General features: G+C 36.2%; 1 protein-coding gene across 1 annotated transcript; it reads left to right on the top strand.

Annotated features, from left to right (window-relative positions):
* The first annotated feature begins 34,271 nt into the window (after window positions 1-34,271).
* Window positions 34,272-61,968, top strand: LOC141391482 (beta-mannosidase-like). The gene is made up of 11 exons (XM_073964359.1): window positions 34,272-34,670; window positions 48,307-48,450; window positions 48,513-49,017; window positions 49,082-49,169; window positions 49,226-49,400; window positions 53,629-53,917; window positions 53,975-54,285; window positions 54,352-54,770; window positions 60,872-61,078; window positions 61,135-61,314; window positions 61,379-61,968. The coding sequence occupies exons 1-11, from the start codon at window positions 34,538-34,540 to the stop codon at window positions 61,793-61,795; spliced, it is 2,868 nt and encodes a 955-aa protein (XP_073820460.1). The 5' UTR covers window positions 34,272-34,537; the 3' UTR covers window positions 61,796-61,968.
* Window positions 61,969-67,272: the final 5,304 nt, after the last annotated feature.

The following is a 67,272-nucleotide window of genomic DNA, read 5'->3' as shown; positions in this document are numbered from 1 at the left end:
CAGCTCCACAAATTGAGATCTATCAGCCAGGTATGACAAGATCAAACGACACGCAGATTTCGAAAAATTGAACAGACTATGTAGCTTTCTAATCATTATTTCATAAGAGATACAATTAAAAGCCTTTGTCAAGTCTAGTGAAACTAATGAAGATAACCTTCCCGCATTAGCATTGTATCTCACCAATTCAGTAACATGAAGCAATAAAGATGTAGTACTGTAACCCTTATGAAACGCATGTTGATTTTCAAACAAACAATCATCAATATGTAGCATAACCTGATTCCTTCATCAAGTGCTCACAAAGCTTCGATAAAACGGGCAAAATCGAAATGGGCCTTAAATCATTCGGACAATGCACAGCAGATGTTTTTGGTATAGGAACTACCCTTGCTGTTTTCCATGCCATAGGAAAAACTGATGCAGTAAGAATTGTATTCATTAGATCTACAATTATGTCCGCTATGTATGGAAAGATCACATTTAAAAATTTTACCGGAACATTGTCCACGCCCACAGCCTTTGACTTTATTTTATTAAGAGCTAGCGCAACTTCGCCAAAACTGACACATCGAAACGAGAAAGAACCATTTGAATCCGAGAGCATACTAACATCAACACCATAAGCATCACCAGGAAGAAAAGTATTGGAGAAAAAAGAATTAAGATCATCCAAGTTACCATTATATAATAGACCATCACCACCAACACATCCAGATTTTCTAAGAGGGTTCCACATAATGCTTCCTCTTTTCTCTCCTAATAATAGATTTAGCTTTATATCTGTATCTAGTATACACCTTCCAATTCCTATGAGTTCTATTATCAAGATATGCACGATATGACAGATCTCGCAAAGATCTCACTAAACGTATATCATTACAGTCCATCCACTTGTCGTCCCTTACAGGTATCTTCCTTTTAACGGTTGGAACAAAAGTATGCAACTGGTCCAAAAGCCTAGTAAGCAGTTCACACTTAACATCAACATCGCAAGCAGTGAAAAAATGTGCTAAATTGTACTCAGATAAGTAACATAACAGACCATTCCAGTCAATATTCGAATAATTATAGAAACATGCAAATTCTTCAGATCTCTCAAACTTGATAGCAAGAGATGAAAATATAAGGGCATGACGAGAAATCGATGGACACTGAGCTTGACCTGAAAAGCAGACTTGCACATCAGGACTCACCAGCATAAAATCAATTAGAGAAGATGACCCATGAGAGATATCAAAATGAGTTATGAAAAACAGAGAGACATAATCTAGCACAACAAGACCGGAAACATGTAGCCAACGAGGTGTTAAACAAGTTAGTATTAAAGTCTCCAACAGTTACTATATTCTTATATTTCATAAAGAGTTCAGCATGAAGTTCTTCAAATTTAGCAATGTCAGCAGGTGGGGGTAAATATACAACACCGAATAAAATTGTACCAGAACTGGAATATAACTCGCAGAAGATGGATTCACACTTCCCCAAAATAGATGTTTTGTGTACAAACTTATATTTAATTCTATTCGATAGGTATATACCCACACCACCACCCCTAGAGCCTTTACGATCATTTCTCACCAGCGAAAAGCCAGGTATTTGCACAGAACGCGTAGATACAGTAGACTTCAACCACGTCTCCGACAGTCCAATGGCATCAAGTCGGCTACCTGCAAATATGGATCTAAATTCCTCAAACTTTGTTGAGTTAGCTGACGGACGTATACTCTGGCAGTTCCAATGGTCCACATTAAATACTTCATTACTACCTCGCAACTCAGAGTTCAGAACAGAGTTATTACTAATTATCGGACCAATATTACTATCAAAATACATCAAAAATATTTAACGATTTGATGGAGAACCAAGGATTGGATATGCTAATAACAAATGTAATCTCTCCAATCATTAAAAAACTCATTTCCATGCAAAAAACAACTGATCGTTATAATGTTAAGAAAAAATTAGAATGATATATAAATAAATTCTTCAAACAAATTGAGATCCAAAATAGTATCTTATTCACTTTAAGAAAAAAAAAATTACAATCTATATAAAAGTTCACTTAAATTTTCGAGAAAAAAATCCAACTCCGAACTTTCAGGCAATAATAGCATCAGACGGATTTAAAAGGGCATAACATTCTTCAGCATTACAGTACATATCCCTGCCATCAGGCATCTTCAACTTAGCTTGTAGCTTATCAGCATTTAGAACACTGAACTTCATTACAATCTTTTGTCGCAACAGCTTATGGCATATAGCATTCAGATTGCTTGCCGCTGGTGAGTGGTGATCATTAAAATCCTGTACAAAGTACATCCGATACTTTGAGCGTCCGAGTTTTGAAGTACTCTGACATTATAGTATCCCGTAACTGAACACTATTTAACTTAACCAGAATTAGTTTGCGTTTCCCCATATAACACACATTTTAGGTATTTTTTTTTTTAATATTGGAGGGAAGTACAGGAAGTTGTTGCCAATCTTCGAACTGAAACTATGTTTGGACACCTTTTGAGCTGTTTTCTCAAGAAGTATGAACTTGCCCCTGAAAAAGCATTTACCGTCGTAATTGAGGCAGCGAATGCAAGTTGCTTCAACAGAAATCAAAGTGATTCGAGAACAGGTCTTAAAGTGATTTTATCCAAAATTTGGTGTGGGAGGTACCCGAATGAGTGGACAAATATAGTCCATATTCAAACCTGATATACATATGTCAGATGTATTAGGATGTATAAAGTATGGACCAAATCGTTCACTCCCTTCAAGAGTTATCGTGCGCACAATTTTTCCGAACATTTTTGAACTTTTGTGGGGGACGTACCTGAAGGTGTGGACCGATATGGCTTATCATCGAACTTATACTAAGTTTGGACAAAATATTACGAAGACCAAATTTTGAACCAAGTCTGCAGATCCGTTCAAGAGTTATCGTGCGTCTCAACCACTAAACACGGTGTCATAGCGGTTTTTGCACTTTACAGGCTGTTTGCTCAGGAAGTATGGACTTGCCCCAGATGAAACGGTGAATACAAGTTGTTACAACAAATCAAAGCAATTCGAGAGCAGGTCCTAAACTGAATTTTTCCGAAATTTTGTATGGGAGGTTCCCGAAGGAGTAGACATATTGAGTCCATATTGGAACCTCATCTAAGTCAAGTAGAAATTTCACGATGTGCAAAGCATGGGCCAAATCGGTTACTCCCTTCAAGAGTTATCGTGCACCGATATAACCCATCTTCGAACATAAGTTTGGACAAAATATTACAGAAGCCAATTTTTGAATCGAATCGGTTGATCGTTCGAGAGTTATCGTGGGCTCCAGCCAGACAGACAGACGGACGGATATTGCTCAATCGACTCCAAATTGTCTGAAACACATTTCGTCCAAACATACTTGGGGTCTAAAACCATTATTTCGATGAGGCACATTTTGCCCCTATGAAAGTTAGCATAAATGCTGAGGGTATAAATATCACCTTTAGAACTATTGTGGCACCACATGTAATGGCTGGAGATCCACTTCCATAATGGTCAATGTCGATCCATTCCTTTAAGTATCTCCTCCGCAAAACTTTTGATCTTTAATCCTAATCAACATTTTTGGCGGTTCATACATCCAAAATTTTTAAAACCCCCTAAATAAATACGTTTTAGGAAAAAAAATTGTTTCAATATACACAGGCTGAGGGTATATCTCTGTCAGCAAAGCTGACTGATACTTTTTTACTTGTTTCTACTTTCATTACCATATTTTCGTTTTGTTATACTCCTTATGAAAGCGGAGATATACGCTTTAAAATAAAACTTTGACTTTTGCACCAAATCAGTTTTTTGCCCATTCCGACCCCTGAATATTTTCCGACCACCACCGAAATCAATAGGCTTCTTCCTCACCAGGACCAACATAAGCACCCAAAATTGCGACCTGTACCGTAATTATAAGGTTTAGATGGCGGCCCACGTTTTGGTATATCCCCCATATAACGGTACATCCCGATTTTCGGTATTTTGAGGGTTTAGTTACATTTTTTGCTGAACCTCTTATAATATAACATTTGAGGTTCCCAAAACATCTCCACCAAAAATCGTAAACATAGATCCATGTTTCGGTATAGCCCCTATATAATGGTACCTCCCGATTTTCGTTTTTTTAAGGATTTCAGCTACATTTTTTTAACGAACTTCCTGTAATTTGACTTTTGAGGTTACCAGAGGTCACAAAGTATCTCTGCCAGAATGGCCCCATAGCACAGTGGATCCACCCATTGACCAAAAATAAAAAAATGAATGTCAAAATTTTGGTACAACATCTGGCAACTCTAACACCTATGACATGCATCTTTTTAAAAATATATTAATTTTTGTTTCATTCGAACGCGATCTTCTTAAGAATAGCTTCAAAAGTCGGACTAATATTTTTTGTTGTCAGTACAACCTATATTTTAAGTGCAAGTAAATATATTCAAAATATCTCGAAACTAATACGTATAGCTAAATATTATAGTGGATTTTGAAGGAGGAGGTAATAGCTTAAATGTCATTAAAAAATGGTGTTTTAGCGTGTTGTGGAATTCTAGTTAGCTGCATATTTTCTTAGTGTATTTTGTAATGTCAATTCGATCATATATTTAAATTTGACCTAAGGTTTTAGTCATGATGCCCACCAGTGCCCACCTCGGGAATAATTTTCCAAAGTAGGTCATGGGTTTAAGATTATGCGGTATTAAAATCAGCTGCCATCTAGTGCCAGACTATAAATGGTGGGTCGCTGACTAAAGCTGCCCTAGAATAGGGTTTCTATGGATATATTAGCGTATAACTCTGTTATCTGACCACGTACATTAACATAGTTGGCATCAGTGGTAAGACCAATAAATCTTCTTCCAAATTTGTCTTACGTTGGCGGCACGTGCCTTCCAGGAAGAACGCTATAAGATCTATATTAAAAATTTTACCAATTTTCATACACAAATTTTAATTTTTTTAATCCGCTAAATTGGTTGGATTTTATGTTGTTTTGGAGATCGTTTTGTTTCCCCAAGCCTATTTTTGCATCATGAAATAATCGGGACCTTTGTTCATGTCATTTTGTATTAACAGCGTAAAACAATTCTTACCGTATACCCCCTCCAGAGGGGAAAGGGGGGAGAATGTTACGTTCGTGATCTCTTAAAACGCTCTTCGCAGTAGCACAAAGCTGTAACCGGCGCATTGGCTTGATTTTTACACTCTAAATATTTTTGGCCACTTTCTCCATACAAGTGGATCCACTGTGCATAGGTCCCATATAATGGTATCTCCCGATTTGAAGGTTTTGGCTAAATTTTTTGGCCGAATTACCCGTAATTTAATATTTAAGCTTAGTTTGGCTATAACAACCAAACTATGATACTAATCTTTATAATTCTGGCATCTTTAGATTCCTCGTAAAGTTTTGATTCAAAACAATGTTTATATAATTTTATGACGGGTAAATGGACTTTATTTTGAAAAAAAACTTAGTTATATTAAAAATCTGTCAGTTTTTTGTAAATTCCGCGAATACAGGGTAACATTTCACAAATATTATACAACCTACTCGCTGAGATCACTTTGTAATGACGTTTTAGTGACAAATATGCTCATTTAAATAATTAGCGTTTGTATAACAATATAATATTTTTTTCATAATAATTTTGTCTAGTATGAAAAACTACAGTCGAACTTCTCTATAACTTATCAGTTGGGGACCGACGAATTACTACGTTATAGAGAAAATTCGATTGGGATTATTTTTGTTCAGTTACGATTAAATCATCTGGTACTAAAATCCACGGTGCCGATTAATATTAGTATCTCTCTAACATACTTACTCGTTGTCGTCTCGTCTCTACTAAAGACTTTGAATACTTGTTTTAAAAATGCGTTAACAAAAATAAATAAATCAGTTAGGTGTTTAGATTATAAATATATTATTTATTAGAATTTCAAAATTATGTATATTTATGTCAAAACCTTCCTCTTATTAGCATTACAAAATTATATTTATTTCAAAATCTTCCTCATATGTAAAATTCAGCTTCATAATTGAACAGATTTGTTGCGTTCACCTTTAATTGCAATTCAATGAAATTATCACCAATGCCTCCATCGACGACAACACACTGAACATTTTCAGAAGTAACAGTAAATATAATCATAAAAGCTGTGATTGCTGGACCTTCTCCAGTCGCTGGACATCTTAATGACAAGTCAACATCTTGCTGGGTTTCGAAAGATGAACTTTCCGCGCGGGCACAACCAACACGAGCTGAACGAAAAAAGTGAAATAGGTATATATAGAAATTCTAAATTCAAAACGTTCACTTACACGATTTCTCATTGCCCAACACACACACAAAAGTATGTTCCTCTTCGCCTGCCATATTTTTGTTAACTTTTAACAGTTTCAATTCAGGTACTTGTTGTTTTGCATCCGTTTCGACTGTTGTTACATTTTCATCGGCATACAGAAAGCCCACGATGGATAACAGGATGATGATAAGTGGTTTTTTAAAAATAAACATGTTTCTCTATTGGTTTTTCGTATTTGAATGTATTAAAACTTCAGGGGGTATTGAGTTTTCAATGAAAATGCACAGTGTTTTATACTGAATAGTTCTTTGTTTCAGAAATTGTACTTAAAAGTCATAAAAAAAGTGTATTTCTTTGTCTCTTTGCTACGTTAAGAAATATACAAATTACATAAATTGGGAAAAGATAAGAAATTTTTTGTTAAGAAAGTAATTTTGACCATTAAGAAAGGGCTTCTGGTTTAAACGAGTCATTAAAGGCGTTCACACTTTGTAGTATAAATATTAATTTTGTGATGAAACCGAAGAGATATAAGGAACGCATACCATGAGCAACATTTTTTGTCTTTATTTCATTCTTTGTCTGTGGTTCAGAATCGTTTTTTGTTTGCGGCCAAAATTTTACAACTTTGTGATTGGTTGTTCGACATCAGCTTTTACATGGCAAAGCTCAGGACTTATCTTGTTCCCTCTTTCATATCAAGTGGACACTGACCTCCCAGTTGTGTCATCTAGGGAGATGTCTTTAACACCATTTAAAGGTAGTAAGCTCACATGTGCCACCCATAAGAAAGATAAGAACTTGGGCTATAAAAACAACATATTATAAAAAAAAGGAACACGTAAAAAAGCATCAGTCGGCTTTGCCGACAGAGATATACCATCAGCCTGTGTGAATTGAAACGTCCATCTATTGGCAATATTCAATCTACGGATTACGGATTTTGTGGCCCTTTTTGGAATTTGCCAATAAAAAATATATTCGATTTGAAACTCAAAAGTGTTGCGGAGGTTGTACTTGAAGGAATGCATCGACGTAGTCCATTTGGAAGTGAATTTTATTTTGGGAGTCATTCCTTTTGATAGATATTGTGCCAACCAGTTGGTCTAAAAACATGGACTTGACCTCGAAAAACAAAATATCGATCGTTTTTACAGCTTTCGGGATATTTTCTCAGGAAGTATGGACTTGCCCCTAAAAAAAAAACTGATACCGTCGTAATGGCAGCAAATTATAGTTATTACAACAAAGATCAAAGCGACTCGATAGCAGCATTAAACTGCATTTTTCAAAATTTTTGTGAGAGGTACCCAAAGGAGTTGACATATATAGCCGATTTTTGAGCTTTTGGTTACTACCTTCGAGAGTTATCGTGCGCTCCATTTTAGAGAAAGGAGTTGAACTTTTGTGGGGGATGTACCTTAAGCAGTTGACTGATATGACCCATCTTAGAACTTGATTTAAGTTTGGACAAAATATTACAACTGCCAAATTCTGGACCGAATCGGTTTATCCGTTCTGGAGTCATTGCCACTACACGTGGTGCCATAGCGGATTTTTATAGGTTTCGGGGCATTTTTAGAAAGTATTGACTAGACCCTGAAAAAACATATACTACCGTTGTAATGGGGCTGTGAATAGGAGGTCTTAAACTGCACTTTTCCGAAATTTTGTGTGGGAGGTACCCAAAGGAGACCTATATAATCCATATTCAAACTTGATCTATGCCTGGTAAAACTATTACGATGTGTAAAGAATGGACCACATCGGTTAGTTCCTTCGAGATTTATCGGGCGGTTAATTTATGCGCACATTTTGAAATTTTGTGGCGGAGTTACCGGAAGGATTGGACCGATATAAGCCATCTTCGAACTTAAACCAAATATGGACTAAATATTACGAAAGCCAAATTTTGAACCAAATCAGTTCCAGAGTTGTCGTGCACTCCAACCACTACACTTGATGCCATAGGTGTTTTTTACAACATCGGGCTATTTTCTCTGGAAGTGTGGGCTTGCCCCCGATAAAACTTATACTGTCGTAATGGGGACAGCAAATGCAATATGTTACAACCAAAATCAAAGCGATTCGAGAGCAGGTCTTAAACTGAACTTTTCCGAAATTTTGTGTGGGAGTTACCAGAAGGAGTGGAGTTGAGTCCATATTGGAACCTTATCTATATCTGGTAGAAATTTCACGATGTGCAAAGTATAGACCAAATCTATTACTCTCTTCAAGAGTTATCTTGCGCACAATATTTCCGAACATTTTTGGGGGGAGGGGTACTTGAAGTAGTGGACCGATATGCCCCATCTTCGAATTTAAACTAAGTTTGTACAAACTATTTCGAACGCCAAATTTTGGACCAAATCGGTTAATCCTTTCGAGAGTTATCGTGCGTACCACCCAGACAGACAGATGGACGGACATTGCTAAATCGACTGGAAGTTGTCTGAAACGGATTTCGCCCAAAACTTACTTGGGGTCTACGTTGTTTATTGTTTGGGGCCATTTGCGTTTCATATATGGTAACATGGGGCGCCCTCGCCACGTTTTTGTTCAAAATGTTCTCATACCGACACCGTTAAAGTTTTTTCAAATATTATTTTTGGTACAAATATTAGCGTATCTTGACTATAAGTTTTGATATATAAGTGGTTATAATTTTTTTTTTTAAATATTATTTTTAGAATTTACAAAATGTCTAAAAAGTGGCGAAGCCTCCCCACCCATGGGGCAGCTTCGCCATCGATATTGAACATTTTCCAACGGACTCTAAAACTGTAATTTACAATACTTTTTCGTTAAATATCAACTTTATGCGAAAAAGGAATATGTTTTCTATTGAATAATCAAAAATGATTCTAAAATTCACAAATAGTAACCGATTCTAGCGGTTAATTGAAGTAGGTTCCTTGAATTTAGGTCCAAAAATCATAATATAACTAAAACAAGATACGTTTATTATACTATGGCATAAAGAATTGAAATTAAACATGACAAATTTCTGACATTAACCCACCACACCCCTATCATGGCGTAGACGCCCCACCCCTAACATATCTCATAATATGAATATATTGACATTTGTTATTGTTTTTCTTATGCAAATTATTGGGATTTCTATTCTCAAGTAGTTGTCTTCTAACGGTATAAAATATGTTTTTGATATCACAAAAGGTAAAGAAGATATCACAAAAAACATCTACCATAATTATTTTTCGCAATCATACTTATGACACAGCTGTCAACTTTTAGGAAATGATAGATCTTCATTAAACTCACAATTTTGCTTTTAACGGATTTTTTCTAACACTTGCATTTTGCGAGAAAATCGGCGATGACGTACCCGCCCCAGTGGCGAAGGCGCCCCATGTTACCATATATATATTTTTTTTTTTTTTTTGTAAATATACATTTTTCTGAAAATGCAAATGCCTTGTAATTTTTGGGGTCATTTTGCACTTAAAAGTTGTAATTCAGTTTACATTCTGACTAAAATAACGGGACAATCGTAGTTTCTAAAAAAATATGAATAGTTTGTTGTAAGAACTTTCAATTTCATCATTCTTAAAAGTTCTGCAAAGCTGTGAAGAAGAGCCATTTTGAATAAACAAAATAATAATCACCCTTATTACGGTTGGCGTTGTCGTAGGCGTTCAAGTGTCGTAGACGTAGTCGTAGGCGTTGTCGTAGTCAATAATTTTTGGTATTATGTAAAATTTTCGACTACGTCTGTTTTGTAATAGATTGCAAAAATACAGGGTGTTGAAGATTATTAACATTTTCGACTATTACACGCCACCCTGTTATAAAAAAGAAAACAAAAAAATAGCGTCATTTAAAATAAAAAACAATTATTTATTAATAAACCATAAAAATGTTAAGTGCGGGTTATTTTATATCTGACGAGGAGGATGAATATACTCCGAATGATTTAAACGTAAGACGAAAACAGTTACGGCAAGAATCAAACATATTTTCCATGACTGATACTCAGTAAGTAAACACTTAAATGAAAAAAGGAAAAATGTTCATGTTTTGTTTTTAGATTTGTTAGTTACTTCAGGCTTACTAAGGATGCATTCAAATATGTTCTCGAGCTAATTGAACCCGATCTTTATGATCAGATAAGGGCGACGTGTGTACCAAATGTAGTGAAACTCTCAGCAACAATGCGGATACTTGCTGAAGGCAGTTACCAAAAAGGCGCTGGCAACGATTTCAATGTCAGCCTCTCACAGTCGTCTGTGAGCAATGTTTTCCGCGAATGCATAGATGTAATGCATAAGAAGCTCTGCCCGAAATGGATATCCTTTCCCACTCAAGAAGATGAGAAATATGAAGTTAAGGAACATTTTTTCGAAAAAACTGGATTTCCTGGTAATTGGATGTATAGATGGGACACACATCAAAATTGTTGCTCCAAAAATGGAAGAACGGTTTAAATATTTGAACCGGAAAGGTTTCTATAGCCTTAATGCAACTGTGGTATGTTTTATTTCGTATAAATAATGCACAAATTTATAATGATAAAATTGTATTTTGTAGGTTTGTGATCACAGGTTAAGAATAAGATATATATCATCACATCATCAGGGGTCTGTTCACGACTTTTTAGTGTGGAATACAAGCGATTTGAAACAACACTTGAAAGATAATTATGAAAGTGGTGAAAGAAATACGTGGTTACTAGGTAAATATAGAAATATATTATACTAATGTGAGCAAAAATTAATACGTTTCTTTAGGTGATGCAGGGTATCCATTAGAACCTTTTTTAATCACTCCATTTAGATCCGCTGATGAAGGTTCCCCAGAAAGTAAATTCAACACAGTACATTCAAAGACAAGAAATATAGTGGAGCGAACAATTGGCGTTTTAAAAAAACAGATTTCGGTGCATACTAGGCGCGAGACAATTGCACTACACTCCTGATATGTGTGGAAAAGTAACTGCAGTTTGTGCAGCACTGCACAACATTTGCATACATTTCAAAATTGAAAGTCCAGAACTTGGCACAATTCCCGTCGTACCAGATTCCAATGACGTTGAAATGCACGACGATTCAAACGCTATAGATATAAGATCATCAATAATGCTATCTTTAAATACGTAATTCACTTTATTTGTAACATACCTTAGATTTAATTATAAACTACTTATAGAAAAACTACTTATAAAAATAAAATTCATTTTGAGTATAAAATATGGAAACTATGTTTATATGTTGCTTGGCAAAGGGTCGACTATAAATTATTTCTTAGTTCTTCTAATTCGAGGTGTTTTTTTTTGAATTTCGATTTCATTTTTTCTATATTGTAGCATCTCCTTTCTAAATTCGGCCTTATTTCTTATTTCTTCCTTATAAAGTTTTACTTTTTCTTCTTTTAGTTTATAACTAAGTCTTTTTTGTTTTAACAACTCCTCAGTAAGCTTATAGTTTTTGCGCTGGTACCTCTCTATCTCACTTAAAGATCGCTTAACATCGGCATATAAATCGGTCTGGACTTTCAGCTGTTCTTCGAGAAGCAAATATTTCTGGTCAGTTTTCCTTTGTCTTCTTGAAGAAGTCATTGGATGCTGTTGCTGAAATCCATTTCTGTGAGGGGTATTTGTGACTAGTGTGCAGGGATCCTGGTTCACTTGGACCTGTTGCTCATTTCCATGAGTGATACCTATGCTTACAGGGGTTATTGTGCGGGGATCCTGGTTCACTACGACCTGCGGCTCTTTTGGATGAGACCTGCTTACGCTTGGGGGAGTAACTGTGCAGGGATCGTGGTTTTCTAAATCTTCATGGATTATACATGCTTCAAACAGTTCTTCCTCAGTGGTTGTTTCTCGAAGCGTTGAAGGCTGCTGGATTCCAATTGACTGATTGCCCGCGTTTACAATTGTATCCAATTGTAACAAGCTTGATGCTGCTTCTTCCGTGTCTGTTAATATGTACTGCTTGAAGGATCCTCCACCTGTAGCACGACATTCCGCCTTATTGTGAACTAACTTCTTCCTTAACTTGAATTTGTAGTCAGCCCAGACTTTCATCCAACCCTCACCTGTTCGTACTGGTGGTCCTAAAATGTTGAGTTTCGTACTAATTTTATTCCACTCTTCTTTCACGTAAATTTTTTTTTATTCCATTGCTGTAACCTCTGGCCAAATTTGGATTGTTCTGCAAAATCTGGACCATTGTGTCAAACTGCTTAGAACAAAAGTCTAAAACATGTGCAATATAATAACATTTATACGAATATATAATCTTTTTGTAATATAGACACATACCTTTTGTTTAAATCCATTTTATTTGTTCGTTTTTATTAACGTTTTAAGAAATTTGTCTGTTGTCGTCAACAAAATCTCTAACGACTAATTTCACAGCGTTTCTCGTAATAAAACGCCTCCCGTGGTAGCAAAATTGTAAAAGAATGGCATACAGAGTTGTAATATATCGTATACGACATACATAATACCAATTAGTCGTTGCGAAAATGTCGTGTACGACATACATAATACCAATTGGACGTTACGACACGTCAATTTGCAATTTTGGATACGACTACGCCAACCGTAATAAGGCTGAATATTATGGAGTGCGTATTTTTTGCGGGTAAAAAAATCAATTCAAATCTTTTTTTTTTAAAAGAAGATAAGATGATTTACAAAAAAAAAATCAATGTATAAAGACGTAGTTAAGTACGAGTGTTGGAGAGATGGATGTAAGTCCCGACTTAATTATTTACCTGACCGAACGTCAGGCAAGTACTAAGTGAAATATAAATGATTAAGTGTTTATAATTAAAATAACTCTTAATTCGAGGTTACAAAATGAAACATAAGATTTGGAATTCCAGAAATTAAGGCGGGGGCTACAATTCATTGCGCCCAAGAATTTCATTACATCTCCAAAAAATGGAAAGGAGATCATTGACGCATTTCCAATGGAGGCTTATGGAAAGTCTCAAGATATGGAAAATCCTAGACCTTCTTATACCGCCTGTATTGTCGAGGACGAGTTTACATATTGTATTTTTACATCTCAAAAATCTCTCAATTTAATTGTTGATAATGTCACTGATAACACTGTGACACAAAATGGAACTCAAAGTCTGGGGGGAGGAAAATTTCTTTTGGAGATGAAAGACCTTGATTAGTATACAAAAAACCCAAAAGGAAATTTTCGCCATATGTCAAGTTTCTGAGATATCGCGCGATGAAGTTTTTGATTTTTTTCCAATAATACTTGGGAATGTAGCTCCATGTCTCTGTTTGGCGTTGTTGTAGCTTCATTTTGAGGTGACATGTCTTCAGTCAAATCGATTGGCGAATCTTTTTGTAGAACATTTCATTCTTCTAACTCAATGCCTTTCATGTCCTTTATTTCTTGAACCGTAGTGAAAGTACAACAAGATGCGATTTTTTAGCATCCAAATATTCTACAAAAATGTTGCTCAGAAGGTTTTAGGTTCGGTTCTCTTTAACAACTAATCAATAGTGTCCCGTTTTCATTGTAATTTTTGACATTTATTCGGACTTGGTTCAGAATTAAATTATGTCTTGTTTTTCTGTATATTCGTTATTGGTTATGTATAGGTATGTAGACATAATAATTGGTTATTGCTTATGTAGACATCTGGCGTGCTTCTGAAATATTTACCACAAATAGCTCTTGTAATGATGAACACGTTAATAGCAAATTTTCTTGGAGGATAGATCCGGTTATCTCAGTTTTTGAACCGGATATTCCGACATTAAAACCGATTTTTGAACCATTTTTTGATCTATGGCAAAGCTGTCCTTTCGGGTTCAGGATATTATCTTCATCGACATTCATAGCCAAAAAGAATTTTTCATGCGCGAACTGATATTTTTCCTTAAAAACGGTTCAAGAAAACGGGTTTTTTGTTATGGAACTGCAACTAGCAAATTTCCATAAGCGAATTAATTTCATTTCATTGACAACTCTATAAGCTTTTTTAATGGTATACATATCAGTTTAATCGGTTACTTAAAACCGGTTCAAAAATCGGTTTTAAGGTCGGAATATCCGGTTCAAAAACTGAGATAACCGGATCTCTCCTCCTAGAAAATTTGTTATTAACGTGTTCATCATTACAAGAGCTATTTGTGGTAAATATTTCAGAAGCACCCCAGATGTCTACATAAGCAATAACCAATTATTACCCAGCCAGCATTTGGAAGATTGTTTTTTCAAAAATCACATTGAGGGGTCATTTTAGAGTCCTTTTGGTGATCAAAAAATTATTAAGTCGCTTGCATGATCAGAAAGGGACTCGAAAGTGACTCCCTGTAACGATTGAAAAGAGTTCAAATTAAAATACAACAACAAATGTGTAGTAATCACAAATAAATCAATTAGGCGTTTAAAATGTGACTATTTTTTCGTTATTTATTGTCACATTTTGATCATCAGAAGATTGAAAAATGTTCAATCAAAAAATGGTCATCCAGGTGTTTGAAAAGTGATTATAATTATGTATCTTCCGATCATTTGAACAGATAGGTGATTAAATACTGATTGTTTTGTTTTATTTTTGTTTTGTTGAAAATAATTCTCATATACACTTTCTACAAAACTTTGACATGTTCAGGTAAAGGGGATAATTAAAAGTCATAGCAAAGCAGAAAAGACAACACAACAAAGGAAAGAACAAAAAAAGAAGAATAAAACGAAAATTCTTTTAATGTTTTCGTCTAATAAAAAGACTCATAAATGACTCCCTAAAGACTCATAAACGATAATAAACATGACTCAAAACAGATTCGAAGAAGAGTCCCAAATTAATCAGCAAATCACCAATAAATGATTAAAATACGACTCGAAAAAGACTTTATATACCATCAGAAAAAGGGCAAAAATTAAAAACTTCATCGCGCGATATCTCAGAAACTTGACCTATGGCGAAAATTTCCTTTTGGGTTCATCAAGGGCTTTCATCTCCAAATGCAATTTTTCACCCCCCAAAAATGCTGCTGCACAGTGTAATCAACGAAAATGGCTTATCGATGGAACATTTAGCATTGTTCCTAGTGGATGTTTTACCCAGCTGTTGGTAATATACATCGAGTACTGTGACCACGTAAGTAAAACATCATTCGTTCTATTTATACCCTACACCACTATATGGGGAGGGTATTATAAGTTGGTTTTGGCCAAAAAGTTTGTAACGCATCGAAATAATGGTCGTAGACCCATACTTATATATACCAAAATGAATGTCTCGACGAGCTGAGTCGATCTGGCTATGTGTGTCCGTCCGTCCGTCCGCCCGTCCGTCTGTCCGTCTGTCCATCTAAACCTTGTAATCACGCTACAGGCCGCAATTTTGATCGGATCGTCACGAAATTTTGGATGTTGATGGGGGTCCCGGAGGGGAAGAAGCCTATTGATTTTGGTGATGGTCGGATAATATTTAGGGGTCGGAAAGGGCAAAAAACTTAGGTGGATAAAAAGACAACGTTTTTTTCCAAAGTCAATATCTCAGCTTCTATATGGGGTACACCAAAAGCAAAACCTGAGAATAAAAGCAGAAAATATCACCTTTCTAATGATGTAAAGTAGGTGCTCGTAGGTGATCAAACAACGAAGATATCGCAATAGTAGCAAATAAAACCCCAATTTTCATTTTTGCGATTTTAATTATATTGACAAATATCACAGCTTTGGTTGAAAATTTTCCAAAAGCAAAGCCTGACTATGAAAGTAGAAGATCCCGTCTTTAAAATGATGCAAACTAGGTCGGCGTAGGTAACCAACTAACGGAGATATCGCAATAGTCGGTAATACATCTCATTTTTCTATTTTTTTGGAAATCACGCTACAGGTCGCAATATTGATCGGATCGTCACGAAATTTTCAGGGTTAATGGGGGTCTCACAGATGAAGAAGCACATTGATTTTGGTTATGGTCGGATAATATTTAGGGGTCGGAATGGGCAAACACTTATTTGGAAAAAAGTCAACATTTTATTTCAAAGCCAATATCTCTGTTTCTTTAAGAGGAACCTGGAAAAGAAAGTAGAAAATATCACCTTTACAACGGTGTAAAGCAGGTTGTCGTAGGTGGTCAAATAGCAAAGATATGGCAATAGCCGGTAATGCATCCCATTTTCCGATTTTTTTGTAATCACTCTACAGGTCGCAATTTTAATCGGATCGTCAGTTGATGCGGGTCCCACATAAGAAGAAGCCTATTGATTTTGGTGATAGCCGGATAATATTTAGAAGTCGGAATGGGGGAAAACTCATTTGGAGACAAATTCAAAGTTTTATTCTTTGTGAATATATTGGCTTCTAGTAGAGGTATTCCAACGACAAAGCCTGTCAATGGAAGAAGAAAATATTGCCTTTACATTGGTGTAAAGCAGGTTAGCGAAGGTGGTCAAACAAGGGAGATACCACAATAGTCGGTAATGCATCAAATTCTTCCATTTTTTTGCAATCAAGCTACAGGTCGTAATTTTGATCGGATGGTCACGAAATTTTGATGCTTATGGGGGTCCCAGAGACAAAGAGGCATATTATTTTTGGTGGTAGTCGGTTTATATTCCCTAAAAGAAATGTTTACCAGTGAAAAGCTTATGCACAGGGGTAGTGGTGTAGGGTATCACATGGTCGGCCCCGTCCCGACTGTAGCCTTTGCTCACTTGTTAAATATGTTGAGAAGATTTTTTGTCAGTTAGCACAAAAAATCTTCTCAGATGTATGAGAACCTTTTCAAATATTTTAAGGGAAAAGTGCCGGATTTATGTCGAATCCGATTGAGGAAGGCTTTGAAGACTGTGTTCCCAAATGTAAAGTGTATTGGATGTTGGTAAGATTATAAACCGTATACAATCAGTTTTTTTTTTCCAAGAAATTCAAATGTGGCAAAATATGTATATCATGTATACATTTGTAAAAATATATTGATAAGGATGTGTTCTGAGCGCGTTTCTGATGGCCCACAGGGTCTCTAACAAAAATTTCATCTCGCCATAACGCGGAAGTTCGACTCACGATGGATCTGTCCTTCGGGGATCATAATACACTCACCAAGGCCTTTCTTCCCCAAGAGGAATTTCCGTGCACCACACTTTCACCTCCATTTTGTTGCACAGTGTTATCTAATCTAATCTAAAAAAATGTGTTCAGCTAGGTGAAAGGTACCACCTACGGGGCTATATCAAAGAGTCAAGCTATCTTTAAATTTTTTGGCGGAAAAGTTTTATAGCTGCAGGGAACTTCAAGTGTCAAATTGAGGGTAGTTTCAAAACATGGACTTATGTTGACGATGACTTGTAGCAAGCCTTTCATTCACTGAGGTAAAGCTGGAGAACAGATGTATTAACCTCCAACCAAGTACAAATCCGCAAGCAAACTCATGCTTTGTGTCATGGCATCTATAATACAGTGTGTCAAATTTGGGGTTTGTTGTGACGCCTTTCCATCGTATTTCCTGTATGGCAGTAGCGTAACTTTTCAAGTACATCTTCCAATGAGTAAACTACACTTTTTCTATAAAGAGTGCGATCTTTCCAAGTGCAAATTCGCAGATCGTGGACCATAAAACTTTTTCGGGGGTCGTCAATTTTAGAGGGGTTTGTTTTTCTTTTCTTTCGTTGTTTCGTAGAGAACTGTTTTTTTTCTAGAGGAAGTTTACTTACCGGACGCCCAAACCCAAGTTTTTAACTTCTTATGAGTGAAGGTGCGGCACATGTTAGCTCACTACCTTCAACGGGTGTTAACGGCATCTCACCAGATGACACCAGGGGTGGTCAGTGTCAACTTGAGATGAAAGAGGGACTAAAATAAATCCAGGGCTTTGTCATGTTAAAGTCCGTCAGGATTGTTCCATGGTATCTTTCGTCTACTACGTCACGCCGTTCTTACTTGTTGTAATTTCAATTTTCCGCTTTAGCTGAATTTCTTACAAATTAGATAAGTTTTTTTTTTATTTTAAAAGAATACCGCCAATATTTTAATTCCACTTTTATTTTCATTTATCCTGCATATATGTACATAGATAGATTTTAACATACATCGATTATTTATAAGTATCATAAAATTAAATATATATTATATGTTTCTTATCAAAAATTCATTATATCTTATTTAGTGTAAAACTTGGCTTCATAATCCAGTAACTTGGTTTTGTTCACATTTAATTTTACTTCAATGTAATTTTCACCTATACCTCCACTGGGAACTACGCAATCAAAATCTTGAGAAGTAACAGTAAACTCAATCTCAAAATATGCCATTTCTGGTCCTTCTCCAGAGTGTGGACATCTTAATGATAAGTTAAATTCACTGGGAATTTCCCAAGTTAAACGATCCTTGCGGGTGCAACCAATACGAGCTGAATAAAAATCGTGTTAATCATATATTCGAATTAACAAATGTAAAATATTCACTTACCCGTTTTCTCTTTGCCCTGAATACACTTATAAGTATATTCGTCATCACCTACAGCATTCTTTTCAACTTTTAACAGTATCACTTCAGTCGCTTGTTTTGGATCAGCTTGTACTGCTATAACATTTGCATTGACGTGCAGATAGCCCACGATGGACAAAAGAATGAGAAGAAGTGGTTTATTAAAATTAAACATATTTCTTGTTATGATATTTGAATGATTGAAAGTTTCCGTGGGTATTGAGTTTTCTAGGAAAGTGCACAGGATTTTATACCGAATATTTCTTTGTTTCAGAAATATTATTTATTAATGATAAAAAAATGTATTCCATTATTTCATTGAAACGATTAAAGACCGATATCATAAAGTTAAGAAATATACAAATTTCACAATTGCATTATTTCCATTTGCTGCGAAACCTAAGGAAATGGAAATAAGGAGATTCTTGTTAAAGAAAACAAGTAAAAAAGCATTAAGTTCGGCCGGGCCGAACTTGTCATACCCTCCACCATAAAATATTCATTCCTGTCCCCAACTTTAAGTGAGTACGTTAAAATGTCAGATAATGTACATGTACATGTACATCATTCGGGAGGCCCTTTTTGATGGTGCCTATATCTAACTGTTGACAATTTTTGGTGGGCTAGAAATTGGGAGATACTCTTATATAGGGGTTATAATAAAACATGGGCCTATGTTGACAGTTTTTGAAGGGAGCCTTTAATGTCAAATAACTCCTAATTCGGTTAAAAATTGCAGCTAGAATACTCAAAATACCGAAAATTTGTACATAACATGGGAACTTCAAATGTCATTAACAGCTAGTTCGGAGGTATGTGGGCTATACGAAAATATGAACTTAATTGAACAATTTTTGTTGCAGAATTTTTGTTGACTTTTAACTTTCAAATTACAAAAAGTTCGTCCAAAAAATAAAGCTAAGGTACGGAAAATCGGGAGGTTTGTTTTGGGGCTATACAAATACATGGACCTACGTTCGGTTAAACATTTTCAGTAAAATCCTCAAAGTACCGAAAATCGGAAGTATCGTTATATTGGGGCTATGTTGAAAATTGTTGATGCAGATGTGTGGTGACCACTACAACCTTCAAATGTCAAATTACAGTTAGTTCTGTTAAAAATTGTAGCTTAAATTGCCAAATTACTGAAAATTGGGAGGTACCGTTACATGGGAGCTATATCCGAACATGGACCTATGTTGACAATTTTTGATGGAGAGGTGTTGCGACCACTAAGAACTTCAAATGTCAAATTACTGCTAGTTCGGTTTAGTATTCTAGCTAAAATCATCAAATTACTGAAAATCGGGAGGTACTGTTATATGGGGGCTTTCTTGACAATTTTTGGTGGAGAGGTGTAATGTAATGTTCAAATTACAGATAATTCGGTTAAAACTTGTTGGTAAAATTCTCAAAATACCTGAAATCGGGCGGTAACGTTATATAGGGGCTATTCCAAAACGTGGACTTATGTCCACTAGTTATATAAGTTTATTGACATTTAAGAACCCTAAATGTCAATTGATAGCTAAATCGGTCTGTAAATGTAGATAAAAACGTCAAAATGCCGTAAATCGGGGGTACCGTTATATGGGGGCTATACCAAAGCGTGGACCTAGGTCCACAACTTTTGTTATATAAGTTTAGTTACACCTAAGAACCCTAAATGTCAAATTATAGCTAAATCGGTCTGAAAATGTAGCTAAAACCGTCAAAATACCGTAAATCGGGGGGTACCGTTATATGGGGGCTATACCAAAACGTGGACCTATGTCCACAACTTTTGTTATATAAGTTTATTGACACTTAAGAACCCTAAATGTCAAATTAGAGCTAAATCGGTCTGAAAATGTAGCTACAAACGTCAAAATACCGCAAATCGGGGGGTACCGTTATATGGGGGCTATACCAAAACGTGGACCTATGTCCACCACTTTTGTTATATAAGTTTTTTGATACTTAAGAACCCTAAATGTCAAATTATAGCTAAATCGGTTTAAAAATGTAGCTAAAAACGTCAAAATACCGCAAATCGGGGGGGGTACCGTTATATGGGGGCTATACCAAAACGTGGACCTATGTCCACAAGTTTTGTTAAATAAGTTTAATGACACTAAAGAACCCTAAATGTCAAAATATAGCTAAGTCGGTCTGAAAATGTAGCTAAAACCGTCAAAATACCGTAAATCGGGGGGTACCGTTATATGGGGGCTATACCAAAACGTGGACCTATGTCCACAACTTTTGTTATATAAGTTTATTGACATTTAAGAACTCTAAATGTCAAATTATAGCTACATCGGTCTGAAAATGTAGCTAAAACCGTCAAAATACCGTATATCGGGGGGTACCGTTATATGGGGGCTATACCAAAACGTGGACCTATGTCCACCACTTTTGTTATATAAGTTTTTTAATACTTAAGAACCCTAAATGTCAAATTATAGCTAAATCGGTCTAAAAATGTAGCTAAAAACGTCAAAATACCGCAAATCGGGGGGTACCGTTATATGGGGGCTATACCAAAACGTGGACCTATGTCAACAAGTTTTGTTATATATGTTTATTGACACTTAAGAACCCTAAATGTCAAATTATAGCCAAATCGGTCTGAAAATGTAGCTAAAAACGTCAAAATACCGTAAATCGGGGGGTACCGTTATATGGGGGCTATACCAAAACGTGGACCGATATAGCCCATCATAGAACTTGACCTGCCTGCAAACAAAAGACGCATTTTCCCAAAATTTCAGCGTCCTATCTCCATTTTTGTGGATGCTAGAGTGATTACCACAGACGGACGGACGGACGTGCTCAGATCGACTTAGAATTTTACCCTGATCAAGAATATATATACTTTATAGGGTCGCAAATGAGTATTTCAATGCGTTACAAACGGAAAAACAAACTTAATATACCCTCCATACTATGGTGGAGGGTATAAAAATTAAGAAAGGACTATAATTGATGAAGCATCTATATATATAAAATAGAAAAATGTTTGTATGTTTGTTTGTTTGTTTGTTTGTTTGTTTGAAATTTATAGACTCAAAAACCGCTGAACCGATCTTGCTGAAATTTTCAGGGTATATTACTACATCGCCTGAAAGTAACATAGGCTATAAAAAGTTTCGAAATTCCGCTCTGATCCGGAGATATAGCATCAGAATCGGAGGTACCTCCAAAAAATTTAAACTTTGTATGCAAATATCTATAGAACGGTTACAGATACAGACTCCAAATTTGAAATGTGTGATCGATTTTAGCCTTAAAATAAATGTGCCAAAATATATCGAAATCGGTCCAGATTTGGATATAGCTTCCATATATATTTTCGTCCGATTTCAAGTATTTGATGTACCAAACACGCTATATATGTCCGATTTTCATGAAATTTGGAATGCGTGACGGAACGTGGCTTATAACAAAATGTGTTAAACTATATCGAAATCGGTTCAGATTTGGATATAGATCCCATATATATTTTCGTCCGATTTCAGGTATTTGATATACCAAGCACGCTACATATGTCCGATTTCAATGAAATTTGGAATGTGTGACTAAATTTGTTGCAGAAATTAGTATGCCAAATTATATTGAAATCGGTTCAGATTTGGATATAGCTCCTATATATATTTTCGGCCGATTTCATGTATTTGATGCACCCAACCCACTATGTATGTCCAATTTCAATGAAATTAGGAATGTGTAACTAAATTTGTTGTAGAAATGAGTATGCCGAATTATATTGAAATCGGTTCAGATTTGGATTAGCTCCTATATATATTTTCGGCCGATTTCATGTATTTGATGCACCCAACCCACTATGTATGTCCAATTTCAATGAAATTAGGAATGTGTAACTAAATTTGTTGTAGAAATGAGTATGCCGAATTATATTGAAATCGGTTCAGATTTGGATATAGCTCCTATATATATTTTCGGCCAATTTCATGTATTTGATGCACCCAACCCACTATGTATGTCCAATTTCAATGAAATTTGTCCCGTATGGGATGTTGTGGGACAATGTTTAGTTTTGTAACTAAATTTGTTTTAGAAATGAGTATGCAAAATTATATTGAAATCGGTTCAGATTTGGATATAGCTCCTATATATATTTTCGGCCGATTTCATGTGTTTGATGCCCCAAACACGATATGTATGTCCAATGTGTAACTAAATTTGGTGTAGAAATAAGTATTGAAATCGGTGTTGATTTGGCTATAGCTCCCATATTTATTTCAATGAAATTTGTGCGTTATCTACGAGTATATCTATAACGGAGGAAAATGTTTGTACGTTTGTTTGTTTTAAGGTTTATGGACTTAAAAACCGCTGAACCGATCTTCCTGAAACTTTCAGAGTATATTACCACATGGCCTGAAAGTGTCACAGGCTATATAAATCTTAAAAATTCCGCCCCGATTTGGAGATATAGCCTCAGGATCGGAAGTACCTCCAAAAACTGTAGACTTTGTATGCTGATATCTAACGAACGATTATCGATACAGTCTTCAAATTTGGTATGTGTGACGGAATTTGGTCTAAAAATAAATTTGCCAAAGTAATTTGAAATCGGCTCAGATTTGGATATATATTTTCGCCCGATTTAATGCATTTTATGCATAAAACACGTTTTGTATGCCCAATTCCAATGAAATTTGGAATGTGTGACGGAATTTATTGCAGAAATAAATGTTCCAAACTATTTTGAAATCGGTTCAGATTGGGATATAACTCCCCTATATATATTCGGCCGATTTCATGTATTTTCTACACCAAACACGCCATGTATGTTCAATTTTGACGAAATTTGGAATCTTTGACGGAATTGATCCTAGAAATTAGTTTGCCAAATTATATTGAAATCGGATCAGATTTGCATATACCTCCAATATATATTTTTGGCCGATTTCATGTATTTTATGCAATAAATACCCTATGTTTGTCCAATTTCAATGAAATTTGAAATATGTGGCGGAAATTGATCTACAAAAAAATTTGTCATATTATATTGAAATCGGTTCAGATTTACATATAGCTCCCATATATATTTTCGGCCGATTTCATGTAGTTGATACACCAAACACGCTATGTAAGTCCAATTTCAATGAAATTTGGAATATGTGGCGGGAATTGGTCTACAAAACAAATTGGTAAATTATATTGAAAGAATTTCTGTCAATAGAATTTCAGGAAATGTACGAACGTACAAATCCATTGATACTGTGGCAACTGAAGACGACTATCCAGTTGAATTCCTAAGTTCGTTGGATCCTTAGGCTTTCCACCACATAATTTAGTGCTAAAAGTTGGTGTTCCTATTATTTTATTAAGAAGCATAGACCCACCTCGCCTTTGCAACGGTACAAGGTTAACAGTAAAAGAAACTACATAGCTATTTAATTGAGGCAACGATTATTACTGGGAAGTATATAGGTTCAGATGTACTTCTACCTCGAAACCCTTTTATAGCAACAGAAACGCCCTTCAATTTTAAAAGATTGCAGTTTCCTGTACGTTTGGCGTTTGCAATGACTATAAATAAATCCCAAGGACAGACTCTTCGTGTATGCGGCCTAAATTTAGCATGTTCTTGCTTTTCTCATGTTCACGTGTTGGTACACCGGCCGATTTGTTTGTTTACGCTCCTGAAGGAAAAACAAAAAACATTGTATATCTTTCTGATTTCAAAAATCCGTAAAATTTCAAATGCATATCAATCCAAAGGGGGTAGCGAAGCGCACCGGGTTCAGCTAGTATATTATACAATAGAGTCAACTCCACCTGGTTATTTCGGTGCCATATGGGTTTTGAGAGACCTAAAGCATAGTAGAAGGACTTGTCATATTTATGCAGGTTGCAAATATTTTGTTCTGTTTTTTTTTTGGGAAAGCCGAAATTTGGGCATCATTTTCATTAACATGAGAATACTCGATGCTTAAAGAGTTCAGGTTTTCACTAAAAAAATCATCATTTCAAAAACTGAAAATTCAATTGATAATTCCCTTCGCCGGGATGAAATCATGATATTGGTAGCGATCAGCAAATTTTGCAGGCTGTCAGTGCGTTTTGTAAACATTACTCTCAAAGGTAATGATGAAGTTAAGCCAATGGGGGAATACTCCAGACTTAAGCAATCATTATATATTAACATTGTAAAAATTTAAAAAAAAATCACGTTACCGTTCTTCTTCAGAATAGGTTAAAGAAATATTAAAATTTCGATTAGGTTTCATTTTGTTACAATACCGGTGTAAGCCTATGATTTGAGCATTCAGTTTCTCTGTTTGTCACTAACTTCCAGAACCACTTTGGCGTATTAATTTTCAATCTTTTAAAAGTAGCTCTTAGCTTTCGTATATGGTTGCCGCAGCCTTTTAATATACCAACATGTCGATGGAATTAGATATTTTGAGTCATCTTCAAAATTTAATTTAGCAGACGTGCCAAGGGGAGACTGGAGATGCCACGGTGATGAAATGGCATATACAACAGGGTTATAACTTGATATGATGAAAATGTGTCTCATTGTACTAATGGTTTGGAGTCTAACCAAGCATGTTTGTACGATATTCGTTTGTGAGAATTTTGATTCGATTTAGCCATGTCCGTGCGTCTGCTTAGCTGGCTGGAGCTCACGATAACTCTCGATCAACATATCCAAAATTTGGTTCTCGCAGAATTTTGTTCAATCATAGATCAAGTTCGATGATGAGACATATCGGACCACTCCTTCGGTTACTTCCCACACAAAAGATCAATAGTTTTTGCTAAAAAGTCTGCCCTATCGATGGGAGTAGTATTTATATCGGACACAAATCAGCATCGAACATGGAACATGATGCGGTCGACTCCATCGGGTAACTTCCATATAAAATTTAAACATTTTTGGCACACGTGTAGTTTAGAAATTTTTCTGGAATCGTCATGAAATTTTTTGCATTTTTTACGACTGTTCATTTTTTCAGCGGCAAGTTCATACTTCCTGTGATATTGGTACCATATAAGCTCTTCATTACCCTGCCGGCACCAACTGAAATGACTGACGAAAACTTGGGAATTTAATATCCGATTTGGCAGAAACATTGAACATCGAAAATTTTTGCTTAATTGCAGCCTATGGTCTTTTCGAGGATCTTTTGGTAAATTTTACCGAAAGTGCTGCTTGTGGTCCTGCTTAAAGCGAAAAAATGTTTTTCGCAACGTAAAAAAATGGTTTAAAAGCTATAAACCCTACGGTGACCAACTGAAATGAAAGGTGGGCGCTTACAAAATGATCACTTCTTAAATGAATTATGTAGTCTTTTCTTTCCAGTACCTCTTCCGCAAAACGTTTGCCTCTATGTGCACACAGGCAAATTGTGAAAGCGTACTCTTAGTTTTTTGTGAACCATAAACAATTAAAAGTTTATGCGATTTTTTATTTATATTTTTTAATAATTTGCATAGTGGACGATTTTAGACAACATTAATGTTTAAACAATTTTGAAATAAGTAATGAAACATCAAGAAAAATTAAATATTACTTCTCCCTTAAATTTGCCTCTCTCTCGATTTTGCTCAGCTCTGCTCTAATCCCAATCAAATTTATTAGCAAAACTTAGGCATTTATTCGGATCGGCCACAATCGTTAAGACAAACACCCGAAAATGTCGATATTTTTGCCGTCAAGTTTATGTATGAAAACATATTTTTTGTGGAAAAATAATGTTGGTTGAGTAGCCCGTGGTCGATCTGAAAAAAAGCACAAATGACGTTTTGGCGATTTGTATCCCTAAAATGCCGATTTTTATAACCTACACCACTATGTGGGGAGGGTATTAAAAGTTGGTTTTGCCCAAAAAGTTTGTAACGCATCGAAATAATGGTCGTAGACCCATACTTATATATACCAAAATGATTGTCTCGACGAGCTGAGTCGATCTGTCTATGTGTGTCCGTCCGTCTGTCCATTTAAACCTTGCAATCACGCTACAGGTCGCAATTTTGATCGGACCGTCACCAAATTTTGGGTGCTGATGGGGGTCCCGGAAGGGAAGAAGCCTATTGATTTTGGTGATGGTCGGATAATATTTAGGGGTCGGAATGGGCAAAAAACTTATTTGTAGAAAAAGTCAACGTATTTTTCCAAAGCAGCTTCCATAAGGGCTATATCAAAAGCAAAATCTGTTATTGAAAGCAGAAAATATCACCTTTACAATGATGTGAAGTAGGTTGTCATAGGTGGTCAAACAGCAGAGATATCGCAATAGTCGGTATTGCATCCAATTTTCCATTTTTGTGCAATCACACTACAAGTCGGAATTTTGATCGGATCCTCACGAAATTTTGAGGGTTGATGAAGGTCTCACAGAGAAAGATGGATGGATATTGATGGATGGCGTACATCCCACTTTTCCATTTTCCATTTAAGTTGTACTGATGATGCACTTAAATGCGTTTCAACAAAATTTATCTGTAGCAAAGACATTCAGAGCAAAGGCGTTAAGTTATCCCAATTTTAATATTTCGAATTTTACCTGTCAAAATATTATGCACAGGGTAGTGGTGTTGGGTATCACATAGTCGGCCCCAACCCGACTATAGCCTTGGCTCTCTTGTTTGTTATGTCAACTTTTTCACATAAAATTTCGCGTTTTGTGTGAATATTGTGGTTGGTAGCACTGATCTTTGAAAGACTACTATACATAAATCTATCACCTTATTGTAGTACGTTGATATATAACCGAGTTTAATAAAGTCACTGTGTTTTAAATGTCTATCCCATTGTGCGTACGTCAAATAAATCCTCATAAAGAAGGTTCACCCGAAAAAAACCTACAATATTAACAGGCTATTAATTAAAGAGTTCTTACCCAAGATTTGGTAAATATTCGAAATCGGGGTACCCTTATATGGGGGCTATTAGAAAGCATGGAGCTATGTTGACAAATTGTTGCATATATATATTTTCTACATATTGAGAACTCACTGTGCCAAATTTCAGCCAATATGATTGTAAAATGTGGCTAATAGGTAACAAATACCCTAAATCAGGAGGTACGGTTATATGGGGGCTATATCAAAACCCAGAGACCCCATTTTCATTACCATATGTTCTCTTGATATAAGTAAGATTTGAGCCAAATTTCTTCAGCCTACGTAAAGAGGTTCGGCAGTTAAAGAGTCTTTGCCCAACATTTGGGTATTTACCCAAGTATTTACCCACTTGTTTAAAGTAAACCCAGAAATTGGATGTAAGATGTTGTATTGGTGATTCAATATGGTAAATATCCAAATAAATAACCCGTAAATACCATCTCTAGTTGGGGTGGTGTTGTACTCAATGAGCCCACAAAAAAATATATACTGAACAGTACAGTCCTTCTCGACCTATAGTGAACACCGCTGTTTCGTAGGTGGTCACTGTTTTGTTTTATGAATTGTTAATTGTTTTCTTTACTTAAAATTTTATTTTTTAACTTATATAGTAATAATTTGAACTGAAATAAAAGTTATTGTATTTGCCGATTTTTTGACGATTTGAAATACTATTTTGCCGAAAATTGACGATTTTCGACTAAACTTATCTGACATCACTGATTAGGACAATATTCCCCTCATGCCAGCTGAATGAAATTTTTCTTGCCCTAATGCATATTCACCTTGCGTACGGAATAGCCGGTTCGATTCCCAGTTTGACATGTCTACCACATAAGACACTGTCTCCACAAAAATCACATAAATGGTATGGGGGACTTCTGATATAATAAACAGTGCACTTTGATTTTATTTTTACTCCAATAATAATACTTGGCATCATTTTTGAAGTAATCTTGTACAAAGGATTTTTTGAAAGTACATACCCAAAAGGCGGAAACCTTTGTTGGGTGTTGTTGTGCAGAGCCAGCATGGATTTTATGACCTCATCTAAACACTGTGAAATAGTGACTTTTTAAAGCAATTCTGGTCTACATTTCTGAAACCTATTTGAATCTTCACATCGAATCTGAAGCAAATTTGTAGATAAGGGCAAGAATAAAATGTTTTCTTTTGTGTATTACATTAAAAATAATGTAATAAACAACTCTTCAGAATATGGCATTGTTGTAAAAAAAGCCTCTGTCACGTTGTTTTCAGTATATTTGTCAACGACGATTTAATAAATATGTGAAATATGTGTGGTGAAATCCGAAATGCGAGAATAAACTGCTGGTGTGAACTTTGTTTGAAATACGTGTTTTAAAAGATATGATGTAAAATACCGCTGAAACAAAATGGAGTAAACATTTAGGAGTTTCAGAATGTTCTGAAGAATTGCTGAGAACTTTTTTTGGAAGATTTTTGCAAAAGGTTACTTGGTTCAACTCCCAATAGTTTAGCTGATACTGACCAGAATTTCAGCAATGATGTAACATTTTCTATAATTTATCAATTTTGATGCCCTACATGGAGTTTTTCTTATGTGGTCTGTCCCAAAGTTAAGTTTTACTAGGTCAGGGCTACAATATTGCCAAAGACGGCAAGGTCAAACTGAACTGGACCTGACAGGACAAAACCCTACTAGGGTTTTTGTAGACTCAATATGTACTTTCAAAAAACGAGTACTAGAAGTTGTTTGCATTTTCAGTGTTGCATAGTGTAAGCGACATTTTTATTAACACAAAGTACAAGAACGGAGAGCGCTTGTTGAACGGTACGAAATTCTTTGAATTCTACTATGAAGTCCGTGCTGAATCAGAAGCATTGAAAGTGAAACATAATTTGTACCATTGTGTTAGAAAACAAATAAACTCTCCTAAATTTGCTCTGAATGTTTTTATGCAAGACACTTTTTATAAGATCAAAGCTGTAAGACTTCTAATCTTAAATAAAACTCATCAACATATAATATAGTGATGTGATCTAGCATACCCTCTATAAACACAGGCCTGTAGGTATATTAACAAAACAGAAAATCACAAAAAATATAGAAAACAGCTTATCTATATCTACAGAAATTCAATTAAAACTCTTTATGCAATAATAACATAATTAATTATTTTGTTAATACACGTCTTAAATGAATTATCTTTTTTTATTTATATGATTTATTTTTATCAGTATATAAGCGTAGATAAATAATACCAGCTGTTGGGGAGATAGCATTTAATCAGTTCATGTAGTAGGAGAAATAATTTTGTGCGTTTCATACATTACATGCCAAGCTATTGTAAACAGCCAATCGGATACAAGTTCTACAAAATTATCATGTGGAGAGTTTCTCTCTGAATTTATTGTATGTTTTTATTGAATGTTTTTACTTGAGTATATGGCAATTGGAGACATGTAATGTATTTGTGCCCTAAAGTATTCTGTAAAAATAATGTTTAATATGTACGATAAAATTGCGAATATATGTATGGGGATTTCTGAGTGAAATCAGACAATTTTTCTTTCAACATGAGTTTTTTGATTTCCTTTATCTGATGTGGCTATGCTGCTCATCAGCAAAACATTTTAGTATATTTTCAAATTTTTTTTAGGACACCGTCGACCAATATGTTCCGGTGGAGCCTCATTTCACCCGTGCAGGTGGTGAACAGCGGAGAGGTAATAGAACTGCACAAAGTCAGCTATTCAGACATTTAACCTCTGCGCTGTGCATTGTCCGGAATCCATTTATGTTTACGGAAACGATGATCGGAATATGGTATGAGCTAAGGCAAATGACGGGTTGCCAGGACACGTCATTTATTAGACCTGGTATCCAACTGGAGATATTTGGCGTGCTGTGGCAATCTTCTCGTGTAAAATGTGGAGACACAAAATTTTGTTAGGGCATTGCCTAGGATGGAATGACAAAGCTCATGATGAAAAATGTATATTAACATACACATAGTTTTTGAGGCCACGTTCCCGGGTCGAAGATTCCTCCGACTAAATTATAGAGCAATTCAAAAATGCAGCTAAAAAGCTTACACCGAAGCATAGGCCAATATACTCCATCATCGAACTTGACATGCCTATGGAAAAAATACACTATAGAAAAAGACACACAAATACAGCGTCGAAGCTCAGGACAGGGACTGGGTAAGATCGACTAAGAATTTTATCCTGATCAGAATAGAATATAGATACTTTATAAGGTCGCAAATGTTTATATCAATGCTTTACATGGGAGATGTACTTGGGAGGAAATATATCCTTAGACCCACTGTTACCGAGTTTAGGTGATGATGGAAGAAAAACTTCGAAGTAAATTGTCGCCGGTTTCTTTGGCTAAACTAACCATGTGCATACTATACGGCTTGAGGAACGGAGGATTAATTCTGAGTGGTACACTACAATTCGTTTGCCAGAAATCTCCTGAGAAATTCGAAAAACGAACAAGGGAAGACGAATCATTGTCCACTATGATAATCTCACACTTCTATTCAAACTGACGCTTTTTGACAGGACACAAGGTGGAATTGATGGATCATCCGCTGTACAGCCATAACTTGGTACCCAATGACTTCATTTGATTCCCGCCCATCATGAAAAAAGTGGTGGTCAACGATTTTCGTCGCCTTCAACGCCTGTTGAAGCGTTCAAAAACCATGTTTGGAGGTGTCTGCTCAATCGGAGTGAAAAAGGGCTTCAATTACTGTTTTGAGAATATGAAAAAGTTTATAAATCATGTCGGAGAAAACCATAAAACTATTTTTATACCCTCCACCATAGTATGGAGAGTATATTAAGTTTGTCATTCCGTTTGTAACACATCGAACTAATCATTTGCGACCCTATAAAGTATATATATTCTTGATCAGGATAAAATTCTAAGACGATCTAGCCATGTCCGTCTGTCCGTCTGTCTGTCCGTCTGTTGTAATCACTCTAGCGTCCGCAATAATTGAGATAGAGTGCTGAAATTTTGCACCTGAGGGTCTTTTTTCCATAGGCAGGTCAAGTTCGAAAATGGGCTACATCGGTCCACTCTTTGGTATAGCCCCCATATAACGGTACCTCCGGATTTGAGGTATTTTGACGTTCTTCGCCACATTTGCAGACCGAATTAGCTATAATTTGGCACTTAGGGTTCCTAGTGATCAACAAACTTATATCCCAAAGGATATGGGCATAGGTCCATGTTTTGGTATAGTTCCCATATAACGATACCTCCCGATTTTCGGTATTTTGACAATTTTAGACACAATTTTTAACCGAACTACCTGCAGTTTGACATTTGAGGTTTTCAGTGGTCATGAAATATCTCCACGAAACATCGTCAACATAGGTCCATGTTTTGGTATAGCCCCCATATATCGGTACCTCCCGATTTTCAGTATTTTGAGAATTTTAGCTACAATTTTTAACCGAACTAGCTGTAGTTTTCCATTTGAGGTTCTCAGTGGTCATGAAATATCTCCACCAAACATCGTCAACATAGGTCCATGTTTTGGTATAGCCCCCATATAACGGTACCTCCCGATTTTCGGTATTTTGAGAATTTTAGCCACAATTTGTAACCGAACTATCTGCAATTTGACATTTGAGGTTCACAGTGGTCATGAAACATCTCTACCAAACATCGTCAACATGGGTCCATATTTTGGTATGGCTCCCTTATAACCGTACCTCCCGATTTTCGGTATTTTGAGCATTTTAGTTACAATTTTTAACCGAACTAGCTGTAATTTGACATTTGAGGTTCTTAGTGGTCAGGAAACATCTCCACGAAACATCGTCAATATAGGTCCATGTTTTGGTATAGCCCCCATATATCGGTTCCTCCCGATTTTCGGTATTTTGAGAATTTTAGCTACAATTTTTAACCGAACTAGCTGTAATTTGCCATTTGAGGTTCTCAGTGATATAAAACATCTCCAATGATACATCGTCAATATAGGTCCATGTTTTGGTATAGCCCCCATATAACGGTTCCTCCCGATTTTCGGTATTTTGAGAATTTTAGCTACAGTTTTTAACCGAAATAGCTGTAATTTGACATTCAAAGTTCTCAGTGGACATAAAACATCTCCAACATAACATCGTCAACATAGGTCCATGTTTTGGTATAGCCCCCATATAACGGTATCTCCCGATTTTCGGTATTTTGAGAATTTTAGCTGCAAATTTTTAACCGAACTACCTGTAATGATCGGTATTTTGAGAATTTTAGCTACAATTTTGTCTATTCAAAAATAATCGTCAATATAGGTAGGTCCATGTTTTGGTATATCCCCCCATATAACTTTACCTCCCGATTTTCGGGAATTTTCTGTGGTCACGAAATTTCTTCACTAAAATTCGTCAACATGGGTCCATTTTTGAGGGTCTACATTGTTTTGATGAAACTACCCTCAATTTGACTCTTGAAGTTCCCTGCAGCTATAAAACTTTTCCGCCAAAAAAAGGTAAAGATAGGTTGACTCTTTGATATAGCCCCGTAGGTGGTACCTTTCACCTAGCTGAACACATTTTTTAAGATTAGATACCACTGTGCAACAAAATGGAGGTGAAAGTCTGGGGCACGAAAAATTCCTTTTGGGGAAGAAAGGCCTTGGTGAGTATATTATGAACCCCGAAGGACAGATCCGCCGTGAGTCGAACTTCCGCGTTATGGAGTGATGAAATTTTTGTTAGAGACCCTGTGGGCCGTCAGGAATTAGCGTTATATATTTGTTCACTGTTGCTTAAGTGCTCTACAAAATCAACAAACAAAGATATAATGCTAATTAATGATGGCTTACAGGGTCTCTTGCAAAAACTTCATCACGCCATAACGCGGAAGTTCGACTCACGGCGGATCTGTCCTTCGGGGTTCATAATATACTCACCAAGGCCTTTCTTCCCCAAAAGGAATTTTTCGTGCCCCAGACTTTCACCTCCATTTTGTTGCACAGTGGTATCTAATCTAAAAAATGTGTTCAGCTAGGTGAAAGGTACCACCTACGGGGCTATATCAAAGAGTCAACCTATCTTTACCTTTTTTTGGCGGAAAAGTTTTATAGCTGCAGGGAACTTCAAGAGTCAAATTGAGGGTAGTTTCATCAAAACAATGTAGACCCCTTCGGGGTTTTTAATAAACTCACCATTGTCGAAAAGTTGTTACACCTAAAATTGTGAAAGGACCCCAATTATTCCATTTTAATTAATACTTTTTTATGGTGGAGGGTATAAAAAGTTCGGCCCGGCCGAACTTAACGACTTTTTGCTTGTTAATTTTAAATATTCGCATTTTCATTGTTAGGTCAGAAAGTTATCTAACATCACTCGTACAAACAATTACTGTATGGCTTAAGCTAAGTATTAAGTTTCTACAGAAGAAGTTCCTAAAAAAGTACATAATATGTATTTTTTACACCCTGTATTTTCAAGAAATTGCATTTCGTTTACCTTCAAAAATTAAAAGCAAAACAATAACCGTTAATCGATTGCTACGACATAACAAATTGAACTGATTGAAGTCTGTTGATAAATTGGTCATATCAGCTCTCAGAAAAAAGCGATATGTCAATAAAACAACAAGCTATAATCAATGAGTTTTAGACACCATTCTGTGGAGAAACTAACTTCTACCAATAACTCTGAACAGTTTTCCTCGAACTCTTTAAACGAACGCAACACAAAAATCCCGGTTTCGCACGTGTTTATATTTTATTACCGAAAAAAGTGATAAGAGCAAAATATAGAATACCACTGGAAAATACCCCAATAAAATATTAGATAACCTATTTTTGGAAATTAATTGCAAAAATGAAAATTTGAAATACAAATCTAAATAATAAAATCACCTAAAAATAATAATGCTTAAATCTGGTGAATCATATGCCTTCGTACTGCTAATATTAGCTGCTCTATTTTCAAGTTCATTGGTAAAATGTGATAAAGTGAAAACGGTCAGTTTAAACAATTGGAATTTAAGCAATGAAAATAAAAGTGAGTTTACAATCTCGTGTTATATTTTTGTTTATCAGAAAAATACGATTGTTAATATTAATAATGACATGATATACTGTTAAATAAATTACAAATATTTTATAAATTATTATAAAGTGTTCACTATTATCTGGAATTAATGTGGTATTAAATTATAAATTATTATTATCAAGAAGAAACAGAATAAATTCGCTGACGCTACATCGATTATATTATACCCTACACCTGGTTTTTTATTAGCATTCTATAAAAAATCATCATAAATCAAATAAAGTTCTTCCAAAAAGCGTATATAATACATATAATGTTATAACATGGAAAAAATAATTGAAAACGTTTAAACTACAACCGATAAAGGTGAAAAATAATAAAAAAAAAAGTTCGGAAAATCAATGAAATTTAAAAGAAAATATACAACTTAATCAGTGAAACTATTAAAAACTAATTTGAATAAAACAATATTGGGGTCAATATTTGAAATCATCAAATAAGAACTTCAAACTTGCTTCGGAAAATTCAACAATTTTATAATGTACTAGTATATTGCCGGAATATCGTTCTATAGAAATTTCGTGGCCATCTAAAAAATGACTACTTTTATTGTGTTTTATTATTTCTGAACGGATTTCGATAATTTTATTATGTGCTGCAAATGACTATTTATTCCTATCGCTGGTGTAGTGTTCAAATGTTATAATTTAACACATTCGACCGGGCCGAACTTTGTATGGAACTATGGAATTACGAGTTGTATGGAATTAGAAATTGAGTTTCCTATATATGAAGTGGAATATGCTAATTGAAGAATATCACTTTCTTGTAAGCAAGTTCTAATTCCAATGAGACCTCCCTGTTCCTTCATATTGGGTATATACCATATACCTTTGTCTTTAGTTTACCAATTATATTCAGTAATTTGGTACAAGAATAAATTTCATCAACCGATTTTGTTTTGGACATAAAATTTATTAGTATGTATCTTCTTTTCGTACTTTTACTAAGCGATATTTCTAGCACATTTCACATTTCAAATTCTACTAACGACTTGGAATCGCAAAAAATATTTTGCCAACATGCTTTATTTGCACATCAAAAGACGACTCTTTGTTAAACTAAGTAAAATTAGCGTCAGTCGAAATGAAAAGTATCTTATATTGCTAAATTCTAAGCAGCCGTTATGCTCTATCCTCTGCTTCGTTGTTTCCAAACGACATCTTTTCAGTCGCAAAGTCGAAAAGTTTCTTGTGTTAACCGTATTTTGACTTACATCAAACTGAATTGATCGAGATCCAATATTATTAATGGCTTTATACATGTATGTAATCAGTTGCACCTTATAAATGCCATGAATAGGCAATATATTTTTTGAAATGTGACTATATAGTTCACAGGTAGGGTATAATATAGGCAAATTAAATACAGCCTTAAGCGCTTTATTCTGTGTTCTTTGTAGCAATTTCAAATGAACCGTGTTTCTATGGGCGTATACTAGTGCCATGTAGTTAAAATGACTTTGAATCAATGAATTGTACAAGAGAAGTTTAGTTCTGACATCAAATTTGTGTTTAAATTTATGCAAAATTCCTATGGCAGGAGCTACCTTACTTCTCAACTCGTCGATATGGGTATCCCAAGATAAATTATGTTGTAGATGAATGCCTAGATATTTTACCGATATTTTACCCATTTTGACCAATACTATTGTGAATTGCAACAATAAATATTGTTACTTCTAACCAAAACTATTGTAAGTTTTAACAATATTTATTGTCCAATTTTTGAAACAGAACAAATAAAGAGCCATTGGAAAAAATATATTGAAGAATTGTTTACAGATGAAAGCCGATCCAACAACGAAAATGTTAATATCAATATTGCTGGAAATCCGATAACGGAGTCTGAAGTGGAGCATGCAATTATAACGCTGAAGGACAAAAAATCAACAGGACCTGATGAAATACCTTCCGAAGTGTTGAAGCTAATAGAAGGACGCAATATACAAATATTAGTAAAACTCTTTAATAATGTATATGATACAGGCCAGTACCCACATGACTGGTTATTATCGACCTTTATAGCAATACCGAAGAAGATGCATGCAAGGAATTGCAGTGAGTACAGACTGATTAGCCTCATGTGCCACATCCTAAAAATTTTTTTAAGAATAATACACAAAAGAATATACCCCATATGTGAAAAGGCTATGGGAGAACCACAATTTGGATTCAAAGAGGGCATGGGGACGAGAGAGGCTTTACTCTCCATGCAGATACTGGTGCAGAAGTGCAGAGATGTGCAGAAAGATGTTTTCCTTTGCTTCATAGATTATGAAAAGGCTTTTGACACAGTCCAACACGATAAGCTAATAGATATATTGAAAGATATTGGAGTTGGGGAGAAGGAAATAAGATGCATTAAAAACTTATACTGGAGTCAAACTGCACGGATTGAGATAAATGGCGAAACTACGGACGAAATTATTATATCAAAAGGAGTAAGACAGGGGTGCTTATTGTCTCCTATGCTTTTCAACATCTATTCCCAAAAAATATTTAATGAAGCCGTGGAAAATGAAAGAATAGGTATACAAATACATGGACGAACAATAAATAATATACGATATGCAGATGATACCGTAATAGTAGCTAGCAGTCTACCTGGTTTACAAAGGCTCGTAGATAAACTTACAAGGGTGAGCGAAGCAAATGGCCTAAAAATAAACATTAAAAAAACAAAATACATGGTTGTGAGTAAGAAAAATGACCATTATCACACCACACTAAAAATTAATAATAAAAATCTTGAGCGAGTCACTAATTTCACATACCTTGGAGTATTGTTAAATGAAAAATGGGACTCTTCCAAGGAAATCAAACGTCGTATAGAGATGGCTAGAGATGCATTTTTCAAATACAAAACAGTCTTTACAAATCACGATATTAGCCTCTCAACAAAAGTCAGATTCGTGAAATGCTATATCTGGTCCGTACTACTTTACGCAGTTGAGACATGGACCATCAAAATTGCAGATGAGAAAAAACTTGAATCCTTCGAGATATGGGTCTACCGAAGGATTTTAAAGATACCATGGACTGATCATGTAACAAACCAGGACGTTTTACGCAGAATGGGTTTAGATAGACAATTGCTGCGACATGCCAAAGCTCGGAAAATTGCATATTTGGGACATCTGATGCGAAATGAAAAGTATAAACTCCTGCAAACCATCATAAAGGGCAATGTAGAAGGAAAAAGAGGAAGAGGCAGGAGAGAATTGAACTGGCTGAAAAACATACAAGATTGGACAGGCTGCCATGATGAAAGAAGCATGATTTCGGCGGCAAAAAATAGAGAGCTGTTTATGCCTGTATAATATAAAATAAAATAGCATAACACATTTATAATAATATTGTATGATCGCTTATATCCGGATAACGGATTTGCAAATAAAGAAGAAGAAGATTGTCCATTTTGACCAAAACTATTATAAATTCTAACAATAAATAGTGTTACTTCTGATCAAAACTATTGTAAGTTCTAACGCTATTTATTGTCCATATTGACCAAAATTATTGTGATTTGCGAGAATAAAGATTATTACTTCTTACCAAAACTATTGTAGGTTCTAACAATATTTATTGTTCATTTTGACCAAAACTATTGTGAATTGCAACAACAAATATTGTTACATCTGACCAAAACTATCGTAATTACATGTTTGGTCCAATACGTTATTGTGTCAAAGTGACAATACATATTTATATTTAGAACACATAATATAGCTCAGTGTAACAATAACGATTGTTGGATTGACAATACTACATAAGGAATCCAACAATATGCTAACAATATAAATTTTACTCTTGGGATATTTTTGGATCAAACATATTTTTTCTGCGTGTAGTTAAAATTGTGTAGAAGCGTGATATGGAGGTTATACCAAAATAAGGACATATCGCGCAATTTAAAAAAAAGTTTTCTTGGATCCTTAAATACCTAACTACAGCTATTATTGTGTGAAAAATTAACTAAAATCAAAAATCAAAATAGAAATCGGGATGTGGACAATATATCAACATGTGCACCCATGTATGTCAACAGTTTTTCGTGGAGTTTTCTACCCATTGCACTATAGGTAACCTGGGCAGGTTTTTAGGCAAAAAATAGTTTTTTTGCACTTTTATTAACGAGAGTTTTATAATTTGATTTGAGGAAAGAACATGTCAAAGTATAGTGATATGCAATTTGTTTTCAAAAATGTTCAACATTCGCTGTATAATTCGAAGTCAAAGTCAAAACTTCGAAGGAAAAATAAAAAATTTTAAAAATATTAAAATTTAGGGCAGAAATTAAACGCAATTTGTTAGAGTTTGGTGATAATCAAATACATAGATATGATATTCAGTGCAATGGTAGCGGCCCAGAAAAAATTTGCCTCCAAAGAGGCAGTTAAATGATATGTACAAGTGATCTGGAAGTGCATCAAATTATGCATTTTCACTCATGATTTTTACAAGAGCGTGACTACGGAAAGTTGCACTCCATTGCACTGCATTTTAACTGACCCTTTGGCACTGCATTTTAACTGACCCTCTGGCATTGCATTTTAACTAACCCTTTGGGGTAGAATAGGAGGCAGTCCAAAGCACGTGTTTTGATACAGGCATTCTGCAGAAATTGTGCAAGCCATTACAAAATATGTCAGAAGAAATAAAATGCATTATTTGTGTAAAACAAAAATATTAAGAACTTTATTACATTAACACAAATTATGAAAATTCTCCATTGAATTCAATCGCAAACATGCGTGTTTCCTCCGCTCTCCATTTGTTCCAAGCTGAACAGTTTTTGTTTCATTTGCTAAATGGGTTGTCTTCCCATCACCCGTTAAGATTTCGACATGTACTCCAACAGCACTCCATTCAGAAATTTTCTTCTCGTGAGTTACCGGAAAAATGTTCACAAATGAAATATTATTCAGTTTGTATTAACAAATGTTAACACGCTTATCTCTTTTTGGAAAATCTATTCCGCTGCCTGTAGAGATGTACAAACTGATTTATGTACATGTAGGGATCTCTAACAACTGCTAATAATATGTAGCGAACGGAGTGCCTTTTTCACGACTCCGTTTGCACTGCATTCGGATGCTGTTAAATTGTGAGGAATTGGAGTGCCTTTTTCACGACTCCGCTGAACTGCATCCGGATGTTGTTAAAATGTGACAAGTGGATGTGATTCTTTGAATTGCATCCAAATGCAGTTAAAATGTGAGGACTGGAGTGCCTTTTTCACGACTCCGTTTGAACTACATCAAAACATGCCGTGACAGAACTAGTCCACATTGCACTACTTCCAATTTATTTTGCTGGGGGTATGTACTTTCTGTTTTAAGATATAATTTTCTTCAAAATGTTTGTTACAGAGGAAAAATTAGTCATATAGGACGCAACCTAAGATTTTTTTCTTTTTACAAAAGTATAGTTTTATTTTATTGACTTTTACAAAATTTTCCAACTTTGTATGAAATTCTGACAACGGGAATATCTTCAGAAAAGGATTTTGAATCAACTACATAATATGCCAAGGTTGCGATTTGTTGCGTTTTTTAAGTTATATCACTTTTTTGAAAGTGTCCTCCATGTAGAAAAAAATATTTTTTTTTAATTTTTGATTTGGTGAAGAAAATATTAAGCACATTAAAAACATTTTCTTTGAAGAAATATTCACCATGGGTTGTAAAAATGTATAGAGGTGTCGTGGTTAACATGTTTGTTAATTATATCTGTAATACGTTCTAACTAGGGATAATGATTGCGCGGCTTCTTTGGTCCTTTTAAAAAAATAATATTTATAAAGATCTCTTCGCGAATCAATATTTTGAACATATCGATGTTTACAAAAATCTTTTGGTGGATCAATATCTTAGTTCATTATAACCTTTTTATACCCTCAACATTTATGCTAACGATGGTATATACACTTTCATACGGGCAAAATGTGCCTCATCGAATAGCCTCAATAGCCTGAAAGTTGCAAAAAAACCCCCTATGACACCGTGTGAGGTGGTTGGAGCGCAAGATAACTCTAGAACAGATCTGCCGATGCGGTCCAAAATTTGGCCTTAGTAATATTTTGTCCAAACATATTTTAAGTTTGAAGATAAGCCATATCGGTCCAATCCTTCATGTACCTCCCCCACAGAAGTTCAAAAATGTTCGGAAAATTTGTTCATACGGTAACTCTTGAAGGGAGTGGCCGAAGTGGTTCATACTTTACACATCCTAATATATCTACTAGATATAGATCATATATATGGAATATATTTGTCCAATCCATCCGGTACCTCCCACACAAAATTTCGGATAAGTTTACTTTAAGACCTGCTATCGAATCACTTTGTTGAAGCAACTTACATTCGCTGCCTCAATTACGATGGTAAACGTTTTTTCAGGGCAAATCCATACTTCTTGAGCAAACATCCCGAAAGGTGTAAAAACCTCCTATGACACCATATGTAGTGGCTGAAGATCCACTTCCAGAATGGTCAATGTAGATCCATTACTTTTAGTATCTCCTCCGCAAAACTTTTGATCTCTAATCCTAATGAACATTTTTGTCGGTTCAAATTCCCAAAATTTTTATAAACCCCTATGAAATTGCTTCAATATATACAGGCTGAGGGTATATCTCTGTGGTTTTAACCTCGTTCATTGGGTTGGAATGAATAAAATACACAGAAAAAAAATCCACCCTGAAAATTTTGATTAAAAGCTTTATCACCATATTTTTGTCGAATGGCGAGAAAATATTACGAATATATAGGGAACATGTTTATCAAACATGAAAATGTTACTAGAAAGCGATCAATAAACGATTTCAAACAAATAATTTATTGAAATTTGTTTATGGTTATTAATAAATTTCTGTAGTTAAAATGGTTTTCAACGTTTGTCGCATGTTTTCGCTCTCAAGAGCGAGAGAAACAACAACATTAGGGCATAAAGAGAGCGCTACAACAATGTGATGTGTTTTTTTTCTTGAGATGTGAGTATTGTTGCTATGTATATTTCAAAGCATGGTCATGGAATGAAGGGATGGAGCGTTTGTGTGGCATTTGGCTTGTTTATTTATTTGTGCTCGGGTGAAGGCTTGTATGTAAGTTTGTTACTGTTTTTGTTGCTGATTTTTATGAACCTAACAAACGAAGAGGGAAAGAAAAAAAAAACGGTACGAGTTCTCATGTTTTGTTCTGTTTGTGGTTATGAAAGGCAGATAACATTTTTTAACCGTCAGTTTGGTATTTTTGGCAGTCTCTTTAAATCAGTCGTTCTGTGTGGATCGGTAGTGCAGAAACAAATCAATGTTTGTGTGTTTTCTTAAAGTAAAGGTGCCTTTCAAGTAAATTAAATGCCCAATACATTTTATAATTGAATTCACGAATATGAAAAAGGATAATAAGAATATTTTATTGGACAAAGAAGCAACCGCATGTGATATTGGTAATAACATCAAAACATTTTATATATTTGAAATATATATGGATGTACTATTTCTCACATTACAGATACCCATTTTCCGCTGATGATTTTCAAGGTGGCAGAAGAATGTGTTTTATTTCACAACGTTCAATAATGATCCCTGTATTTTATATTTAAAAGTGATTTTTTTTTTTCTTTTATTAAAATTAATGTGTGGCACTAAATAATTATGTACTTCTGTTATTAATTATTCCATTCCGTTTTTCTTTCTTTCATCTGTTATTTTTTATGTACCTATGCGTCTGGTGTTGCTTTAGTACTTGGCATTTCAAATAAATAAATAACCACGACCATTTATAAATGTGTGTATGTATCTTTTTCTGTGGCGTTTGGGTTTGTATTTAACAAAAAAACGACAAAATAATTGTAAATATGAATATTTTTTTATTGATTGGAAAAAATGCATTCAACAATTTTTTTAATCAAGAAAATATTTTGTTTTTATCAAGCAAAATGTGAAATATTTTGATAAATATTTTTGTCAATATGTGAAATGTTTTATCAGTTCAAAATAAAAAAAAATCGATAAATATTTTAATCAATATTACAATTTTATTTTATCAACATGTATTTTTACTTTGTGATCAAAAAATTTTATCGAATTTTGTCAATATGACAATTTTTTTTATTGCCGGAAAATCGATAAATTTTTGGTTTAATCTTTGAATTTCTTTATCAAATGGCTACAATTTTTTTTTCTGTGTAGGTAAAATAAGAAAAGGGGGTAGGAACAACAAAATTTGTTCGTTATATCCGCCGTTCGTTAAACCCGTGTTTGTCTGTAATATTCTTATTAAAGATTACTTTTAAATATTATTTATTAAAATATTTAAAACAGTGCTTAAATTCGCCGATATCTGCTTGCGTTAAAATCGGCCTGTAAATCCTAACACATTGTAAAAATTTCTACTGGCGGCGTGAACATTTTTGTTCGTTATAATCGTGGTAATTTTAAGAAGTTGAATGTGTGTACATATATTAAGAACACATATTTGGGAACACAAAACTTTGTTTGTTATAAACGTAGTTTCTTATAACCGATTTTCGCTATATCCGAATTCTACTGTGGAATTCTTTGTTTTATCTTACTTTTGCATATAAAGCATTAAAATGTATAAAAAGCCCATAAGTTCACCGCTATTAATTTTTGCCTCAAAAACAGGCCAAATTACCTATAGTGCATTGGGACCTTTAAATGTTCTTAAAATTTTACCACCTTATAAAATACCAACCAAAGGTACCGTTATATGGGGATAGGAGGTGCATAAAACGTCACTAATATTTCTTAGACGGACGGACATTATTTAATCGACTTTGAATTGTATGTTGGTCAAGAATTTATACTTCCCACTAAAAATTCGGATCCCTTTGTAATGTAAACTAGGTACTTTCTGCATTACCTGTAAGCTGAAAAATAATAAAACTACTTACTTTACTCCTTACTAAGTAATGAGTACAGTGGCACAAAGCGTGTGTGTCTGTCCGACTACAAATTCGAGGGTTGTGTGTTCAACGCTCACCGTCGGAACGCAAGTTTTCTGTTTACCAAATAACGAACTGTGCACCACATAAAGGCGTTTTAACAACCCTCAATATTCGTACGCCTTGCAAAGTGTGTGCGTGATCCCAAATCCAGTAGAAAGTAAAATCAAACAAAATAGAAATACTATCCACTATGTTGTACCGACGCACCGGCAAGATACTGGCTCCTTTTGTATATGGTCCACTGAAAACATGAGAAGACGCCATGTTGTAGTTCTCAGGGCTGGATTTTAGAAAATTTTAGTGAAAATGTACCTTTGTTAATCTCCGAGTCCGAACGGCGTGTCTAAGACACCACTTGTAGAGAAGTTGTACAAGGCTGAAATACTCAGAAAATGTCTCCAACATTACTGAGGGGTATTTTGCCACTGTTGAAAGTGTTTGATGTTGACTGGCCGGGGAATCGAACCCACGAACTTCAGCGTGCAAGGCGGGTGTGCATACCATTGCACCACGGTGGCACCCAAAAACTTTAGAGATAAGCGTTTAAAAAAACATAAAAACTGTCGTTTTAGGCCGTTTATTGTACAAGCTATCGAATGTTACTCCAAGGACTTTGGGGTAATTGACGATCGGAATTACTGACCCATCGAAGTGCACATTCGGGTGGTGCTTCATCTCCGTAGTTCATGTGGTGAACAGTGTGCCTGGTAACTAGGAACAGTGGCGAATAACGAGGGACATAGCGATTAATCAACGGGATATAAGCAAATCTGAAACGTATCCATTCACGGTATCCTTTGGACCTCACCGATACCGAAGTTTCGTACAGATTTCTGAACGACTTCGGAATAATGTCGTATAAAAATCGGATGTACCTTCTGAATCTTCGTAAAGATTTCTGAACGATTTTGGAATAATGTCGCATGAATATCGAAACAAATTTTTTTCGGACACCTCTTTTTATATTTTTATTATTGATTTTTGTTATGTTCTTATTGGAAGATTGTAGTTTCAAACGAATGATTTTTACTGTTGTTATCATTTTGTAGTTATAGTAGAACAATGTATACATTGTGTACGAATATGTTCAGTCAATCAGCACTAGCTTGAATTATGTTGCATTTATATTTAAAATATTTAAAAATTGTATATGCGAATTTTATAATCAACCATATTGTTTTTCGACAACAAACTAAATTGAAACCAACCACCTTTTGTATATATATATGTATATATATCTAACAGCAAGGAGTTAGATATATAGAAAAGGTTGTTGTGCGAAGGGAAATTTGTTTCCAACATATCGATCCGAATTCGTACCGAAATCGTAAGAAAAACATTGGAATCGAAACGCAATCAGAACGATTTTGCTTCCAAAATTGTTCAGATGTGTCGGACATGCTACTAATTTTTTAATTTGTTTGTAATATTAACTGATATTGGGCAAATGTTAAAAATACGTAAAATATTCCACTTATTGATGTAGGGTATAAAATTGACTTCATATGGCCGATATGTATTATTCAGAATCTCTCCGACCCACATTGTCTAAAATGCCATAGCTATACATGCGTCACTTTCAGAACATTCTTCATTGATTCGCAATTATAGACAAGTAAAAATAAAGCCTGGGTATCTAATCAATTCAACAATTGAAAATGTTTAATAACAACTGTTGTGGTTCACTTTTTTCCCCTCAGATAAGATAACAGACGTGAATTTAGCCTACTGTTCTCCACAAAAACAACAACAGAAATTAATAAAACAGATATTCTCCATAACTATAAAGAGAGAATTCGTAGCGAAATGAATTTTGTTTATATCGTTCAAATTGTTGAGTGTGATTTTTGTTTGTTTGGCAATTATGAATGAATTCTCAAGGCAAAATGCCTTGGGGCTTCGAAGGAATTCCATTTTATTCAAGAGGAAAATAACAATTCGATGTATTGCTTTTGTATCCCACGATTAATTTGAGGGGTAGTGGTAAAGATTTCGATTACTGAAGAAACAAATTTCATTTTTAAAAAAGATCACAGTTGTAAGTGGTTTGATTGATTATCCCAAAGTCTCAGGTGCAGAAAAGTTACGGTCTGACTGATGATAAGTTTTAACGGATTTGGAAAGAAGATTACTTAGAGGCTTTGCTGTGTAAATATGTTCGTACGAGTGTTTTCCCGAGAAAGTGGAAATCTGCAAAGTCCTTAGCTAGCTGAAGTTGCCATATAAGGTCAGAAGCAATCAGCGATCTTATTGCGGCAACAGGTCCTGGACTGGCTGGACTTTGTAATATTTTCTCCAAACTTAGTTTAAGTTCGAAGATGGTCCATATCGGTCCACGCCTTCTTCGGCGAAAACGGTGTTGTTTGTGTTCGGGTGTAAATGGGGTGTTCGGCTGCAGATGATCGGCAAGACGATGTATTCGGTATTCGCCTGCAGATGGTCGGGAAGACGATGAATTCGGTGTTAGGCTGCAAATGATCGGAAAGACGATGAATTCGGTGTTAGGCTGCAGATGATCGAGAAGACGATGTATTTGGTGTTCGGCTGCAGACGATCGGGAAGACGATGAATTCGGTGTTCGGCTGCAGGTGATTGGGAAGACGATGTATTCGGTTTTCGGCTGCAGATGATCGGGAGACGATGAATTCGGTGTTCGGCTGCAGATGATCGGGAACACGGCTTCGGGTGTTGATGCTCGGGTATCGGTGTTCGAGAAGACGATATGTACGGCCTTCGGATATTGAGGCGATAAATTCGTCGCTTGGGTGTTAGTCTAGGACTACGGTCTAGTTTCTACAGTGTACTACTATTACTCAAACAGTGGAACAGATGACCCGAAGGCCGCGTAGAACTGAAAAACCCGAAGGTCCAGTGCCGAATGGAACAGATGACTCGGAAGCCCTGTATAACTGAAAAATCCGAAAGTCCAGTGCCGAATTGAACAGATGACCCGAAGGCCATGCAGAACTGAAAACCCCGAAGGTCCAGTGCCGAATGGAACAGATGACCCGAAGGCCCTGAAAACCCCGAAGGTCCAGTGCAATTTATTAGCTACCACAATTTAATTTAGCTTCCAAAAAGTATTCCCAACTCTGTAACACCAAGGTGTACGTTGACGGATTTAGAACAGTCTTTATTCCAACCCGTGTAGCTAACTCCCTGCAGTAGCCAGCTCGCAATCAGCAACCAACTCTGAAATATATGAGTGACTCGAGGCATGAAGTGAATGCGAATTATTCGCCCTAAGCACTGACTACGATGGTTGCAAAAAACACTGGAGTTAAATTTACCAGTGTGTGGCATGTTATACCACTAGTGTCAGGTAGAGACAATGTATGGTGGAGTGTTGCCAATGCGCTGTTTACCCATGACTGTAAGGGGTTTCTTGGTAGTAGTTGTTGTGTTATGTACGTGATCATATTGTCACGTTACATTTCCCCCCCCCCCCCCTCTTCCGGAAGGTATAAGGATTCAAATTTCTTCTTCCTTCTTGACTTTTGTTTCTGTTTCCTTCCCGGTCCTTGGTTTATTCCTCTGCTGTCTTTATCACATTATTGCTCGGGTGCGCATCTTTCTTTCGCCTGGTCAGAGTCTTCGTTAGTTGGTGAAGTTCCAGGAAGCGGTTAATCTGTTCTCCGTGATAAGGTCGCATGCTCGTTGGCATTGAACGAGACGGTTAGGTTCCTCATTTGCAATCAAAGATGATCGTTCGTTGGGTGACGTCGGTGTTTCGGTGACGTGACGGGCAGTTGAACATCCGCTAATGGATTGTAGATTCGTTCCCTGCCGTTTGATTAGCCCTTTCTTCCATCGACGTTCGGTTTTACGATGAAGAAGTTAATTGTGGGCTAAGTCGCAATGGGGTCGTCTGTGCTCTGGAGTTGTTGTAATGCCGCTGGCTCCTTGGGCTACAGAGGTTCCTGTCCCTGTCCCTGGCGACGTCGACGTTCGTATCGTCCCGGCATTGGCAGTTCCTTGTTAGTATATCCTCCTTGCCACAATACGAACAGAAGATCTTTAACCTGGCACTGCATTGGAAACGAGTGTGTCCCTTTCGCCAGCAATGCGTTGAACGGTGATAGCCTTCGGTCCGATGAACAAGCATGTGCTAGGTATGTGGACGCTCGGTACAGACTTCATCCCTATTTAAGAGCTCGAAGTCGTTCGTGAGTGGCATTAGCTCTTCCAAGGTCTGGAAATCGAATCGGCGGATGTTGTGGCGATATTCGGTGCGGAGACCATCGTAGATTCAGTCGAGCTGATCCATTGCTCGGAGGGTGGGATGTTTTTTCGCCATGGTCAAAATTTGCAGGATAAAGTCTTTCGCCTTTTCTCGGTTATTTTGTAGGTAGTTGTAAAAGCAATGCTCTAATTGTGCTAGATATCGCTTGGACAGGAAGAACTTCTCGGCTTCCCTCCGAAAAGTGCTCCAAGTCCCGATATCATATTTTTCACTTTGTACCATTTCATGGCATTACCCTCGAGGATGATGGGTAGGGTGGACACTAAACTGTCGTTGGGTATCCCATAGCACTCGGCCAATTCCCCAATGGCCCCTCACAGAACGACTGTCCAATACACATTTGAAAACCATTTTATTTTTCTTTCAGCTATCAACTTAAATGGCCTAAAATCACCCATTGGAGTATACACTGCCCTCAAAGATCTCTATGGCGATGTTTTGAATTCGAAAAACGATGAAGCTCTACGCTGGATTGCAAAGGAATCGTGGACATTTTCAACAACGTTCAGTGGTAAGTTTCGACTCGATCACAATGAAATCTAAAAATATTTCTAATTCCAATTTTTATTTCAGCCAGTCTTGACGTGAACACAAAACTTAATCTGACATTCCATGGCATTGACACAGTTTCAACGATACGTTTGAATAATAAAATCCTCGGCACCACAGATAATATGTTTGTACGCTATTCCTACGAAATAACATCTCTACTGCAGACGGATAATGTTTTGGAAATTGAAATACAATCACCTTTGCTGGTGGCTAAACAGCGGGCAGATGACTTAATGGCCCAGGGTATTAATACACCACCCAATTGTCCGCATGTTCGTGAGAATGGAGAATGTCATCGTAATATGTTGAGAAAAATGCAGATGAGTTTTGGTGGCGATTGGAATTTGGCAGCACCCTCTATTGGTCTGTGGAAACCGGTTGAATTGGAATACTACGAAGTTGCCATAATGCGGGATGTAGATGTGGCTATACGTCGCAATGACACCCATTGGACGTTGGATATTCGGGTATTTTTGACCACCGGTGTGAGGCAGAATTTCTATGCTGAGTTGCAGTTTATTGCAGCGTAAGACGAATCGAAGTTCAAAAAACAAGTAGAATAAATATTGAAATTAATGAAATATTTGTAGTGAACTATTAGATCAACCCTTGACCCTGAATAGGCGTATGATTCTCTATAACTCTCCCAAAATTGAATTTCAAGTGCATATTCCCAAGGTAAGACGGATAATGGAACTTTACTTCTTTTTACTGATTATGCATTTTTTTTGCAGAATAAAGTTACATTATGGTGGCCCAATGGTTATGGAGAACAAAAACTATATCCCCTGTACTTTGTGGCTCAATGCTATACGGAAATCAATGGTCCTAAACTCAGATCGAAAACAAAATCTCAGAAAACTCTCAATATTGGGTTTCGTACAATTGAACTTGAGGAGGATTTAGATGGTAAGTAAATGTTAAAGATAAATTAAAGGGATTTAAAGATAAGCATTAAATGCGGTGTGCAGCGGAGAAATTTGTTTAAATCGAGAACATCCAATTGATAAATCAGAACTCTATAAAGTCTAAAAAATGTTACATACATAACACTACGTAGTTGAAATAAGGGGTAAAAGATGCCAAACAACGGTCGTGATAGGCTTTAATATGGTAAAGTCAGGACTTTCCTTCGGTCTCTTAAATCTCAAGTCAAATTGCTTTTTCCGTGATTTCACTTGGAGTACTACCTTTAACACCAGTTTGAAATAGTTAGCGAACATGCTCCGCGCTCCTTGAGAACTCCAAAAATCAAACCATGGACCACAAATTTCTTAGGGAAATTTTTGTAGCCCCAATGAGCACTAAAGAAGATAGCGTCCTAAGGCGTAATATGAAAACGTGGGCCTATACCGACAATTATCTGCTGCAATGTTGAATGCCCTCAATGAAGACTAAATACCAAATTTTGGCCATTTCGGACGGTTCCTTTTTATGAAGGCCACATCAAAGCGTACTTCTGTACAGACCAATGCTTTTGCGATGTTTTAGAGAGTTCTTAATTACTGTCTTGGCTACAATTTTGGTCTTTATGTTGGCTCGAAAATCTCAATGGTTTGGCTGTTATATGCCAAGATGTCAAAAAAACGTAGATTAAAACAAATAAAAGTAAAAATCGGGAGGCTCGATTTTCATCGAAGACATTTGGTCCAGTAGAATTCTTTGCTCAGTTCAATCCCAGGAATCAGAAACGCGAAGGGCCTATTAAAGTTTTTTTTTCTTTCCACACAAATCGCCCCGGCCTAATATGTATATTTAAGTCTTTTAATCCGGATTTATTGCTGTGGCGGAATAATAATAACATAATAATCTGCTAAGATATCAACGTTTAACGGCAATAAACTTAATTTAGAACACTTTTTGATGATTTTCCAAAATTAATTTGGCGATTTTTGTTAAATAATAAAAAAAATGTGAGTCATTGCATCAGTTTTCTTCAAAACGAATTTGGGTCCAATCTGAATTTTCATATCTTTATTAATAAAAAATATGCAAAATCCGATGTCTAGTGGTGATGGACTGAATTACATAATCCTGTATCAGCAGTTTTACAGTCTTTGGTATGGTATGCTAAGATGTTGCATACTGTCTGAAGATTATATTATTTCATTTCCAACTTTGATGTATGGAATGAATCTTTTTTGTAGACTTGGGTTTTCGCTTATTAACCACAGATTCGCATTTCCAACGATGAGGTTGAGTCCCCATTTGTTGATCATTGAGGTACTCCTGCCTGGGCGAGTCGTTGCTCGGAAGTCCTGTCATTCACTCCCAATTGAATGAACCTTCAATAACTTGCCACCATGCGACAAGTGACTGCATGATCAGTTTTCAGTTTATCGCAGATAGTTGCGGCATGCGCGGATGACGTGAACATGGTGACCCCTAGAATTTTGGGGCAGTTTGTGGTCGGAATTCTGCTACCATCGACCACGACATTCAACTCTCTTCTAAACTGCGCCGTCCATGTGGTGAATAGAGTGGTAGGTTTAGTGGTTGATATCTGCATATTCCTCTGGTGGAAAAACGTGATAAGATCGGGTAAATAGGAGTTCAGTCCCTCACAGATGTCATCAGGGGAAGGTAATTGACGCCAGGATCGTGCAATCATCTGCATACGTTACGATCTCCATGCCGTCTGGATAGGTCGGAATATAAGAGAGAAAGAGGTTAAACAGTTCCGGAGATATCACCCCTACGTGGGGAACTCCCTTTTTCACTCTAAAATAAATATGTGTGGAGATGGCGTGCAGCGCTTTTGTCGTGCTGTGCTTCTTACAGAGTCCATGATGATGATCGGCAACTGGATAGCTATTTCTGACGCTGGGGAAGACTACGACCTCAAGGGTCCATGCTACGGACGACAAAAGCGAAATCTGCATGTACGATTCACTTTTGCTAACATCCTTGCTGGCTTCAGTAGTGGGAACATCCTCCACATTTTCCAGACGTCAGAATTAATTAACTCTCTAAAACTCAACTAATCAGCTTTCCCATTATTGATAAATGTACGGGTTGCCAGGTGACGTCATTTGTCAGACAAGATTCGGCGAACTGTGACACTCTCCTAATTCTGTCCTCATGGCCGAGCAAAACGTAGAGCGGGACATTAGGCTCGTAACCTATTTATCGGCAGGTCTGTATTGAATAGACTTCTGTTGCGATACCTCCTCGGTACGACGCTGCAACGGCGCGACCTTGATATTCTTCCGACTCATGAAGTCCACTATTTCCACGATCTTACCTCGGAGTCCATTGCAATTAAATTGCAAAAATTATGCATTTTCTGTGATTTGAACAACAACGGCTGGTGTTAAAAGCTGAGTGTGCGGTTACTGTTGAGAGAACTGCGGGGGTGTTTCGTAATCTGGTCCTGAGATTTATGTCACGGACCAACAGAATCCGGAGCAGGCATTCCGGGATATGCTGCTCCCAGAAAAAAAGATATAAATAAAAACATATCGTACCTCTTCAACAAAAGGGTAGAAGATATTCAAGGAAACATCTTCTTGTTGTTGGCCTCGGTACATTGTTGTCAATGATTTTTCTAAAGACAACTGCTGTCGTCGGGGAGAATGTGTTTTTGAAAGCCATCCTACAGTTGTCTCTTGTATCGCCGTATCCTAGCTCTATCAACATTTTTGAAGATCGCCTCTTCTTTGCGTTGAATATCATAAATAATCAGACACATTACTACTGTCCGATGATCAGACTCAAATTCGTGCGTTGCCGTTGGTCCCTTGAAGTTGGTCAAGGTGTTTGCCTCTTCTTAGGACAAAACTAAGCCCATTTACGCCTACGTCCACTTCTTCAACTGTGACGTTCCTGCAAGACGTCCTACAGCTGCCTCCTGTATCGGTGAATCCTGATCCTACTAAAATTATAGAAGATCGCATCCTCTTCGTGTTGAATACCGTTAATACGCAGACACATTTCTACTGTTCAATGATCATACTCAAATTCACAACACTGATCAGGGTGTTCGCAGAAAATATTCGATGAATGATCCTCCAAGAGCATAAGGCCTGTTTGGCTCAAAAGTAGGACATAGGCCTATGTTTGGGTAGCTGTTGAGGAATTGATGCATAATACGTCCTCTCATGTCCATCGTGGTTCCTCACCAGTTTTGATGTTTTGCGTTGAGACCGCATCCAATAATTACTTCTGCTGCAGCGATCAAATTGATGACATCGATGAGATTGGCAGGGTTAATTTCTGCATTCGACCGGAGATACATTGCCTTCCCATATGTATCAATCTACTTTTCGTTCGTTGCTAAATTCAATCATTGATTTCTTATCTATTCCACAGCCGTTCTGAAGAAAGTATCCATCGTTGCTTGGGACTGGTGAATATCCTGAATGTTGCTTGGGACTGGTGAATATCCTGAATGAGACATGTATACTAATCAGTTGCCTGAAGTTCTTGATGTCTTCTTTGTTAGAATGACGCTCAAGATCTGAACTTCCCTTAGGTTTTCACGCAGCCGCTTGCGGTCGTCGGTGAATATTAGGATGTTGGGTGGAGATCTTCCACTACTCATTGCCACAGAATTCTATTCGGGCACCACAGGATTCTATTCTACCGGTATGCACAAAGTTTTGCTCCGACTTCACTGAGATTCGAATTAGTACTCCAATAACAAGTGTAACTGATAATAAATCGATGCCTCTCCGAAAGCTTATGTTCATCCTCTTATAATCTCCTCGGAAATCCTTTACAATATCGCCAAGACCATTGCCGAAAATTTTGCACACTTCAGCAATTTCATTGTTTATATTGATTTTCGATGTTGATGCTGTTGGTGCGGGTCTCAGAACATCTCTTGATGTCTTCTTCTCTGTACTCGTCGCAGAACCTCTACTATCTCCACAACACCTCTGTTTATACTGTGCTCATTACAAAATATCCTATGCCAGCTCACTGCTTCTTGACAAATGGTTTCAGTTTGTCCACATTGCCGCTAGGAGTACTCGAACATAGTTTAACGCTCCCTGTCACTACTAAATGGCATTTCTACGTCAAATTAAAGGACTTTACAATTCTCTTAAATTTAATTAACTGTTGCATGGTCCCGTTAAGATTCAATTCTCTATATCGCCACAAACCCAGTTTTAATAATTAACTTCTTTTGCAGATTATGGACGTAGTTTTTACTTCAAAGTCAACGATCAACCGATATTTGTTAAGGGGGCAAGTTATGTGCCGTCACACATTTTACCCGAGCATTCCTACAAGGAATCGAATTTGGAGCATATCATCAAATCGGCTAAAGAAACACATTTGAACATGATACGTGTGTGGGGTGGAGGTCTCTATGAGTCGGACACTTTCTACAATTTAACCGATTATTATGGTCTGCTGGTGTGGCAGGAAATGGCGTTTTCGAGAGCAACATATCCAATGTCCAATAAAGATTTTGTCGAGTAAATAATAGGTAAATTAATAAATTAATAATAATACCAACTTGAAACTTCTTACAGATCTGTTCGCTTAGAAGTTTACCAAAATTCCAAACGCTTGGCATTCCATCCCAGTTTTGCCATGATTGTAACAAATGATGAAATCGAATTATATTTGACAAAAAATAAAACAGAATTGGGTGAGGATTCCCAACGTTTGGAAGATGAATATCGGCAATTGTTTATGGGAACCATACGTCATGAACTGAATGTTATATCACGCAATGATTTTAATCCTCGGGCGGGGCCAATGATTTCCACACCCTCTATGGGTGTGGAGGAAAGTAAAAAGGATTTATCCATTGAACCACAAAATCCCAATTATGGTGATGGTAAGTCAGAAAATATCCTACAAACTAAAACCCGCTTTAATTTTCCAATGCTCGTTTACTTTTTAGTACACTTTTGGGAAGATGAAAAAGACACCTGGGACCCAGACATATATCCCAGAGCAAGATTTATAACGGAATATGGTTTCCAAAGTCTACCAATTATGGCATCATGGAATCGAACCATGTCTCCGGACGATGATTTAGCTGATATTGCAACACATCGTCAACATGATTCAAAAGGATTTCTGCCCATCATGAAAATGATTACCCGACATTTCCGTTTACCAGTCATGGATTTGGAAGAAAATATTGACAAGTTCATATATTTGAGTCAAATTACACAGGCAATGTCTGTGAAAATTGCCACAGATCTTTTTCGTTCGGAACGTACGCATAAGCGGACTATGGGTGCCATGTATTGGCAGTTGAATGATGCTTGGGTTGCACCCACATGGTCGAGCATTGATTACTTTGGAAATTATAAGGTATTTTTGCCAACCTCTTTTATGATAATATTTTTTTTGTTGGATTCACATTGGCATTTTTGTTGAGATGAATATTACTTATTATTCAGATTAATCGCAGGTATGTTGTGTTAAATACACCGAGAGGGGTTTTTGTGCACTCCACAATTGTATGGAGGTTATATTAAATTTGGTTTACCATTTAAAATACATATATTCATGGTCGTGATAAAATGCTGAGTCGACCTAGACATGTCATTCAAGAGTCCATAGAAATTGATCTAGAACGCTATGTTTTTCGCACCTAAGTGACTGATGTGACTCATGTTTGGGTACAGTCCCCATGAAACGGTAGCTACATAGTTTGGGGACTTAGTTACAATTTTATCTGTACTATATGCAATTTGGCATTTAAGGTTCCCCTTAGTCGCAAGATTTTTCCACCAAAAATTATCTAATACAATTATGTGTAGCTCACACCGTTGTCATGGTTACGACGTTCTGAGGAAGGATCACACCAAAAGTGGAGGTGGGGGATTAGCTCCCCTATTGCACCAGTCTGTTCGATGTAGACCTATCTCGCTTGAGCTTGGCTCTAATTAAGCGTACATGGAATATATGGGTATATCAGTCAAGCGTTGAACAGCCGAGGTAGAGTTGCTGAACGTATATATCCCGCCGATAAGTACCTGTACTCGATGCAGGTTATAATCGCAACATTAGCCCGCTTTCGGAGGGTCATAACGGTCTGGTGTTCGGTGGTCTTTAATGCTCATCATTAGTTGTGACATTCGGTCCTTAGACCAGAGCTTTGCACAGTCAATGATGACGCCCCTACCATAATTAGAGGGGAGTGTAACAGCTTGCCATACATAACCATCCTGTCACCTGGTCTGACAAATGCCGTCACCTGGCAATCTCTCGTTTTTCTTAGATCGGACCCTCACCATTGTCTCCATCAGCAGAGAACCCGATTTCATCACCTCCGAACTTCGCTCTTTCATTAATCATGGGAAAGCTATTTTGAATAGTCTCAGAGAGTTCATGAATCGCCGCTTCAGAGATCTGCCCAACCCTTTTTATGTTCGGGTATCACTTCACACCTCAAGCATTTTGTTCACCTCATTTACGCTTATTTTTCGAGTATTTTATGAACAGTCTAGTTTGTACTTTCTTTTTAAATACCCTAATGAATCTTACCCCCAAGAACTTCGCAAACAATAGGAGTAAATGTGGTGAAAAAAATTCTTGAGGCGTGAAGTGAGAGGTGAAGTGTGTACGTTTCGAGACTAATCACTGTTGAAGCCGATCGAACACCCGAAGTGAGAGCAAACTCCCAGACCCTAACGACCCTAGGGTCAGGGAGCTGATATTGGAAATTAACAGATTGGTCGGTGAGCATAAGCGGAATAAGTGGTTAAATCATTTGAAGAGTTGCAACACTAAAGCCGGAATAAGTGATTTGTGTTCAACAATTAAGTCACATTCGAACCCCTGAAATAATGAAGATAGGACCTCAGTAACGTTTAACGACGTTACACTGACTGATCCGAAAAGGTGCGCAAGTTTTTTTCAATCGACAGTTTGTCGATCACGCCGTTACACTGACTGATCCGAAAAGGTGCGCAAGTTTTTTTCAATCGACAGTTTGTCGATCACGCCCGGTGTGACAGCGCAAACAAAAGAGTATTACGTCGCATTAGATCTCATCCTACCCAGGATAATCCACCACAATTGACAATGTATTATTTTGGGAATGTCATCAGGAACGATAAATCATCCAAAGGGTTAAGTCTTGATGGAGTCTCCATGTTATTGCGGAAACAGCTGGATGAGCCAGGAGTCGAGTATCTCACAAAAGTTCTCAACCTGACGCTAGCCATCCACATCGTTTCCAAAGCCTGGAAAATGTTCAATACAGACCTATCTCGCCAGAAAAGGTGAGGTCCTTGAGGTCCTACCAAGCGTCAGAAGTACTTATCCAAGTGACGATCATCAGTATGGGTTCCGTAAGCAGCTGGAAGTGCCAGGAGTCGAGTATCTCACAAAAGTTCTCAACCTGGCGCTAGTCATCCACATCGTTCCCGAAGCCTGGAAAATTTTCAATACAGACCTATCTCCCCAGCGTCAGAAATAGTTATCCAAGTGACTATCATCACCATGGGTTCCGTAAGCAGCATAGCACGACAACAGCGCTGAACGCCATCTCCACACATATTAGTCGAGGACTCAACCAGAGCTAGCCTTGTTATAGAACAGTGATGGTGGCGCTTGACGTATGGAAAGCCTTCGATAATGTCAAGCACTCCATCTTGGTTGAGGACATCGAGCAGACAACCCTCCGCCCAAGTGGACGCCAGTCCTACGTGGAATTCCGGTACATTAGGTCCAAGTCACATAGGGAGAGATAGGGAGTTCCCCGAAGTTGGGTGATATTTCCCGAACTGGTGAATCGTACAGACTGATTTCGTCGTCCGTAGCAAATACCCTTAAGATCTCCCCCCCGCGTCAGAAATAGTTATGCAGTTGACGATCATCAGCATGGGTTCCGTAAGCAGCAATGCACGACAACAGCGCTGAACGCCATCTCCACACATAGTAGTCGAGGACTCAACCAGAGCAAGCCGTGTGATAGAACAGTGATGGTGGTGCTTGACGTATGAAACGCCTTTGAAGCACTTCATACTGTTTGAGGACATCGAGCAGACAACCCTCCGCCCAAGTGGACGCCAGTCGTACGTGGAATTCCGGTACAATAAGTCTAAGCTTCGTAGAGTGAAACATGGAATTCCACAAGGTTGGCAGATATCTCTGAAACTGTTTAACCTCTACCTCTTCTGCATTGCGCCCTCTCCAGACGGCATTGATATCGTAACGTATGTGGATGATTGTACCATCTTGGCGTCATGTACCTTCCCTGATGTCATTTGTGAAATCCTGAACTCACATTTGATATGCAAATACCCGCAACTAAATCTGCGGCCACATATAACGCGATAGATCGGTCTGTGGTAAGCTATGCGGCGCCAGTATAATCCGCAAATATAATTGCAACGCGATGGAAAAATATTCAAATCTTTCAGAATGCCGCCCTGAGAACTGCAACACGTAGCCTCCTCATGTCTTCATTGGACCATATACATGAGGAGACAAAGATTCTTCCAGTACAGTAACAATACGGCATGCTTTAGTTGCAGTTACCGTGAGAGCTATCCTAAGCACTTTATGGTTGATAAGAACCCCCCCCCCCCCAAGCATGACAGGAGAGATTTTCATGATCTAGAAGGGAAGGTCCAACGTTTCAAGAGAGAACCCCTAGATCAACAATCTTACCAAGCAGATTTAAATAGCATTCACATGGATGCAGTCGCAGATACCATAAACAGCTATCGTGTGAATGTGGTCCTCGGCGAACATCTATTGCAGTTGATGGTGCAGCCGTCTAAATTCATATAGGGCAAGAATCGATGTCACCGTGCAAAACATCTGCCCAGCATGCGGCACAGGCCGCACGATATACTGCACCTTTTAAACTGCTACGCCAGACTTACTCAACTAACTGCAGTAGATCTGTGGTTACAACTCATCGTAGCAGCCACATTCATTGAACTAAAGAGAAAGTGCCAGAGCCAGATTAACCCACTTAATGTTTTGTAAAACGTATAGTTTTCCTGCAATCGGGCCTTCTTTTAAAGTGCCGAATACTTTGGAGGGTAATATAGATGTATTCTAATATGTCAATCCCTTGTTTTCGATTGAGAAAATACTCTTACTATATTCCTAACAAATCCCTGACTTGATGTGAATAGGTGTGTCTTTTTACTTACGAAATGTTGCTGAAACATTTTTATACCCTCCACCATATGGAGGGTATAATTAAATTTGTCATTCCGTTTGTAACACATCGAAATATTCGTCGGAGACCCTATAAAGTATATATATTATTGATCAGCATAAAATTCTATGTCGATTTGACCATGTCCGTCTGTCTGTCTGTTGAAATCGAGATACAGCTCGCAATTTTAAAGATAGAGAGTCAAAATTTGGTACAGAAGTTTTTATTACTTGCAGGATGGTTGGTATTGAAAATGGGATATATTAGTCCACGTTTTGATATAGCCCCCATAGAACGGTACCTCCTGATTTTCGGTATTTTTAAGGTTTTAGCTTCTCTATCCTACCAAAATGACTGAAATTTGGTACGTAGTCTTCTTTAGGTGTATAAAACTTTCCCCCAGAATTTTGTCGGTATCGGTCCATGCCTTCATATAGGCCCCATAGAACGGTACCTCCCGATTTTCAGTATTTTGAACGTTGTGGCCTCAATATTCCACCGAAATGGCTGAAATTTGGTATTTAGACTTCGTTGGGGGTACTCAAACTTACCTCATGGAAAAGGTTGTGTCTTCAATATTCCACCAAAATGGTTGAAATTTGGTATTTAGTCTTCAAAGAAATATGTCTGTACAGGTCCACGCTTTCATATTGCCCCATATCTCACTAAAATTCGTTGGTATAGGTCCACGTTTCTATATTGCCCCCATAGAACGGTACCTCCCGATTTTCGTAATACTGAAGATTGTGACGTCAATATCCAACCGAAATGGCTGAAATTCGTTATTTCGTCTTCCAAGAGTTTTAAAATATTCCAGAAGAGTATTATCAGTATAGGTCCACGTCTTCCTATATCCCCATAGAAGCGTACTTCTTGATTTTCGGTATTTTTTTAAGTTTTAGCTACATTCTCTTACCGAAATATAGGAAATTTAGTATTTAGTCTTCATTGAGCCTAAAAACTTTCCGTCAGATATTTGTCGGTATAGATCGACGTTTTAAAAAAGGCCCCATAGAATAGTGCCTCACATTGTTTCACCGAAATTGCTGAAATTTAGTATTGAGTCTTCTTCATACACGAAAGGGAACTAATTTTTACATTTTACTGCAATACAACTTGTGGTGGAGGGTATAGCAAGTTCGGCGGGGCCGAACTTAACCCCGTTCTTACTTGTTTCAGCTACTTTTCCTTTACACAACTGTCAAAATCTGCAACATTAGTAATAATTATTACTAATTATCACGTAAAATGGCATAGCTAATGTAACATTTATGACTACATTTTTATCGCATATTTAAATTTTTCATCAAAAGTCGAAAAGTACAAAAAAGTAGATTTTTCTGATTTGCTGCGTTTTAGACCAACTTCGTGGATATGCATGTATCAAATGAAGCTTTATAATCAAAAATTTGCGAGGTTTTACGTCAATTTGTGCAACAATTTTTAAACGACCAGTGGCTTTATGTGGTTTAAGTGAAACAATTAACTTACAAACAGTAAATCAAACACCGTTACAACAACAACGGTAACACCATGTAATATTTCCACCCGCTTTTCTGTATTTTCAGAATTTTAGCTAAATTTTTTGACCGAACTATCAGTTATTGAACATTTGTGGTTATCAGTGGTCACAAAACTTCTCCACCGAAAATTGTCAACATAGGTTCATGTTTTGTTACAGTCCCCGTACCTCCCGATTTTCGGTATTTTAAGAATTTTATCAATTGTTTTTACCAAAATAGCGGTAATTGTTATTTGAAGTTCTCAGTGGTCACAAAACTTCTCCAAGCTAATCTTTCAACATAGGTCCACGTTTCGGCATAGCATCCAATACAACGGTACCTTCCGATTTTTGGCATTTTCAAGATATTAGGTACAGTTTTTGACCGAAGTACCTGTAATTTGACATTATAGGTTCACAGTGGTCACAAAACTTCTCCATCGAAAATGATTAAGGTTCATGTTTTGTTATAACGGCATTTTCCTATTTTCGATATTTTGGGAGTTTTACCTACATTTTTTGACCGAACTACCTGTAATTTGACATTATAGATGCACAGTGGTCACAAAACTTCTCCACTAAACATTTTCAGCATAGATCCCTGTTTTAATGTAGCTCCCATATGACGCTAGCTCATGATTTTTAGTATTTTGAGAATTTTAGTTACATTCAGTGCGACATGCACTTGTTAAAATAATGGGTTAGTGAGGGGTTTTGTAGTAGGTACCAATTCCAATCTTGGGGAAATCACTAGATTTCATATCTTTTCTTTTTATCAAATTTCAGGTGCTATGGTATTGGTCGAAACAATTTATGGCTCCTATTTCAATAGCGGCTTTAATTGACAACAAAAACGATCGCATCAATATCACAGTTACCAAAGATGAAGTGGTCGATGATATAGAAAAACCAGAGACATACAATATTACCATACATACATATTTATGGTCTGAATTGTATTTCCGACGTTCCAATGCCATGGAAATATCTGTGGTAAGTACATAACTTTGATACTTCAAGAATTGTTTCAATGGTCTTTACAATTTCAGACTACTAATGGAGTGTATAAACTTTATTTGGAATTAGCACAAGTTTTCAATCAAATATTCACAATAAATAACAGCTTTTTGAGATTCAAATTGGTGAAGGAACATAAAACCATTGCCAGCACCTATGTTTTCCCGGCGAAATTTCATCAAGTTGTGGGAATGACTGATCCTCAGTTGGAGGTGAGTACACGTACAAATATTTATGTTAAATTTTGTATTAACCCTCTAAATCTTTCCTTTTCAGATCCAATACATTTCAGACAATTGCCAGGATAAGAATAGTAAAATTCGGACAATTTACTATAGTTTCACAATTTCAGTTAAAAAGCCTGCCATTTTTGTCTATTTGGAATTATATCATCCCGACATTGAGAAGTATAAATTATCCGATAATGGTTTTGTTTTAACCGAACCAATAAAAATTATCCATGCTGAAATTGAATTGAGAAATGAATATTGCATCACGCTGACAGCGGAACACGTCAAGGTGTATCATCTGAATCAAATGTATGGAAGTTCTTCTTCAGGTGCAACCTACTCAACGACGGAAAGTTCATCGTCTTCAGAAAACACAAATTTCACAGATGATGATGATGTGGTCGTAACGGCTTCTTCTTCTCGAACAACAATAATGGAATCTGAAGAAACCACAACCGAATGATGTTTTGGGTTTGTGAATTTGATCAAAACGAAGCAAAATATGACATACATACTACAAATGCATTATTTATATAACATATTATATGTAAAATTTTGAAATAATTATTTATTAAATCATATTTTCATATTGTGGAGTCTACTTTTTTCAAATAAAGATTATTCGTATTAAATGTACTTCTGCGTTTTCAATGAAAACATTATAATACAATATTATTAGGCTTTTCACTAAATATAGTGTCAATTATAAATTACGAACATAAGTAGCAGAAAGTAAAGGGCTGCTGTAGTCCTATATTGATCCGTAAATGTGACTAAAACCAATATAATCATCTTAAATCGAAAAAAATCTTTGAAGAATCTCGAAAATCGGTCGGAATCGATACTATATCAACAATAATTCTCTGTAGAAATGTTTCAGCCACAAATACCGAAAATCGAGCGTTACCATTCAGCGGGGGCACTAATTGGTAACTCATAAAAATACCCAAAATCGGGATGTATCCTACTATGGAACCTGTCTCGGCCATTCTCTGCTGGAATGTTTTATACTCCTACCCATGCATGTAGTTTCAAACAAATTTAAAAAAAGTGTTAAACGGACGGAACAAGCCGAGTACAAAAGTATATGTTGGCTGAAAGAGGACTCACTCGGGCATTATTCTGTGCAAACGGAACTTTGTTCCAAGCTGCTCCCTAAAAGTTCTAGTCCAATCACTACATTTGGAATTTCACTAAAATTTAGTACCTGAGGGAAAGTAAAATTGCTCACATCGTGTAAACGCTATGGTAATTTATTGAAACGGTTCTTGGAGACAACAATCCTATACCTAACAAAAAGAATGAACACTAGAGTGACGCAAGAAACACAATTTTTTGATTGGAAATCTATCCCCAAAATTTTTTACCCAAAAACCTTATATATGAAATTTTATGAAGATCGGTTAACGTGAACCCGTGCCAATCTAGAGGTCTTTGTTTCCGTAGTAATTTGTATGAGGTCCATAAATATGGTTCAATCGATGAAAAAACTTTACTAGTTCATTGTTGTGGCTAAAAAACGAATCCTACAAAAATTGTGAAAATCGGATCGGTTTTTGATATAGCTCCAATATGCATATTTGGCCGATTTTTTTTGTGTATTTTGGGCCCTATATACATAGCTTTATCAAAATCCAATCCGATATTCACGAATTTTTGTAGGAATCGTTTTTTAGCCACGAAAATGAAATGGTTAAGTTTTTTCATATATTGGACAATAATTAAGGCCTTTAGAGAATTTTGGTACTATGGAAACAAAAATCGCTAGGTTGGCACGGGTTAACGTTAACCAATCGTCATAAAATTTCATATATAAGGTTTATGGGTTAAATAGAACAAAATTTAGGGGGTAGGAAATCCAATTAAAAAAAATTGTTTTTTTTGGGTCATTCTAATGAACACATCTATTTCCTTTTCCAGAAATTTGTAAAAATGACGTTTTTAAGAATACGCCACTTCCTTAGGAGTACGCCACGCCCACACCTTCCAATATGCTGACCTAATTTTTTGGTTTGCTTAGTTTCAATATGATTACTATAAAATCCTATAGAAATTAACAATCGGTGAAGACAAAAATCCAGAAAAATCGATTTTTGAACCACTTTGCGGCGGTATAATCACCATCAAGTTCCGCCTTTTTCAGATGTAATTCGAAACATTCCAGTTTTAATTCGTAACATCTCATTTGTAATCCGAATTATTTCATTTGTAATTCGAATTATTCCATTTGTAATTCGAATTATTCCATTTGTAATGCGAATTATTTTATTTGAAATCGAAAGTTTTTGTATTGATTTTATATGAATCTACACCTTTTTCAGATGTAATTCTAATCATCTTAGTTGTAATTCGAGAATTCCATATGTAATTCCTAACATTTTATTTGTAATTCGAGAATTCCATTTGTAAGTCGAAACATTTAAATTATAATTCGAATTATTCCATTTGTAATTCGAATTTATCTATTTGTGATTCAAATTATTCCATTGTAATTCGAATTATTTCATTTGTAATTCGAATTCTTCTATTTGTAATTCGAATTATTCCATTTGTAATTCGAAACATTTCATTTGTAATTCGAATTATTGTATTTTTAATTCGAATTATTTTATTTGAAATTCGAATTATTCCATTTGTAATTCGAAACACTTCATTTGTAATTCGAATTATTTTTTTTTAATTCGAATTATTTTATTTGAAATTCGAATTATTCCATTTCTAATTCGAACCATTTAATTTGAAATTCGAAAAAGCCAGATATTAAAGCATTACAAAAAATATTTCATAATTTTTTTTCGAATTACATATAAAATGATTGGAATTTCAAATAGAATAACTCGAATTACAAATGGAATAATTCAAATTACAAATGGAATAAGTCAAATTACAAATGAAATCATTCGAATTAAAAATGGAATAATTCGAATTACAAACAGAATAATTCGAATTACAAATGGAATTCGCGAATTACAAATTTAATTCTCGAATTACAATTAAAATAATTCGAATTACATCTGAAAAAGGTGTATATTGGAAAACATCTCCTGGTACCACCCTTACAATAGTTCAATGCTTTTGCTTATGTGCAGTTAAAGGGCTGTCCGAGGATGATTTGCACATTTTTATACCCTCAGCATTTATGCTGACGAGGGTATGTGGTAATATTCAAAAAAGTTTTACAATCGTTGAAGTTGAGGTTCACCATTAAATAATTCGCGAACTGTTAATATATTTTATAAAATATGAATACATTTATATATATTGAAGTGTTTTAGCTACGATCTCATAATATGGACCATAACAAATAATTTTCGTGGAAGCTGCGCTGGTGGTAATATAAAAAAATTAAAAAAATGTGTTGAAGTTTACAAGTTTTTTTGTGTTCTTTCTTGATTTCTGGCCAAACCACGGAAAATTCAAACCTGTGCTCAAAGAAAGAACTAAAGAATACCCCTTAGGCAATATGGTTCTAGTGTATGACTTTTCGATATATACACTGCATCCCCCTAAAATCGATGCTGACATTTTGAAGTTTTGATTTCAGTGTTTTTCGAACTTTTCTTATAATTAGTGGGTGCAACTAGATAATAATCAAAACTAGTTTATAGGATTGTAAAACTCGCGATTTCACGTCGTTCGATGTATATCTCATGGGTGTGCTCCTTACAGCTTCCTAGTAATAGGAGTCCAAAGGCGAAAATTTGGTGCGTAAATTTTCTGAAAAAACCTATTTTTTGGCTTTAAAATTTACAACTGTCGTACAGGTACCCCTGAACCCCGCGTGATTTTAGTTTTTTTACGTGCCGGATCTAATAAGCCCTTCCGCGTTCGAATCCATCCACTAAAACGCCGGATATAGATACCTTGAAAGTAGGAAAATCTGCAAAAATATATTTTGACAATTCCGCTAATTGAACCGCGATTTTCGCTGATTATTTTTACATAAATGTAATCCTTTATACGCGATTATAATATTTGCCAAAAAGGTGTGTCACAAATTATAAAGAGTCGGGAGTAATATCCCTATTTATCCCAAAATAGAATGTGGTGGCACATCCGCAGTTCCTGACGAATCTGTCTAAAATAATTTATATTGACGTATTTTTAATAGGCGGCCATTGAAATCAGATGCACCTTATAATCATATGCACATCGCGTAACTTTTGCCCACTTGAAGGTTTTTTGAATAGTAAGATGCAACTGATGGCACACTTTGGCCGCTGAATGAAACATGGGAAAATCCATACACATTGATAGACATGGACTCCCTGTATCCGAAAAGCACATGCACCTCAACTGATTTAAACGGATTCGAGAATTATACGGTTTTTAATATATATGTTTTTTCTTTGATTGTAATTTCAATTTTATTCTCTACTTCTTATATCTATTGCTTATCACAGACAGCAAATATACTTCCCCGATGACTAATTACATTTCTTGTAGAAGTTTAAGCAAAATACTTCAGGATTTGTATGGAAATTTAGCGAAATAATAGAATAACTCCCAACATTTTTTTTTTAATTTTGCGTATTTAACCAATAAATATGTTTTTGAAATAATTTCCAACAGTAAGTTTCCGTTCTTTGTTGTTGCTGTAATATGCAAGTTTTAAACGCGATCTTTATAATTTTGGTCTCACGTTTTTCTACGCGTTCTCTATATTCTGTACGTATTTTTAAATTATTTTTTTAGAGATTTTTATGGACTCTAAGTTAGAATAAATAAAATTTACTCCAAGATTTCTACAATTATTGGATTTTCCGCGAAAATAAAAATAAATTTAGCAACTATTTTAGCATCTACGGATAGATATCAAATACTGTTAACGATTTATATATACATTTTCTTATTACAACACAATAGGAATTTTTAAATATTTTTTCTTTATAAGAGAGTAAAACCCCCCATAACTTTTGAGTGCAGCATCCAATTTTGTGAACGCGAACAGTTTTGAAACCACAATTTTTTTCGTAACCCATGTACCAAAAATGGCGGATGTGCTCGCCAAAAAAAATTTTAATTTTTTTTCTATGGAATTATAAAGGAAATTTGAAATTTACCATATACACTTTCATACGGGCAAAATGTGCCTCATCGAAATAATGGTTTTAGACCCCAAATATGTTTGGACGAAATGTGTTTCAGACAATTTATAGTTGATTTAGCCATGTCCGTCTGTCTGGCTTGCTGGTGCGCACGATAACTCTCGGGCGCATCAGCCGAATTGCTCCAACATTTGGCGTTAGTAATATTTTGTCCAAACTTAGTTTAATTTCGAAGATGGGTTATATCGGTCCACTCCTTCGGTACCTCCCCCACAAAAGTTCGAAAATGTTCAGAAAATTTGTGCGCACAATAACTCTTGAAGGGAGTAACCGATTTGGTCCATACTTTGCACATCGTTAAATTACTACCAGATTTAGATGAGGTTCTAGTACGGACTCAATCGGTCCATTTCTTCGTGTACCTCCGACACAAAATTTGGGAAAAGTTCAGTTTAGGGTCTGCTCTCGAATCGCTTTGATTTTTGTTGTAGCAACATGTATTAGCTGCCCCCATTACGAGGGTACACGTTTTTTAAGGGGCAAATCCATACATCCTGAGAAAATAGCCAGAAAGTTGTAAAAATCCCCTATGGCACAAAGTGTAGTGGTTGGAGCGCACGATATTTCTCGAACGGATCTGCCGATTCGGTCTAAAATTGGGACATAGTAATATTTTGTCTGAAGTTAGTTTAAGTCCGAAGGTGAGCCATATCGGTCCATTCCTTTAGGTACCTCTCCCACAAAAGTTCGAAAATATTCCGAAATTTTTTGCCACGATAACTCCTGAAAGAAGTAACTGATTTGGTACATACTTTACACATCGTAATATTTCTACGAGACAGGCTTGAATATGGACTATATATGTCAACTCCTTCAGGTAAATCCCACACAA

Source organism: Musca autumnalis, unplaced genomic scaffold, assembly GCF_047663935.1.
Source record: "Musca autumnalis isolate F117 unplaced genomic scaffold, ASM4766393v1 scaffold_1, whole genome shotgun sequence".
NCBI lineage: Eukaryota > Metazoa > Arthropoda > Insecta > Diptera > Muscidae > Musca > Musca autumnalis.
The sequence above is the reverse complement of the archived record's forward strand: the minus strand, read 5'-3'. Positions and strand labels throughout refer to the sequence as shown.

What these genes read in the sequence shown, in the direction of transcription:
- LOC141391482 (XM_073964359.1), top strand. Translation starts at nt 34,538, where the DNA reads ATGCTTAAATCTGGTGAATCATATGCCTTCGTACTGCTAATATTAGCT. An exon ending in ATTTTCAACAACGTTCAGTG is followed by an intron (nt 48,451 to 48,512) that starts GTAAGTTTCGAC and finishes TTTTTATTTCAG; the next exon opens with CCAGTCTTGACGTGAACACA. An exon ending in AAATCCCAATTATGGTGATG is followed by an intron (nt 54,286 to 54,351) that starts GTAAGTCAGAAA and finishes TTTACTTTTTAG; the next exon opens with TACACTTTTGGGAAGATGAA.